Here is a 72,089-nt window from a genome sequence, read left to right as displayed (position 1 = left end):
AAAAGAAGTTATATCACTATCTCCATCATCATCATCATCATGTATCTCATCAGCTATCACAATTGGATTTTCAACAGAACCCAACTCATCATCTATTATTATTGGGTTATCGATAGAACCAGGTAGGGGTTGAAAAATAATTACATTCACTAGTATATATAGAGATGTTCCAAAATGAGAAAACGGTTGAAAAATATAACAGAAATCCATGATTGTCACTGATTGTGTGTATGTAAATTTATTAGATAACTATTATTGAAGACGATATGGAAATGATCACATATGCTAGGTTCGACGTGGTTAAAGGTAGGATAAATTTATCATTACATCTCAGTTTTTAAATATTTAAAGGGTCATTTTATATACATTTGAGTATAAGAGTATCTGAAACGTATTTTGGATGATGTACCTTATGTTATGGACTCGATTTTAGTTGCAAACGAAGAACCTTTAGAAAGTAAATAACAGAAAACAAGTTACAATCTGTGTACACAAACAGTGTCTTGTTAACCCGCCCATATTAAACCATTGCCAACCTACCCGGTTTTTTCTTTTTCTTTTATTTTTGATCGCTGCCAATGAAAATGCCCCACAATAGAAAAAAAAGCTACAAGACAGGAGAAGACACCACGCTATTCCTCCAATGAAACAAACCTGAATTCATTATAAACGTGGGATCCAATAAGAATTCGCAAAGATTCACCAATGAAATTATGATGGATGCACGTGGACATATTATATTTTGCAATAAATAGGACAACGAATGTGTTTCAATTTCATCTACGTCTTCCTGAAGACAACGATATAAACCTGCAACCATGAACAACGAACTTGCAACAGTATACGACGGTGAAAATATTCTCAAGGTGTCTGGGACCTTCGGGAAATCCAAGACAGTCACGATCAACAATTTTGGTGGAGTGACCTATTGTCATTTGAAGGCTCCAAAGAAGGACGCACCTGGATGGAATACCTACACAATGTCGTTAGCAGAGTATAGAGAATTGGTGCGGTTGGCTGGGCCTACTGTGGTGACTAGTATAGCTCAAAATTTTGATGTACAGGTATGTTCTTTTTTTGCTTTTGAAAACATTTTGACATTTATATTTTGAAATTTCATCGGTTCATTAATTAGCATCAGCGTGTTGTGAGTGAACATTTCTCGCTTTCATATCCGGTGGGGATTTTTTTATCACAATTTCACTTTAAAGTTTTATACATGGTATAAGGTGCGATTGACCGGTATTATCCCCAGCAACGGTAGTAATAGGGATGTAATATTGAATATAATTTTGAGACAAATCTCTTTGTTTAATGCAAATCTACAATAAAATTATAACAGAGAAGCAACACACCGACATTTAATGCTTAGCGTGATATTAGAAGTAATTTATAGTCAAATTTATATTTTGATTTTTGATATACATATAAAGAACGACAACTCTATTTGAAAATAGATAACAATTAGATAAAACCAGTTTTTTTTTTTGTTTTTTTTGTTTTTTTTGTTTGTTAACTCCATATAATATTTATTGTAGAATAGGGAGAACAGGGACCGGGAGAGAGCGGCCCTAGAAGCGGCATCAATGGAGGAACCAGCTGTGGATCCTCCAATTCAAAGGCGGAGGAAAGTGGTGGGAACCCCAAAAGAGGAGGAGGAGGAACAGCAGGGGGCAACTCGCGAGAAGCGTCAAAGGCGGATCGTGGTAATAGACGACGAGGAGGACAATTAAACAACATAAGAACATTAGTTCTAAAACAGCAAAGTATAATTAGTATTAAAAACTCTATAACCATGGTACCAGTAACTCTGTTAACGAGGGATGCGGTTGTTAAGTTACCGACTTCCCTTATAATGGAAGTATATAAACAATTCGATATGGATTTGGACAAAAACGACTGCGGGGCAATATTTTTATTACATGAGTTGATGACCCAGAGAACGTTCAGCGTGAACGATGCAACCTTATACCAGTCCGTGTGTGCTGCATTCATCCGTAAATGTGGTAATTTATCAACAGAGGAAATTTCATTTCATTCACGAAACATGACCAAAGAACGTTTGAATGACTTATCGAATTTGTTTGCACACGAACATTGGTGTTCCATCATATCAAAAATTTTAAGGAAGAGAGAGTGCTATTCAAACGTGGAAATTGATTATTAATTCGATGATTCTATTTTCCTTTCCACGTTGAGGTCAAGGAAAAAATAAAATTTATATATTTTATTCATATATTTATATATACAATATTGTATTATTATTAATAATAAGTAAAAATTGAAACAATGTTATTGTTTTTTAATTTTGATCTGTGTTCATCAGTTTGATACGGTAATGTCCAAAAGCCAACGTGTCCACACCATTGTCCATCACGTAGCGTTTGTCGTTGAAAGCACTCAGTGCAACCTTATTCACATTAACCATATGTAGTTTATGCTTCTTCGATTGAATCAAATTTTGTTGACACATGATGTTTTTTCTGATCGAGGATGCAATTAACGTAATTGAAATGTTTCAGTTCCCCTCTAACTACAGATTTCACTATTCCTTTCGCTCTCTTCTGCTCGATGTCACCGTAAACCAGAGAATACATTTTGCTTCTCAAACCAACAAATTGTTTAATGGGTACGCCGGCTGTCTCATCCTTAAAAAGACCCGGCTTTTTGGCATTTGACTTATCGAAAAGAAAGTGGTCTTTCTCATAGTTTGAAAAATCGAAGAGGTGTTTATCTTTTTCCATATCGGAATATATGTCTGTCGTCTTTATGTGAAGGAGAAGCGAATCTGTGTCAGTCATCAGTAATTTAGCGTTCAAACCATACTACAGGTATTATATATTGATAATAGTGATTATACATTATACATTTTGATAATTCCAACACGGACATTCCAATTGCAATGGATTTGTTTAATGTGAGCACGGTCTTCTTGCATTGAACTGCTACTAGGTCTTTTGTAAAGATTTCGCATCTCACAAAAGACGATTTAGCGGTTTGTTTCAACATCTTTCTCTTCGAGTTTATGAGCTGAACGTCAACTCTTTTTCTAACGTTTTCACATGTTTTTCCAAACACCGCATTGTTCATTAACTTATAAAATGACTTTTCGAAATCACCCTTAGCATTCTTCCTTTTTTCGGTATTCAACTCGATGTATCCCCGTAAAAAGGGGGATTGGGAAAATTCCAAAACACGATGAACCTTTTTTAAACGCATTCCCAATTGCAAGTACATTTGAAGATTTCTAATATGGCAAACGTATCTATGCTTGTTTTCCAACGTGCATAACAATTTTTTAGATTTCACTCTCGACCTGCCTCGTGCACATCCTCTCCGTTCGGATGAGTTAAGTTTAGTCCACAACTTTTGACTGTAGGGGGAAATCATGTCATCGGACACTATTTTACTTTCCGGAGCCAGTGGATAGTCCGAGTGGGAATCGTGAAGGTTCTGCGGATAGTCTAGATCGACCTCTAGTATGTAACCCATATCCCCCTCTACGTCAGTTTTTGCAACATCAAAGTTCTCCCTTTCGTCCTTTTTAAAAAATCTAAAACCACCTGTAGGGAGAGGCATACTGAGGGCGAGGCCATACAAGTTATTACAATCTTCATAAATCAGATATGAGCTCTCTTTTTTGGGGTCGTAGGTATTTTTAAGGTGTTCATTGTTTGCAGTCGCCATCCGATTTGAAATCTGATTGATTGATTGATTGTTGTTTGCTTTACGCCGCATTAGCACAGAAAGGCTATATCGCGGCGAGAGCTAATTCGAATATTATAACAATTTAAGGTATATTTTTAAAATCAGACAAAAGGTCTTTCAATAAACTAAAATTCTAGACTAAAGCAAATTGATTATTTACAAATAAAAATCAACACTAAGATAACGTGATAAAAATTAAAATCGTTTTAAATATAACAACATTTTTATATTTTATAATATATTCCAATTTCTTTTAAGAATGAAACAATATTTGTAAATGGAATATTATTAAATAATTCATACATATTATTGACATTGAAATGCTTCTTCCGAATATCAGCAAAGTCAATACAATTGATTAAAACATGTTTAATAGTATACTTGCATAAATTTTAAATAAATAAATAAATAAATAAGTATAAATGGTGAGGGTAATTGATCAGTGAGGTTTTTGAGTTTAGCTTTATCGATAATTGAATTGGGTGGAATACATATAGAACATAATGTAATTGTTTTATCTAATGATAAACGAATTGCAACTGCCTGCAGATCCGTGGTGAGTTGGACTGTGCTATGAATGACGTTGTCCTTCACAAAAATGGATGATCCGCCTGAATCACGTTCATCTACCTTAGAAAATGTGCTATACATGTTGTAACACAATATCACACACCTATACCCCCCTCCAAAAAAAAAAAATTTGACCCCCAAAAAATTACCCTCATTTCAAGTAAAGGAGCCCTAAATTTTCATAAAAAAAAAAGCAAAAAAAAACGCAAAAACACCAAAATTTTCTTACTCCCAAAAAAATTTTTTTTTTACTTTGGAAAAAAACGTTATTAAAAACACCCAAAAAACAACAAAAAAATTCCAAAAAAAAAAATAAATAAAAAAACCGGGAGAACAGGCGAAGAAAGAATTCTGTGGGATTTAAGAGAAAAAATAATTTCCCCAGTGCGCCCCAACCTTGATTTTTAATTAATTTTATCAATATAGTCTAGTAATAAAACGGATCAATACGACTACAACTTCAATTGCTTTTTACATTTGTGAAGTGTTATAAACTAAATCGATCATTGAAAATATTTACATGGTTGTCAAGAGTATGTTTACATGTTGCCTAGATAACGTTGTCATCACATGTAAACATATAGCAGACTGGTGCGGTCTTTCGTTTCAAATTAATAGTGGTGAGAAGACGTGAATTAATGTTTCAAGAAAGTAATTCTACAAAAGAAATACAAATGGAAATTCAAGAGTGTCAGGCGCAGCCTCAACCACAGAACTGGCCATGGAGTTTAGAAGAAAGTAACATTTTGATAGAAAATATTTATTACTATCAGAGAATGATTGAGACAATCGAAAGAGCTAAGAGTTTGGGACCGGTTAAACTTCCAAAAGCTCCGAAAAGAAAGGTGCAGGACTTATTTAAAGAAAAACTGGGAAAGAAAAAAAAGCAAACTATCCCGACGACCCCTGAAGAACTTCACACCTTTCTAAGAAGCAGAAAGGCGGATTTATCAAAGACAATTTCGAGGCAGAAGTTTATTTTTAATAGTGAAAAAGACCCTGTTAAACAGTTACAAGAAGCATACAAACACTTGGGAAGACATAACGCCCAAGGTATGCTGTTTAACATTACTTTCGGTGATTTCCTTAATGATTTGAGAGACTGGTTTCTTTCGGCAAAGGTCAATACAACGTGGGACACATGGTTATCATCTAAGATAGATATATCTATACCTCATGCTCGGAAATTAAGACAACTTGCTAATCTACTTAAAGGATTTAAAGGTTTTCTGAACATTAATGTTTCAATCAATGATATTCTTTCAAAACAAGAACTTATCAAACAAATGTTAGCAATTGATCAGTTTGCCACCTTTTGGAGACAGGTAGACTATATTCCAGCAGATGATGAACTTACTCCGTCACAAGAAGTTTGATATGTATGTGATATTGTATTCCATATAAGGAGTGATCATACATGATCAGTAGGTGGGACAACTCTTTACTATTGATTTTCTTATTCCATATAAGGAGTGATCATACATGATCAGTAGGTGGGACATAGTAACGGTTATTCATAACCGGGTAACTTTTAGTGGATGTGACAGTTCTAACTTTGAACAGTGATATTATGTTTATAGTGTTTGATTTGTATGTATTCATTGCACTTTTGTTTTCAAATTAAAATTTTGAAACTGATTATTGTTTTGGTAATAAATTAACCGTAAGTAAAGGAGGAGCGAAAAACCAAAGGGACGTTATATCTCATAAGTAAAAAGTAAATCGACAAAGCCATGGCTAAAAAAGAAACAGACAAACAGGCAAACAACAGAACACAAAATACAACACAGAAAAAAAACCTAAAGACTGAGAAACACGAACCCCACCAAAAACCGGGGGTGATCTCAGGTGCTCTGGAAGGGTAAGCGGACCCTGTTCCACATGTGGTACCTTTCATTTAGAAAGATTTAAAACTTAGTCATCATTAATTCTTGTTTATAGAAAGCACCTGTTATTTCGTCGCCTTTTAAATCAATTATTTTATAAGTAAAAGGAATTGTATTTAAAACTTTTTCAATTACAAATATTTCTTTAGTCCAACGAGTAGTATAACCCTTTTCAAATTTACCCTTCTTTTTTGTTATTCTTACTCTAGTACCTACTTCGAATTTAGGTTTTTTAATTTTCTCTTCTTTTTCTGGATATAAATTTTTATACACTGTTAATTCATTTTTTAATTTACTTGCTTCAACAGGTGTCATTTTAATTGAAGAATGTACTGTATTATTATAATTTTTAACTAATTTATCTAATATATCATAATATTTTAAAGTTTCATTAGCAGTAAAGTATTTATACATATGTTGTTTCATTGTTCCTATCCATCGTTCCACTACACTGGATTTTTCTTCATTCTCAGTTGAATATAACTTTATGTTGTTATCTTTTAACAATTCTTTTACTTGTCGATTATAAAATTCGGATCCTTTATCTGACCAAATATATATTGGTTTTCTTTCTTTAAATAATGTTTTAAATGCTTCACTCACTGCTACTCCTGTTTTATTTTTCAATGGAATCAACCAACCATATTTACTAAAAACATCTATAACTGCTAATAAATATTTATAGTGTTTATTTTGTTTTGAATATTGTTGTATATCTATCAAATCAACTGCCCATGTTTGATCTATTGAATTAACATAAACACGTCTTTTAGGAAAAGATTTTATAACTCTATGATGTAATTCATCTGCTAATTTATTTGTTAGATTTGTTTTAGACATTTTTAAGTAACTAAAATGTTTTCTTAAAAAATGGAGGCAAAAAAGGATAAAATTTTATCCAAGCGAGAAGATTCATATAAACTTGTTTTGACAAAAGAATATAAACATAAAGCAAGTATTTATGTATTTAATTATAAAATTAGTCTAAAGGATGAAAAACAAGAAACATTTACAAATGCTTTTGACCACATGGTAGACTATTCCATAAAAGATTACCCTAATGGAAGAATTAAAATAGTACCTATTCATGAAATCATAATTACTAAACATAAAAGCTGGCCTATAAGAACATATAATACAGTTAAAAAGTTATTCATGGATCAAATGGAAAGATTATTAAATAGTGCTGAAGAATTAAATTTAGAAGAAGTTATTTTTGAAGTTACTATTATACCCAATAAAAGAGGAAAAGGTAAAGCTTTAAAAATATTAGATGTCATAAATAAAAGAAGTATTATCAAAATAAAAAATGATGATACAATATGTTTATCAAGGGCAATTGTAACTTCTTTAGCTTCAAATAAGTTATTAAAAGATTTTACAGATTCACAATTAAAACACATTAAAGAGGGTAGACCATTACAAAAAAGAGTTGCTGAAGATTTTCATGAACAATCAGGAGTAGAAATAAAAGAAGAAGGAAATGATTTGGAAGATTTAAAAGCTTTTGAAAATTATCTTAATATTAGGATAATTGTTTTTACATCAAATAGTACAGAATATATTGTATATGATGGTAATGAAGAATATAATGAACAAATATATTTATATTATCATGATGAACACTTTGACACTATAACAAATATAACAGGATTTTTAGCTAAACGTAGGTTTTGTAAAGTATGTTTAATTGGTTATACTGAACAACATACATGCAAAGATAATACAGTAACAACTATCAGAAAACAACATATTTGTGATAAATGTAACAAAACATATACAGGTAAAAATCACAAATGTGGTGAAAAAATATGTTTAATATGTTATGAAAAATACACGGAAAGTAATGAAGAACACTTATGTTATATGAAACCATCAGTACCAAAACAAGTAAAAAATAATAAATATATATATTTTGATTTTGAAGCAAATCAAGAAACAGGAATACATATAATGAATTTTTGTATAGCTTACGATTTAGAAAATATTTATTGTTTTAAAAATAACTATGTAAAAGTATTTAAATGTGATTTCAATATTGATAATTTAAACTTGTTAGAATTAGACATAGATGATTGTTTTAGTGATGTAGAAAAAATTAAATATGAAACAAATTCTGTAATAGACAACTTTTGTAAATATTTCATAAGAGATAAATTTAAAGACTACACTTTTATTTCACATTATGGAAAAGGTTATGATATGCAACCGATTTTAGGATACATTGTTAAAAATAAAATTGAACATAACATAATTTCTTCTGGACTAAAATTAACAGCTATATTTATTAAAGGAATAAATTTAAGATTCATAGATTCTATAAATTTTACATTATGTGGATTAGCTGCTTTCCCAAAAACATTTGGATTTGTGGGTAACAAAGGTTATTTTCCACATTATTTTAATACAACAGAGAATCAAAAATATGAGGGAATTTATCCTGATAAAGAATATTTTGGTTATAATACTATGACAATTAAAAATAAAGAATTATTTGATGAATGGTATAATAAAGTTAAAGAAAAAGAATTTAAATTCTATAAAGAAATATTTTATTATTGTCTATTGGATGTTTTAATTCTTGCCAAAGGTTGTACCTTATATAGAAAATTATTTTTAAATATAACCAATAATTGTATCGATCCATTTCAATATATTACAATTGCTCAATGTTGTACAAAAATATTTAAAACATTAATGTTGACAAATGAAACAATTGGAATTCACAAAAAGATGACAATTAAAGAAGTACATTCACAAAAATCAATACAATGGTTAGAGTATATTTCTTTAGAATATAATATAATGATTCAACATGCTAAAAGGGGAGGTGAAAAGAAATTATTCATTAATAATAAATGTTATAAAGTCGATGGTTATTATTATGATAGAGAAAATAAAATGCGTAATGTTTATGAATTTTTTGGATGTTATTGGCATGGATGTACAAAATGTTATAGTCCTGAAGAAATATGTAAAAAAGATAGAAATAAAAAAACTATGAAAGAGTTATATGACCAAACTGAAGAAAGACTTAAAACTATTGAAGATTATCTAAAACCAAATGTAAAAATTCATACAATATGGGAATGTGAGTTTGATCAACAAAAATATCCTGAAGTTGATCCACATTTAAAACCTATTGATAAAAGAGATGCATTTTATGGAGGAAGAACAGAAACTATTCAATTATACAATAATCTTTCTGATTTAAAAGGTAGATATGTAGATTTTTGTTCTCTGTATCCATCAGTAAATAAATATTGTAAATATCCTATAGGGCATCCTATTACATCTACAGAAATATCTGTAGATGATTATATAAAAAATAATTATTTCGGAATAATGAAATGTAAAATATTACCACCTAAAGGATTGTATCACCCTGTTTTACCTTATAAACAATTAACTAGTGATAATACACATAAATTACTTTTTGGATTATGTAGAACATGTATGAATAAAATATCTTTTAAATGTAAACACATAGATGATCCTACTTTAAATAAACATGATAAAATACATGAAATAAAAAGATGTAAAGAATGTAAAAATATTAAAAATGAAAAATGTATACATTCTGATGAGGAAAGAGTTATAGTAGGTACATGGTCTACAATAGAAATAGATAAAGCAATAGAAAAAGGTTATGAATTACAAAAAATATATGAACTAGAACATTTTGAAAAAACATCTACAGATATATTTAAACTTTATGTAGATACGTTTATGAAATATAAACAAGAAGCTTCAGGATGTAAATGTGATCCTAAATATTGTAAAAATGATTGTAAAAACGATAAAGAATGTAAAACAAAAATACAATACATTATAGATAATACTGCTTATGATCTAGATATTGACAAAGTTAAGTACAATTCAGGATTAAGATTTATAGCTAAAATATGTTTAAATAATTTATGGGGACATTTTGGTATGAGAGATAATTTTACACAAAAAGAATATTGTTTTACTTTAGAACATATAACTAAAATAGTATTTAATGAAAAATATAAAGATATAAGTACTATGATATTAGATGAAGATATTGTTTTAACAGAATATAAAAATAAAAAAGAATACTCTAAACCTAATCCAAGTGTAAATGTTTATATAGCTTTGTTTACAACAGCACATGCTAGATTAAAATTATACGAACTATTGGATATTCTTCAAGAAAGAGTTTTATACATGGATACAGATTCTTGTATTTATAATGATGATGGTTCTGAAGCTTGTAAAAAAATAGAAAGTATGATGGGAAGTAAATTAGGTGATTTAACAGACGAAATTGTTTCAAAACACAATGCTAATCACATAAAACAATTTATATCTGCTGGACCAAAAGATTATTCAATGAAACTAGATACAGAAAAACTAGTTAGCTGTTGTAAAGGTTTTAGATTAAATGCTGAAGTTGAAGAAAAGATTACATTAGATAAAAAAATAAAAATAGTTACTGATGAAAATGAAAAATATGAAACTGTAAAATATGACAACATAAAAATAGGAAAAGATCATCAACTTAAAACAGTTAAACAAGTTAAAGCTTATGATTATATGTTTGATAAAAGAATGGTATGTTATGAAAATGAAAATCTAATTAGAAGTTTTCCTTATGGATATTAAAAAATATATAATTTAAATTTTTATTTTAAAAAATAAAAGACTAAAAAATGATTGAAGCTTATACTGAGAAAGATGATCCTGACGCTAAAGTTATATTAGGAAGAATAATGTTATCAGATTATCAGATATGTTGTTTAAGAGATGATGGAGAATGTCCTTTAACTCCAAAACAAATGGAAGTAATGGAAAAGTTTGAAGGTAAAAAGTTATCTAAGTTTCCTCCTGGTTGGGATGCTTTTATTAGACCAGATAAAGTTTATGAATATGTTTTTGAAAAACCATGTCCTGAAATTTAATTTTTTATTTTATTTTATTTTTCTATACCCCTAAAAACAGAAAAAGTACAGGAATAGTACATACTTTTTTCTGCAATTTTGCTGTTTTTACCAGGAAAAGTACATAAATTAGGGACTCTAATTTTTATCAATTTTTTCTTATTTTTCCAATTTTTCATACAAACGTAAATTGTATTTATTTTTTATTTTAATTTCCAAACAATAAAACCAGTTAATGTCATACCACCAACAACAAATGCAATCTCTCTATTTTTCTGGTCTTCTGATGGAGTATAAAAATCACTTAATGTAGGTTTAGGTGATAATGAAGTTAATTTTTTATTCGTGACACGATAGTATAGTTTCATTGCCTGGTCAACATCATCAAAAGTCTGAACCGCATGATGTTCCTTTTGTAATTGTTCATTTATAAAATCTAATCTTTGTATTCTTTTTTTATTCCATTCTGATTGTGCTTTTTCTAATTTTTCTATAGCTTTATCATGTCTTATTTTCTCTTCATTTGCATTACTACCCATATGTGAAAATAAATAATTACTCCCTGAAAATGCAAAAGCATTTGTTATTGCCCCACCAAGCATCATTGTTAAAGCACTTGCCATTTTATAAAAACAAAAATTACTTCATAATATCAGCAGGTATAATACCTTGCTTAATCAACATATCTTTTGTTGCTATCGCAAGTAATATATCAATGGATAACATTACAACATCATTCATATTAAAATCCACTTTTGGTGCTGGCCTCCTTAATACCTTTTTACCTATTTCTGCATATCCAACTGTTAACAATGTTTCCACTCCAGCATGATATAACATATTTGCTATTTGTTTTCCGTCTTTTTGAGTTGTCATTTTAATGTACTAAATTTAATTAAATTCAAAAGGATCAATTTCTTTCTTTTGTTTTTCTGGTTTTGTTATTTCTTTAATCATTCTTTCTGGTTTCTTACTTTGGTTGTAAAAAAACAATCCCAATCCAACAATACTTATAGGAAAAAGTACAAATTTGTAATCAACTAGGGAACTGGAGTGTTTCTTGACAGAAGGGATATGTTCGTTTGATTCATAATCTGTTTCTGTATCGGAATCTTTTGTTATTTGTTTGATTTTTGAATTTTCTTTTTTTAATTTTTCCACTTCTTTTTTTCTCAATTCTGCATTTCTTATTCTTACTTCTGCACCTTTCTTACCAGCAGCTACTCTTTTTGGGTCTTTTGGTTTGGGTTTTTTAAATACTTCTTTTTGTTCAGGATTTTCATTCATCATTTTTTATGTCATTATTTTCATCTTTTTTTCGGAAATCGAGCGAAGCGAGTGGTTCAATATGTCTTGCTGTTGTTAATATTGCAGTAAAAGGAGCAAGATACATTCCATATCTATAGTACAGTTCACAACATGTATTAGTTAAAGCATTATTGATAAAAGGATCTTCCTCTAAGTCTTGTATTAAAATTGGTGGATTAACAACTTTGAAAAACTTTGATACACCCATGACATATAAATTTATAAAAGAGTTTCCTAATGTCTTGGTCATACTAGCTCCCAATCTTGCTTCATATTTACAGTATAGTTTGTTTATTTGTTCTGTTGTCATTTTATCAATATCTGACAGTTGTAATTCTTTACCCAGATATTGTTTACTACTCCCACCAGCAACAACGGATGATAATCTTTCGCGTTTTTTTTCTTGAAGGGAACCGTTCACTTCGCTCGCTTCATCATCAATATTTATGTTTTCCACAATTTGCTCGCTTAATAATTCTTCAGCATTCATTTTATACGTTTCAAAAAACGGATATAATTTATTTTTAACTTTAAAAAAATTAAATACAACATATCCAACCAATGATAAGACTGCAGTGTTTGTTGCAATTGTTAGTATTTTCAACAGCATTGCTTTTTTTTATTGCTTATTTTGGTTAAATTACTTAAGAATTACTTATTTTGGTTAAATTACTTAAGAATTACTTAAGCATTACTTAAGCATTATTTTGCTTATTTTGGTTAAATTACTTAAGAATTACTTATTTTGGTTAAATTACTTAAGAATTACTTAAGCATTACTTAAGCATTACTTAAGCATTACTTGAGAATTGCTAAAAAAATCAATTAAGTAACCAATAATCAGTAGGTTGATCTGTCTTTAATATTAATTTACGATGTTTCTTTTTTTTAAGTTCTTCCTTTATTCTTTGTCTTTCTTCCAAAGTAGGAATAACATCATTTTCTCTTAGGCAATTATCAAAACTATCTCTATCTTTTGTGTAGAACATGCATAACCATTTTGTTTGTTCTCTTAAATCTTTTAAAACAGAGTTGTATCTCTGTGAAATGACCCACACTGATTGTTCCGCATGTCTTCCTGAAAATGCAAGCTCGGACAGCATATCTTTTTTCTTTGTTAGTTCTTTTGTTGCACTGCAGTCATCAATGATATATAATGTTGGATGACCAGCATATTTTTTAAAGAACATTCTTAGTAGTTCTTGTAGCTTCTCTTCTTCATAAAGGGAACCGTTCGCTTCTCTCACTTCAACAATAGGATTAACAATTATTAGATTTTTTGTTTTTGGTTTTCTAACATCACCAATCCATTCACGATTTTTGTATGCTTTGTTCCATTGGATGGTTGGACAAAGTATGACTATATATTTGAAAACTCCACTATATTCTCCTTCTAATAAATCAAGAACAAACTCTGTTTTTCCACATCCTGTTTGTCCACATATAATAGCACAATGGGGATATTTTGGTAATTCATAAAGGGAATCGGAGTGTATCTCGCTCCGCTCGTTTGTTTCCATTTTTTAAGGGGAACCGCTAGTAATTAACTTCTTTAAATCTTCCATCTTCAAAATTAATTTGTGCATCTTGTATAACAAACAGATAAACATTTATTAATTTATTTGCTCCTGCTGTTTTAGTTATTTGGATAGTAATACCTTCAGAAGCATTTTCAATTCTTCTACCTGAACCGTGTAATGAGTTGTCATCTGTTGAACGTAAATCTAACCATAATGCATAATTAGTTGTAAGATATTTTTCTAATGTTGTATAGGATAAATTTAAATCCTTTAAAACTTCTTCTGTTGTTTTATTTCTTTTTGAATTTAAAGCAAAGAATTTATTTATTTCATCCCATTGTTGATATGCTTTCATTCCTTGACTGTATAGTTGATTTGGAACACCTTCTATTGTCATTTCTACTTTTGTTATGTTAGGATTATAATAAGTTTCGGTACTTGTTCTTTCAGGATCTTCGAACAACATTAGAATTCCTTTCATACTTCTAGCTGGAACATTTAAATTTATATTCCACAATGTATCAGATTTGTTTTTGGTTATTTTTCTATGTCTTAGTATTCTATCGTACAAAATAACCATCTTACCATTAACTTGTTGTCTTATCTGTCTTGCTAATTCTGCATCAGTAACCATATCAAATTCTAAACAAATGTTTTTGATTGTATAACTTGCAGATGTATCTGTTGATTTAATAACATTGCTATAATTATTAAATGTAAGTTCATATTCAAGTCTATCACCAAGACCTGCTTGATAAAAAGGCATATGAGTTTCTAATAGTTCAAAATCAAGTGGGATACAAAATCTTGCACCATATGCAGTTGCAATTGCTTCATCACCTATGTCTGATGCTTTATTATCTGCACCAACTCTGTGTTTTAACATGTTTGTTTCACCAATTCCTTGGTATGCCATATTTAAACGTTCAGATGTAGATTTCCATAAATCAACATAACAATGATAAATATCACTATCATCAATTGACATAATTTCATTTCCACTTATACGAATTGTTGTTTTTTTAACTATTGTTCTTCCTATGTTTTGATATATAGTTGCATTGTCGTCTGTAGATGTGAGTTCTATTTCAAATGCCAATCTGGTTGTTCCAGGAACAATAACATCATTATTGCTTAGATTGGGGAATCTCACTAATAGCTGTTGATTTTGATCAATAGTTGAAGGATTATTTGTTATTGATACACTTTGACGAATACCTTTCACACCACGGGGTTCTCTTATTTTTCTGTAAGGATTTAATTTGTTTCCGTATGCCGACATTTTTAAAGATTAAATTTGTTATAAAAATAATTCAATTATCACTGATACTAGAGTATTGATACATGTATAATTATTAGTCATACTAATAAAACTTATTAAATCTCCAGCCTTAACTTCAAAAGGTGTATAAAAGTTATTAAAACCGTGTGTGACACCCTTATCCAAACTCATTTTGTAAATAGTTGACTTATCATTAACAATCATCTTAATGGCTATAATATCTGTGCTTGTTCTTAAACTTACTAAACTAATACCCAATATTTGTCCTGGAAAGTTCATTACATAATAACCACCACCAACACCAAAATTAAACTTTTTATTTCCATGTATTGGACCATCAATTCCAGCATATATACTTATTATTTTTCTGTCTGGTTTATTTTTAATATTACCAACTATATTTTCAACATTTAAAACTCTGATGCTTAGGGCAGCGACACTCCGATGTAAATTTTTATCCTTAGTATCCATTGTTTGAAGCTCACTCTTCATATTTAATATTTCTTTTTCTACGTTTTTTTTTTTGACACCAAGTATGCTCATTTTATTAAATAAATTATATAACTTCTAAAACACAATTAATTGGTAAATGATTAATTATCTTGTTATTATTTTCATCTCTTATTTCTAATTTCAATTCTGTTATAACATCATTTACTAAACACTTATATTCCGGATGCTCAAATCTCGCTGTTATAACTTCACCAAACTCTTTATTTTCAACTGGAATAACAGCTAATAATTTACTTGGCTTACCATCAAGATAATTATGAGAAGTGCTAACTTGTTCCAAATGGATATATAATGATTTATGGATAGCAAAATCCACAAATTTGTTTCCATAATGTAATTCATTAGGTTCGAATTTACGTTTATTATTAAACCCTAACATATTTCCCAAACCCTTACTTATCCTTAACTCAGTAGTAGTGTTTAATGAAGCGATACCATTTGCTTCATTTACGGATAATACAATATTTTCTTTTTGAAATTCATCCACTATTTGTTGAAAACTATAATAACCATTCATAATCCTTTGCTGTTCCTCTCCGGTTTTTGTTATAAACCCATGATAAACATTATACCAACCTATGCTGTATCTTATAAATTTCAAACCAATACGTTTATTTCCATTTCTGTTATTTATGTATTGTTCTAAGTTTATTGTATTATCAATATTTGAAATAGTATGAAACATTTTTAATATAAAAAAATGATAACAAAAGAATTTAAATATAATCCTAATGTTTCATATAATCCAGGTATTAAATATTCTGAAAAAGATCATCAATTAAAAACAAATCTTGTAAATCAAACGATATTTGTAAATCAAAAAGAGAACTTTAAAACAGCTTTTCCTGATTTATTTCAAAACTATCAAAACCCATCAATACACACTAACGAACCATGGAATGCCTGGATTCATTCTTCATTTGATTGGTGGCAATGTCAGTTAAATTTTGCAGTTTGGTGTGCAAGTACAGGATGTGGTGTTTCTTATAATGATCATATACAAAATACTTCAAATCTTACAAAGTCTTTTTATATGTTTCATTTATATTATTGTATTGCCAGAATTTTAAAAGAACTTAAATCACCTTTACCAACAGATTCTTCTTTCTGTTATTACAAGAACCCATATGACAAAGCTGCATATCAGAAATTATGTGATGAATTTAATATTTCTCCAAATACAAATTGGAGACAAAAACTAGAATCATCATGTCAAGGATTAGGAAGTTTTGAGCAATATTATAAACCAAGTGGAGAATATAGACAAAGAAATAAAATTAAAGGACCGTTCTTTAGTACTCATGATACTATTAAGCATGAAAAAGATATAAGTATGGCTTGGACAACATTTATTTTAGATAACTCTAATGGGTTTACACAAGCAGGTATTGAACGTATTAATGAAAGTATTAAAATTTATGTATGGGCTTTGTTAGGTGCACAATCTCAAACAAAAACAAAAATTTTAAAAGTAGGAACAGGATTTGATGCACAAAAACAATTCTTAGCAAATGTACAAGATGTAATAAATAGTCCTATCGATTTACCCACCCAGATATCGAATTATGAAAATGTTTTAAAATATGCAAGAAGTAAAGTTGATTATGCTTATGGACTTGGTTTATATATGTCTCCCAGTGATATGGTTTTACAAATTGGAAGTATTGTTGGTTATAATAATAAAATTATAATTGCAACAGAAAATCAAACACTTGGGTTAAATGACGATTTAAATAATAAAAATTTTGATCATGTTGATTTTAAACCAAAAGAACCTGTAAAACCACAAGAACCTATAAAACCTGAAAAGCCTAAAGAACCAAAAATAGATCCAATAAAAAAAATTGAACATGAAGATCATGAAGATAATAAACAAGCAATAATATTTGTAAGTATTGTAATAGGATTTACAGCACTTTATTTTTTCAAATAATCTCTAGCAGCAGTAAACAATAAACTAACAACTAAAATAAGCAATGCCCATAAGTTGTTTGCAAACCAATTTACTACGTCTTTTGTTGCAGACAATAACCAAGAAACAATAGAACCTATAATACCTGGTAATGCAGCTGCTAATTTTCCTGCAAGAAAAGATAATAATTTTCCAAGATTTTTTAATTGTTTTTTTATCCAGTCTTGTACACCACCACCTTTTGATGGAGGAGAAGGAGAAGGAGAAGGAGAAGTAGTTCCATTAGTAAATACTTCAACAATAACACCAATAATCATTCCAAAAGCAGTTAAAACACTAACTATTGTTATTCCTTGTTCTCTGAATAATGTTCTTATTCTTTCACCTAATGTTTTGTCTTCGTTTAACATTTTATGTATTGTTTGTTTAAATCTGTTTACTTGACTACGTAGTTTTTCTTTATTAATATTAATTACTTCTAGTCTTGCACTTCTCTCAGATTCCAACTCTCTTATTCGACTACTTATTCTATTTATTTGAAATTCATCATTGTCTTCTTTAGCTTGTTCTAATTTGGCGTTTTCTTTTGCTAAGTCTTTATTTGTTTCATTCAGTTTTGCTAATTCATTTGCAATCTCTTCTTTTACTGATGTCATTGCACTGATTATACCATCCATCTCTCTTTTTGTCATATCTGTTTGTGTTTCTTCATTTATGAAAGATGTTCCTTGTTCAATAAATGAAGTTTCTATTTCTTTCACATGTGTTTCTTCATTACTTGCTATTTCTAATAATTCTTGTCCTTCTTGTTGTGTAGATATTTCTTGTAATGGAATTTCTATATTATCGAGTTCATTTAACATTCTCTGAAACCCTGCTCTACCTTCTATTATTCTATCAGATATTTTATAATCATCTACACCTAAAACATCCCTGACAAAATTAACACCGTATTCTCTTTGAAGAGTGCTAAATTTATAAAACTTTAATACTCCTTTTTGGTAATATGTTAATGCAATATCATTACCTTTTTCATCTTTTACATATAAGATTTGTCTTCCCTTATGATCTTCCCCAACAAAAAAAACCTCTTCATTACGTATAGTTTCACCATTTTTTTTATAAAATTGTTTAATCATTTTTTTTGTAGTTTCTTTTTTACGAATTTTAACATCATTTTCTGATAAATCTCTTGATTTTTCAAATTCCTTATTTATATTATTTTGAAACTCTTCATCATCTTGAAAAGACGTTTCTTCTTCTTCATAATCATCATCATAATCATTATTTTTAAACTCAGGATTATCAAACTCATAACCTCCTTCAGCCATTTTATTCATCTAAAATATTAGATAATAAACAATAAAAAGAACCTGTTAAAAACAACTTAAGATAAAAATAATTAAATTTTTTATTTAACATTATTTTTACATTTTTTACTAATTTTTCTTTTGTTTCTTCATCCATTTATTTAATTAAAAATTGATTCATAGTTTGGTGGATTTCCGTTATCAACTAAAATTATTTTATTAAAGAAAATCAAAGATTTTCCATTTTTTTTTTTAATTCGTTTTTTACTCTATTTTCTGTTTCCTCAATTAGTTTTTTTCTTTCATTATCATTCATTACTGTTTGTGTTTGTTTTGTTCGTATATTTTCTTTCATTTTGTTGTATTTTTCTAATTCATCTAAAATAAGTTTAAATTCATCTGCACTTATCTGTCCGTCAGTTAAAGATTTTGATATTAAATCTTTTATGCTGTTTAACTTGCATTCTGCCATTGTTTTAATTTCATAATGTTTTTTTGATTTTGTTGTCAACTTTCTTCTAATTAATTTAACTAGACCTCCTAAACTTCCACATACAACAGCTGCAATTTGTATGGGAAGTAAGATAGGAAAAGCTATTCCTATACCAGCTAAAACAACAGATGTCGAAATTAAACTTGTATCAACACCATCAGTAACATTAACTCCGCGTTTATATTTTTTGTATAGTGATTTACGTTTATCTCTCTCATTTATTAATGTTTTTTCTATTTCTGTTATTTTTTGTAGTCTATAATTTTGTCCATCTTCTATAGGTAATTCTGGATATAAATCAGGAGCTGTAGGTTGTTTCATTTTTTAAAGTAAAAATTGATTGTTTTTTTTTCTCTTAAATCCCACAGAATTCTTTCTTCGCCTGTTCTCCCGGTTTTTTTATTTATTTTTTTTTTGGAATTTTTTTGTTGTTTTTTGGGTGTTTTTAATAACGTTTTTTTCCAAAGTAAAAAAAAATTTTTTTGGGAGTAAGAAAATTTTGGTGTTTTTGCGTTTTTTTTTGCTTTTTTTTTTATGAAAATTTAGGGCTCTTTTACTTGAAATGAGGGTAATTTTTTGGGGGTCAAATTTTTTTTTTTTTGGAGGGGGGTATAGGTGTGTGATATTGTGTGTTGTATCCTTTTAAAGATACATTGTCACTTTCTTTTAAATGAGTTTCTTGAAGACAAAATGCAGTAGGTAAAAAAAGACTGAACTAGAAGCGTTAACTCGTGATTTATTTTAAGACCTCGGCAATTCCATTGGATGATATTAGTCATGTTTTGTTAATAGACGGGCGAATGCTATCGAGTTTGCCAGCATTCTTATTTCGCTCACCCTGAGATTGTAATCTTTCGGGTGGCGGAACACTTTCGATTTCCATTTCTGATTCGTCGTTAAGTGTTGAAAATCTGTTGTGTGAGGAGAGTCGTCGATCTCCAGGACCATGCGCAGCTGGTTTTACTCCGCCTCGACCCCTACCCCGCGACCTCGAATCAGAAGACTTCTGAGAGGATGTATTTGCGGGCTTCTTTGGGACATCCTTCTGTTCTGGAGAACGAAGAGGAGACGGGGCTTTAGAAAACTTTGTACTAGATGCAGAAGATAAACTAGTTTTATTAGATGCAGATGAAGGAGGAATATTGGAGATGGAAGAATCATCAATGTCACTGGGAAGATCCCAGACAGATTCACCGCCCCAACTGTCTGATTTAACTGTATCTTTTTTATTTGATTTCTTTTTTTCATTTTTTTTAGATGATGACATTGAGCTCTGTAAGGAAGATTGAGTTGACTGAGTACTGGTTTTAGAAGGTGTTGGTTTTCTTGGAATTAATATTTTATCGTTAGGTTCTGTTTCAACAGGCAGCATTGTAAATGTCTCAGCATCAATTGGCCAGGTCATGCGAGTTTGTGTATGCTCGTGACTGAATGAGCGGACAACTTTGCTGGCGTACGATGGAAACAAGATCATTCGAAACAGAAGCTATCTGTTTAGCTTCTGGGTAACTGATGTTTCTTTCTGTTTTAATTTTGATAATATTTTTTTCTTTAAGGTAAACAGGGCAGTCCCTAGATGATGAAAAATGGGATTCACCACAGTTTACGCATTTAGAAGATTCAGAGCTACAGGTTGTTCCCTCGTGTCCTTCGTCAGAACACTTGAAGCATCTCTGCGTACCACGACATTGTTTGCTTCCATGACCAAACTTTTGACAAGTGAAGCATCGAATTGGGTTAGGGATAAACCTGTCAACTCTGATTCCGAAGCAACCTAAAGTAATAGATGGAGGAGGAGTTGGAGTTCTAAATGTCAAAAGATATGTATTTAATTTGATTATATTTCCATTCTTTTTTATTTGAAATCTAACAACATCAGTTACACCTTGGCTTGAAAGTTCCTCACAGATTTCTTCCACGGTAAGGTCACCAAGGTATTGACTTCTGTCTCGAATGATCCCCTTACAGCTGTTCAAACTGTTGTGAGGAGAGGCAGAAACAGGAAAGTTTGTAATTGTTGTCAGTGTAAGCAAATTTGTTGATTGACTTTTGTTGGAACATTCAACCAACAAATTGCCTGATCTCATTTTTGAAACTTTTTTTACAGTACCAGCAACGCTTTGAATTTGTTTGTGAATCACAAAGGGAGATATTTTGGAAATTGGTTTTTCATCTGTTCCTTTTATTACAATAAATCTGGGCCAACTGTCATCTTCCTGACAGGGCACTGAATCATCACATTTTCTTTTTTTATGTATTAAAGCTGATTTAGAGGGTTGGTTTTGTTGTGCCATAGGAAATGAGAAAGATTCACCATCCTTGTCATCCACCCACCTCGGAGTGCCTACAAGGGCGATGCTGTGTTTCCGTGGCGAGCCGGGGTCAAGTGCTAATGCTGAAAACGAGCTCCAAGTATAATATGTATAACGTAGCTGGTCCCCAAAATTAGCACCCAAGATCCACTGCGGAAAGCACCAGATGTTCCAAGAATGGTATACTCAAGCAGAGCGTATCCATCAAGCGAAATAGAAAGCGTACCACTTGATTGACCCATGAGCCATCGCCTTCTTCAGTTATCCGAAATATAAATAGCTTTATTTAAAACACATGTGTATATCATGAAAATTGTTACAAGAAAGCTTATTGTTGAGGATTAACTGAAGGGCTCGACATGACCAGCCGATTGATCGAACCGGGTCCATCCGACCTCCCGTTTAGATGATATTGGAGCCAAAGCAGCTTATTGAACTATAGTCTTGTCCGTCCGGGTATTTTCTGACCGTAAGGAGTCTGGCTACAGCCCTCATCCGCAAGGATCTCGTCAACCACCGACACGGGTAGCAACCCACGGCCAACGGGTTGGAGAGCCTATTTTATTCAAAACATCGGGCAACTCGTACGATGTTCGGATCACTTTAGTCTGGTCTCTACCCTTCGACCTGTCCAGCATGGGTAACCCTACCAGGAGACGAAGCTCCAACTGGCATAGCTCTTGGGGTCACTGAGACACGCAAGCCCCCCGACCACGGCAAGGATAGCGATCCACCGGGGGGGATTTGAAATCTGAGAGATCCCACCACGCAATCCAGACTCGATGAAAAGATAGGCTTCTGCATTGTCCTCGGTGATTAATTCCAATTTACAACCCGATACTTTTAACGCCGCACTCCATGCCAGCCCCGGTGCTGTGTAATAATGAGCTGGGTCTAGACCATATGTCTCCATACACTGATCGCGAAATCTCTCAAAAACACAATTCAATAACAACACATCTGATTTCAAATATAGATCGTGATAATCTCCCATATTACAACATTTGAAAGCGTTCCACACTCTTTTCGCATGATCAAAGTCCTCTTCAGATATGTGACTTTTCGTTAAATCATTGTAAAAGTCCTCTTTTGATGGTAAACAGGTCATGAAAAATTTTTCTTCCTTGTCCATGTACGTATAAGGATAAACACCTTTTCGCAACAGGAGATTCCTCTCATCGTTGGAAGGGAATTCTTTGATGAGTGCCTTGAAGTATTGAGGGTCTTCGTTCACCAAATCGTTAACGAGATTAGACAAACTGCTCTGTAAACATTGAAAATTGTCCACGAATCTGAGTGACCCCAGAGAAAATGAAACATATCTTTCCATATTGTTTGGTATGCAGTTTATTTTTTTTCCCTTAGAGTCCAACGCCCTGCATCAGAAGGTGACTGTCGAACCCTCGTAGATTGTGAAAATAAACTGGAATGAAATCGGGGTGTTGATAGTTTAGGTTGCACGAATTATGAGCCGCCCCGCGGAATTTACCAGTAAGATGCGAGTGGTCTCGCACTTTCTCCGACGTCCTTGCGAATGGTTTCTTGCATATGTGACAGCATGTGCTTTCATTAAATTTTAGTTCGTCTGTCGGTGTCATGTGTAATGGTTCTATTTTATCGAGAATGTCCTTTATATATTCCTCTTCTATAAACAACTGTTCGAGGAGATGTTGACAGACCCCCGGTCCTCTATAGATGACTGGTGGTTTAGAATATCGATCGTCCTCGCACACTGTCTGATATCCATAACCACAAGCCTCATAATTGACTGTCGTGGTCGTGCTAGAATTGTTTGGGTTTGGAAGGCAGGTATCAAGTGGACGTGCAAAGGCTTCAAAGTCACAATAAATGACAAACGGGGCTCTCATCTGCTTTTGGAAATCGGTGAATTCGAGTTTATCCTCTCCACTTCCTTTCTCCGGAAACTCAACGTGCTGTGTCTCCTGCTTTGAACAATACCTAAGGTGTTTTTCAAGTACTTTTTGCGATGTGAGTCCCCTCAAACAATAACGACAAAACTTGTACGCCCTACCACTATTTTTTGTCCTCGACAATAACCTATTCAAATGTTTGACATAACAATAATGAGCATCATCATTCTTTGTGAGATATAACAAATCTACTTCGTGTCTCTTGTTCTTGTGTTTACTGATGTGAAGGGGAAAGAATTCACCTTCTTCGAAACCGAAGACGTTGACAGCTATGTCGTTTTGATTTTCAAATTTCGGTATTTGCTTCACTTGTACCGGATACGAAATGCCCTTCATGTTCAGTTCTTTTTCATGTCTGATGTAATGACTCAATCGGTTTGGATTATTCGACTTCGGGTGTAAATGCGCCAAAATAGACCACAGAAAACATTTGTTGTCGTTGTTTTTTATGTTGACAACTGCATGGCTCTTCTCTAAAGTTTCAGGTATTTTGAAATATGAAGATCCGCCTATTGGACGAAATTGGACGGTGTGTACCCCTATGTTAATTACATGTTTTAAAGTCCAACCTGACCCCCTTGCCATGTATTCATCGAAAGATTGGAATTGTTTTTGAAATGCTTCGTTGATTTCACCATCTTCGATGTCACTTTTGGACAATAGCATGTATGTCCTGCTTTTAAAATAGGGTTGACTATTGTCCAACTCTCCATCGTTCGTCTCCCTTGTCAGTTCCACGTGGACATTAAGGTACCACTTCACATGTCTCACTTTGTCACATCTCTCTGAGAGGGTGTCCTTTATTTTTTGACGAATGTTGGAGAAAAATGTGAGAATATCATACCTATCCTCATCCGATGGATAAATAGTTAAAACGTGAGCGGAATCATCTAACGCGTTCTGAGAAGTTGTTAGATTGTTTGATATGTTTGCATTACCCCCGGTCTGGATTGGATGCATGGTTTTGGAATGATCGAATAAAGTTGTGTAATCTTTAAATCCCAACCCACAATGTCGACAATTATACGTGTCATTTGGACGTACATACCCTACTAGATGACCGCGTTCGTGTCTCTTTAAAGAGTCTATTCTGGTGAATTTCCTGTTACACATAAAGCACTTATGCGTAGTTTCGTGAGATTTCAAATGACGGTTGAAATTATTTCGATGTTGAATAACCTTACTACATATACCACATGTAAATCCCTCATTGACGTTCAAATTTCGTTTCAAAGTCTTAAGTTCATGTTCAAGTGCATTTGAACCATCTGGATATTTTTGTGTAGAATCTGTTAAAACTGCATCAATATCGATGACTAAACTGATAGCTTCAAAACCTGATAAAAAGACAGTCTTAAATAATAAACTTAAACAACCAATCACAACTCGTCAAATAATCGACCAATGATACAACCTCCTTTCAAGTGCATAATATTGATTGACATTAACAAAATTTAATCATGTAACATTTTTATTATTACAAAGTCTAATTATTTACATTATTATAACAAATCATAATTTAAAATTCAACCATTTAGATTTTACACGTTTTTTCTTAAGTCTGGATTTCTCATGTAGTTTATCAAAAGATTCAAATGTCATTTCAGTGAAAGGATTCACACCTCCGTATCCATGTTGATTACTGTTAACGCTCTGTTGGTTTTCTTGTTCAATGTCCTTTTCTTCATCAATGGCCTTTTCACTCTGTTTATCTAAACTTTGTGTGGAAGCTCTTTTTACAAGATCGTCAAATCTTCTCTTTGACACTAACACCAGTTTCCGACTCATACTTGGAAAAAGCTTGAAGAATGATCGGTAGGTCTCCACTAATTTTCAATAGTCTTTTCTTCCTGAGACGTTTAGAAATTGACTCTTCAACAACTTTTCTAACATTGTTTTTATTTACTGATAACACGTCTTTATATTTATTTGAAATGTGAATTCCACCTTTGATCAAATTATATATGATCTCCACCAGAATTTGCAGTTGTTGATCTGTTAATGTCTGAATCAAGGCATCTCGTTGATTTTTTTCAGCCACCATTAGAAATTTTAAGCTCAGTTTGGTGTTCATCGTTAATTTTTTCCTCATTTTTAGGACGGAACACGATCATGTCTTCCCCTGGAAAAATTCTGGTGCGAAGTGAATATAATTTATCCGATTTTGGACTTAAATCAACAAGCAAGTATCGCGTGAGTGACGTCGCCTTGGTCAGAGAATCAATGAAGTACTTTCCCTTGTGAGGAAACACCTGTCTTCCAAATCTATGCAGTTGTTCTGGATCACGTCTATTTTCAAAAATGACATAGTAATGAATGTTTAAGCTCATGGTTCGCATGACTTTACCCTTTTCGTAGATGTTGTGTCCTAACACACAAATTGTCATATTTAGATGGTGTGAGGATACGCATACCAGCTCTTGTGCCCATTTGTCGTTTGCCAAATCCTGTAACAGATCGTCTAAAACGCAGATCATATGTTGTCTGTCGCTTCCTCTGATTTCCATTAGGTCCTCTTTACTCGGAACACCTTCATGGAATATTAAACGTTGTATTGAGCGTTGCATTTCGGTGAAGATGGGTTGCCAAACACTGCCATAACAGTAAAGAATGTGGGTGGGAGCCTCTTTAAACATCACTGATGCATGCTCCAACAGCCGTTTTACATATGTGGTCTTGCCTGCGTTCGTAGGCCCACAGACCATGATGGTCGTAGGCGTTTCAAACTGTAACACAGGTGCGTCTTCCTCCGAGGCCATATTACAAATGGTGTCATGCATCACTTTCCATCGAATCCATTCACACAGTATGGGAAAGTATTTCTCACAAAATCAAAAACAAACGTGTCATTGTTACTCAAATTATTTGAAAATGTATGAAGTATTTCCACCATCGGAACTCCTCTACATCTGTTAATCAGATAATAAACACAGTAGTATCCACATGCATTTGAGTCCTTACTTTGAAGTCTCTTATCGTTGTATTGAAGAGTAAGATTGTTTACCACAAAAAAGTCATTAAATCCACCTGAATAAAAAGATGGTGTTTGCCCATAACTATCTAAAATTCCCCTCTTTGACTCGTAACATAAAATGCCAACCAGTGTCTTCCGGGGTCACGCTTTCGGTCCGTATTAATGATGAAAGCAGCCGGGTAGGATGATATGCGTTTGGGTATTTCATCTGCCGAAATTACTCCAATCACTTTTTGTGACAAAACAGGATCACAGTTTACTATACACCTCAGAGTATTAGTATCCATTATTTCAATGCAACATCTCTAGATTGACTGATTTCGAAATAGCCAGGTCTTTCGGCGAGCACAATACAGTTAACTGTATGGGGTAGTGCAGTGTTGAAAACTGCATCTATCCTCAAACTCCCTTGCTTCTGCAATGATAAGTATTCGTTTCCATCGAAATCAGGTTGTGTATCGAATGCGTACAAGGCGTAACCTCCGGGTATGTCGTCTCTGGAAATGTCGATGCCTTCCTTATTCAACCATTTGCGACTTGTAGTCAACAAATTTGACAATACTTGTACTATAGTATATCCAGTTGCATCATTATAGCTTAATTGTAGAGGACCTCCATTGACCGGTATACCATCCACACTCAAATTAATCTGACTCAAGTTGTAGTTTTGAAAATTCCAAGGATTCTTGGTGAGACTACCCACACCCGCTGCTTCACTGTTGATGAAACCAATGATGACCTTGCTAGGGCAGGAGTCCTGAAATACGTGATTCCACGTGAAATTTAAAGTTCCTTTTGCTAGAGTCATTGATGCAATTTCCGTTTTCGTGTATGGGTACTTCGCATGAGTAGAGTTCAGAAGGGTGTTATGTGCAGTAATGACTGCAGGGTTGACTTGAACTTTACACACTTTCAGCGTCATTTCCCGTATGTCAATTTTATACTTTTTTGCCTCGTTGCTGAGTAAGGAGAAAGTTGGGTTGGAGCGATGAAATCGTATACTGACACCAACCTGATTGAAAATGTACCTTCTGACTTGAAATAAGTCATGCATTATGGGACCCTGTAAATCGATAAGCTTCGACTCTTGAATATATGCCATCCTCACTATTCCATTTGTAAAATCTACATCATCAAAATGTCCAGTTGTATCTTTCATCCATAACTGTGTGGAAAGTTGAGATTGTTTGGCGTCAGATCCGTATCGCAGCATAGTTTGTATATATGCTTTATATGGATAATATCCAGAGGTGGTGGACAGGGCTTTTCCTTGAATGCTTACATCTATCTGTGAAAAAAGAGACTGCAAAAATAAATTCACCGGAGCTACGTCTTCTCCGGCAGCTAAGACCGAATTGTCATCATGTAAAACACGCAATGTCACATGCATTTGACTGTTAAATAAATCCAAATATTCTAATCCATTCAACCCCGAAATGTCAAACAATATCGGTGAGGAATCTGAAATGGTTGACGTCGGTCTAACGTTTTCCATTCTAATGTTTTCCACCCCCACTTGTGTTGGAGGTAGATCGAAAAGTGACAGTTCAGAAGGTTGTCCTTCCACGAAAAAATCTTTGTTTAACATAGCCATTCTGATTTAGTTGAAAATATCACCGGTTGATTTCTTTTTCTTCTTGATTGATCTCGATTTTTTTTTCTTTTGTAGTTTACGGTTCCCCTTCTTCTTCTTCGGAGCTTTAACCTTCAGTCTTCGACGTTTCTTTCCTGATCTGAGCTGCTTCGTCTTGCGTCGTCTTTTAACACCCCTCTGGACATGCGCCTTATGTTTGAACTCCGTGGATGCTTGTTCTACAGCAGCCTGAGCTGGCGAAATGATTTTAACGGGAACTTCATCAACTTCAATTTTCGGTGGCATTTTCGACTTTCCATATTCTATTGGAGAAATAACCGTTTTCGCTCCACTGACTAAAGATCCTCCTCTCTGGTTTCGATTTTTTCCATTGAATGTGTGTCTTTTTAAGCTATCCTTATAATACTGTATCCATTTGGAAGCATTTGGAACGTACATGTTAGACACATCCATATTAAGACAAATATCAATATGATTACGTGAAAAAGGGGTATTGTCTGAAATGAAGTGTAAACGACACTGGTTTCTTCAGAAATGAAGGATTTTTGAGATCTTTGTCCAATATATAGAATTCTAAATTAACTATTGTCGTTTTGTTAATGGATAAATAATTCGGTGATTCATACTTATGCGTCCAGTTCCCCTTTTTAACGAATGGTAATCTACGTAGTATAGGTTGTCTCTGCCCTCCGTTGACAATGGAATAATCCACAACATCACACAGAACATATAAGTCGTTTATATATGCAATTCTATTGTCATCTCTGATGCGCATCTCAGTCAATGCCACTTTCCAAATATTATCGAGTTGAAGGGGTTCGGTTAGATGGATTTTAAAATTAGTCGGACTATTGTCTGGAAAGTAGGTTTTATTTTCATCTGAGTCGCTGTCCACAAACAAAAAGAAACTGCTATTAGTGATGGACATACTTCAACGATTTTGCACATCTGCTTCATCAACCCATGAATTAAAACGGTCTGAATACCCCAACCATTTCACGAAATACTGAATGTGTTTATTCTTCTTCCTTTTCTTTATGATCTTTTCTATTTCCCACAATGCATCTTCTGATTTATTTACGGGTTGTACTTCTGATTGGTACATATTACCTAGTATGCGATCCCCCATTAAATCTACGAGCTTGTACAAGGGAATGCCCTGCATTTGGAAGCGTCTGTCAATTTTGAATACTTCATATGACCACTGTTCATTATACACACGTTGGAAAGGTCTGCGTAAATGCGAAATACGAACTAATTGTCCTATTTTATATTTGTACAAACGCCGTCTAATCGATCTCTTCCGTTTTTTTTATAGATTTAGTGACTCCCCGTCTTTTCTTCCTCGGTTTTAAGTACATATATGCCCACAGATTAGCTGCGTTATCAGCGTTCACGTCTTTTGGTGCAATGTTCTTTAACGATCTGTGTGGTGTGGAATTGTATGACTTAACCAAATCTTGCAAGGAGTCTATATATCTCCCTGACCTGTGTTTTGCTAAATATCGAAAAATAATTGAACGTAATGTTTTATTAAAACGTTCTACATAGTTGGCTTTCGTTTCATTTAAAGTAATGTGATGATATATGTTTTTGTCTTTTAACAATTTCACTATCCATTTGTTCTTGAATTCACCTCCTGCGTCACTGCGTATTTTCTTGAACTTGGTGTCGTTAAGAATAACCGATAACGCCTTCTCAACATTTTTCCCAGTCTTATCTTTCAAAGGCACAATCCAAGCAAAGCGGGTAAATACATCGATTGCTACAAGTAGGAATCTCACGTTGTTAATCGTTTTAGCTAATGATTGCATGTCCATAAGATCAATATCGAGTTGTTCATCGGAACCAGCTACCACGACTTGAGCTCTTTTAAACCTTCTTCGAACGGGTTTTTGGAGGCTGTAATCATCTTGATTTTGTAGCCATTTCCGTATTTTGTGGATGCCAATATTATTAATACCTTCATCTTTCAAAGTTAGTCGTATTTTGTCTGCACCTTGGTAGGCAGCTGGTTTAGATGCATTATAATATATATTAGATATGTCATTTTCTTCCTGATTCATGTTACTGGAATTGAATTAGAATATTCAAAGCTTCTTTGATCCTATTTGTGATATGCTGTTTCTCTTCGTTGTTTTCAAACCACCAATCCCAATTGAATGATTCTTCAAGTTCCTTTACCATGTCCTTGGGAATGTTTAAATATTCGGCGTTCTTTTCATACAAATCTAAAATTTTGTTATGTTGAACGTTCTGTAAAGCTTCCTCAAAATGAAACGTCGCTACTTCATCATCGGTCATAGTTAAACAATCATGATGAAGTTGTCTTGAATCATTATATTGACATCCTATACACCTTCTATCGTTAATTGTTCTGCATAAGCTCAAAATTTCTCGTGCGTATGATTGATTGATTGTTGGTTGCTTAACGTCCAGTGGCAAATATTTCATGCATATTCAGGACGAGAACAAATTAACAATAAATACAATAGGTAGGTTCTGTAATAGGGGTTTCCGGGATTAAGGTCGGAGAAATTTAGACTGCCACGGGAAATGAGGGTATATTGGATAGGGACAGAAATTTAGCCTTGCAACAGGTCACCTACGGACCCCTCAAAGAGTTGTTGCAAGGGTTCTTAACGTGCAAAGAGCGTGGCACTCTCTTTACACGAGGCATCGGATTTAACGTCCCCATTCTGACCGGACGTGGCTGCAAATTTGTACATCCCGCACAGCCAAACGGACGCCTCACTTTAGCAAGGGTTTTACTGCCGGTCGGAGGAAGACCAATGGTGACCATACTTCTATTCCCCAGTCACCCTTGGGGGGACTCTCGTGCGTATGTAAAAATCAATTGATTAGTAAGTCGACGTTTAAATTCTACATCTGCCATCATCAAAATCAATATACGCAGTGAAAACGCAATGAATGAACAAAACTGTTTCATTATTTTCAAACGAGGTTGTCGCTCTTTGTATAATGTATAAATTTTGCTTACGCTGCAAATCTGTGTGGATCACATACCACACATATTTTGTACACAATGGGTAGACAATAGAAAATCAGCGGGGGCGTGTGGTTCAATCATCCATTTTACACTACTTTGGATATCTTTGCAGACCAACAGGAAGACGTCATCAGTTTTAAGAAGGGCTATCCAATTGCAAATCTAGTTGCCAATTGTGACAACGATACTACTATTCCTTACGTGGACGACCAGCCTTTTTCTCAGTCGTCGCCTATACATCAACAGTCCAATCCTTTCGTTCCATCGAGTATCACACCCGTACGACCATCTATTATACACAGGCCATTGATTCCTTCCACTCTTTCAAAGATACCGGCATCTGTGGCAGGGAATTTGCGGTTGCAGACACCACAGCATTTTGCTGCGTTATATCCTAGGTTGCCAACAACTGCAACCGCCACGATATCTATCACCACTGCTGCTGCAAGTATCTCAACTGCAACAACTACATCAGTTACGACAACCGCAACGACAGGAGCAGGAGCAGGAACAACAACCACAACATTACCATCAACTACGACAAATTCTTCAGGTAGGACAGTGCAACCTTCTATGAACATTTTTAACATGTCTTCAATTTTGAAAATTGAAAAATTTAAAGGTGACAATACTCTAAATCCTGAAACTTGGTTAAATAATTGTAATCAATATTGTAGTTTTTATGATTTGTCCAAGAAAAAGAGTGCAGAGTCATTTCCCTTTCATTTGGAAGGTCATGCCAAAATTTGGTATGACACGGTGTCTGATGCAAAGAAACAGCATTTTGATTTTTTGATCGCTGCTTTCAAAGATCGTTTTAAAGATAAACAACATCTTTTGGACATTACAATCCTACAAACACACCAGGGAAAAAATGAGTCTGTACTTGATTTCTTATCTAGGTTATTAAAATTAGCTACTAACAGAAATATATCGGATGATGTATTGCTAGCCGTAGCAATGAATGGTTTAAAGGCTGATTTGAAAACAATAGTCATGACAAAAGAACCTAAAAATTTTGAAGAATTTAGGCATGCCGCAAATATGTCAGAAAAAGCTATTGATTCTAACGTAAATTCTGTAAATTCCATGAATCAAACTGTTTTAGACGAAATTCATTCATTAAGGGAACATATCTAATCTATTAATGTGAATAGCACAATTCCAGTTACTACCCAAGATCAGTCTTATCAACCTTCTCAACAACCTGTTTATGTACAACAGCCAGTTTATTATACCCCAAAATCACCAAATCATACTATGTATCCATCAAATAGGTACAGGGCACCACAAAATCAACCGCCACGTCAAAGTTTTAAAAGGATGCCTCCTCGCCACCCGACCAATCAAAATTTTCGACAACCGATTCGATATCAAAATCAGTTGCAAAGGTTATCTCGTAGATGTTTGTACTGCAATGTGTTTTCTCATAATAGGGCCCAATGCCCCGCCAGCTGTGTCATTTGCTATCTTTGTAACAAATTGGGACATTGTTCTAAAGCTTGTCTATCTCCAGAAAAATATATAGATCAATTAATAAATAGATTTAAAATTATTCACGATCTTGCTCAAACAAATTTGGAAGATGCTCAACTTAAAAGCAAAACATATTATGATAAATCTACTAAAATACCAAATTTTAAGGTAGATGATCATGTTTTACTTAAACAAGAAAAAGTACAAATAGGAATGAAAAAGAAATTAGAACCTAAGTGGACTGGACCACTTTCTATACTTGAAAATCGACATGATTTAATTTATAAGCTTCTTAATTTAAAAACACTTAGGCCAATTAAATCATTCATTCATGCAAACAGACTTAAAGCTTTTAAAGATCCAAGTGAGATTAGACCACCTCCGAATCTTTTAATAGATAATGAAGCTTTAAATAACGAGCCTGGTAATATAAATCAACCAAATCCTGATAATTTAAATGAAGATTTAAATCAACCAGAAAATCAAGAAGACAACTCTCAAAGTGATGTAGACGAATCAACAGCAAAACAAAAATGACCAATGGTACGAGGCTATTAAATTATTAAAACTAAAATGGATATCCGGAAAGAAATATTATTTAGTTCAATGGAAAGATAATTCAAACCCAACATGGGAACCGCAAGAAAATGTTAGTCAAGCCTTAAAGATAGCATTTCATTCAGAAAAAGCGCACACAAGATTAAAAAGAAGACGTTAATAAGTACTTAACTATTTCACAAGAGTGGCAAGTAATTGACAATCACATTATTCCACTTGATTACCTATATCTAAATTGTCCATTATTTTGACCACTGGAAAAATTTATCCCCAATCTTTTGACCACCAGAAATCAGATTAATTTTTTTTTTATATTGTAGGCATGTCAAGATTTGGATTTGTGACTTTGCCATTTTTGCTTTTTGCCTTACTTTTGGCAACGTCAAATGCAGATGAACAAAGAATAAATTGTGGAGTTATATTCCAAAATCAGCCTAATATTGACTTCGCTACAGATTATTGGACACATATTTATGAAATCCCAATGTATTTAAACCTAAAACATAAATTGGTCACTAAATGTCCACAAGGAGAAGGTCGTCAATGTCAATCGTATGACAAAGTTGTTGCACAAGTAAATTACATGAAAGAATATATGAATTAACAAATTCAAGACAAAAAATCATTAATAGACAAATTGGTACGGAGACTAAATAGGACCTTAATTGGCAAATCTAAGAGAGCTCTAATTCCATTCGTAGGATCGATTGTAGGGGGGTTATTTGAGTAGTGTTGTAATGGGAGTTAGATTGATTGATTGATTGTTGGTTGCTAAATGTCCAGTGGCAAATATTTCATGCATATTCAGGACGAGAACAAGTTCACAATAAATACAATAGGTAGGTTCTGTAATAGATTAAGGGATTAAGGTCGGAGAAATTTAGACTGCCACTGGAAATGAGGGTATATTGGATAGGGACAGAAATTTAGCCTTGCAACAGGTCACCTACGGACCCCTCAAAGAGTTGTTGCAAGGGTTCTTAACGTGCAAAAAGCGTAGCACTCCCTTTACACGAGGCATCAGATTTAACGTCCCCATTCTGACCGGACGTGGCTGCAAATTTGTACATCCCGCACAGCCAAACGGACGCCCCACTTTAGCACGGGTTTTACTGCCGGTCGGAGGAAGACCAATGGTGACCATACTTCTATTCCCCAGTCACCCTTGGGGGCAATGGGAGTTAGAGCATGGATGTTGCAATATAGTGCAATGAAATGTTAGGAATGTGTGACGTCACTTAAAGAATGTGGTATTTTAGGAATGTGTGTCACCAATAAATGTGGTATAAAGGTCATTTAATATTTAATTATATTGTGTATCATGACTCATGAGAAAAAAATTAGGAAGAAACTCATTTATCATGACACAGTCACATATAGATCTGTGTAAGGAAGTATACCGGTGTGATTTTACCCATTTGAATACTAATTTATTAAAGATGGAGGCTGATCTCATTATCAACGACAGCTGTAGGGTTGTGGTAAAAAAAAGAGGAAAACATACAAATATATTCCTGATTGTTGGTGGAAAGAAACTGAAAATCTGCAGTCACCTTTGGAATACGCTTTGCAATTTAAAAGAAAGCGTTTTATTTTCATATTCGTTCATTGACGAACACTAGAGGAAGATGTCACAGATACAACCTTTGGAAGGAAAACTATTATCAACCACACTGATTTTTTCAATTGCGGAGGTAGTTGAATTGTTTGTAGTATTTTATTATTGTTTTCAATTTATTTTGACATTCAAACTTTGTACGTTGAAATTATATTGTAATTATTTCTTTATTAAATGAATAGCTAGTTTCTTGATATTCTAGTTTGGTTTTCTTTCCCGTTGCTGTTTCCGGCCTCCTACCGTGAGCCTTTCCCTAGATTGTGCCACAGTGCTTTACAATTGTCGGGTTATAAAAACATCTAAAATACCAACACAATATAATGGTAGAGGACCATGTTTAGCAACGAAAAGAAAACAGCTAAACCAGGAAAGACACCTGACAACTACACACCAAACTAGACTCTGCGTTTGAAGGTTTGGATATCTTTGCAGACCAACAGGAAGACGTCATCAGTTTTAAGAAGGGCTATCCAATTGCAAATCTAGTTGCCAATTGTGACAACGATACTACTATTCCTTACGTGGACGACCAGCCTTTTTCTCAGTCGTCGCCTATACATCAACAATCCAATCTTTTCGTTTCATCGTGGACAGGGCAGCCAACTCTTCCATCGAGTATCACACCCGTACGACCATCTATTATACACAGGCCATTGATTCCTTCCACTCTTTCAAAAATACCGGCATCTGTGGCAGGGAATTTGCGGTTGCAGACACCACAGCATTTTGCTGCGTTATATCCTAGGTTGCCAACAACTGCAACCGCCACGATACACAATATCACACACCTATACCCCCCTCCAAAAAAAAAAAATTTGACCCCCAAAAAATTACCCTCATTTCAAGTAAAAGAGCCCTAAATTTTCATAAAAAAAAAAGCAAAAAAAAACGCAAAAACACCAAAATTTTCTTACTCCCAAAAAAATTTTTTTTTTACTTTGGAAAAAAACGTTATTAAAAACACCCAAAAAACAACAAAAAAATTCCAAAAAAAAAATAAATAAAAAAACCGGGAGAACAGGCGAAGAAAGAATTCTGTGGGATTTAAGAGAAAAAATAATTTCCCCAGTGCGCCCCAACCTTGATTTTTAATTAATTTTATCAATATAGTCTAGTAATAAAACGGATCAATACGACTACAACTTCAATTGCTTTTTACATTTGTGAAGTGTTATAGACTAAATCGATCATTGGAAATATTTACATGGTTGTCAAGAGTGTGTTTACATGTTGCCTGGGTGATGTAAACATATAGCAGACGTTTATTGACAGTGGAGAGATTAGAGTATTTCACAAGAAAATCATCTGTAGGTGTTTATTCATTCTATTATTTTGTGTTGTGAATAGATTCCGTTGTAACATTTTATTGGAATTTCGTCAATTTGATCATATACTCAAAAAATGATTGCTACACAAAATTACACATGGACGGATGAACAAAAAGCAACTATTTTAGAACATCAGGCTTTTCATATGAATATGACTCATTTTTTAAATAATGTTGTGATAGAAGGACCAACCAAGACGTTTCCGAGGAAACCAAAGAGTAATTTAAAGCAAGTAATCATGACAAAGAAAACAAAAGGAGTACAAAAACGAAGTCATGAACAACTTCATGCATATTTAGTTGAACACTTTATAGAAACAAAGAAGACGATAGACAGAGATGTGTTTCTGTTTAAACTTGAGGACATTACCACTGAAGAACAAGCGCTTGAAAAATTAAAAGACGGGTTTAAGCATCTTAAACGTCAAAATGCTCAGACTCTCTTCTTTTTTATTCAATATGGAATGTTGCTCAATGATGTTTACAAGAAAATTTTCGAACTACGTATTCAAGGGATTATCACTATTACATGGGGTAAGTGGCTTCTTGAAAACATTGGGATTCATCCTTCCTATGCTCGAAGGTTGCGGGAATGTGCAAAATCGTTGGGAGGATACTATAAACTTTATAAAGTTGGACTTTCTTTCACCGAGATCTTCAAGCTTAAGAAAGAACTTGTAGCTTTGTTTAACAGCAGCCCAGAAATGAACACATTTTGGCAAGAAAATCCTGATATATATTCCACACGAGAAATGGAATCATCTCAAGAAGTCATGACTGCCGACGCTGTAAGAGGATACGCCATTTAAATTATGTATAGTACAATATTTGTTCTTGTTTGTCATGTACAATCCCACTTTACTACCGTAATTCATAACATGGTAACGGTGACACTACAGTAGCGCCGTTGCTAAGGATTTTGTGTTGACTATTAACTGATAATGGATTCTGTATTACTTTACTACCGTAATTCATAACATGGTAACGGTGACACTACAGTAGCGCCGTTGCTAAGGATTTTGTGTTGACTATTAACTGATAATGGATTCTGTATTTCTACATACCTGAGTGACTGTTATATGTACATGGATGATAATGTGTAATTTTGCAAATACTTTTACAAATGAATGTTATAATAAAGATTTAAAACTTAGTCATTTGTAATTCTTGTTCATAGAAAGCACCTGTTATTTCTTCGCCTTTTAAATCAATTATTTTATAAGTAAAAGGAATTGTATTTAAAACTTTTTCAATTACAAATATTTCTTTAGTCCAACGAGTAGTATAACCCTTTTCAAATTTACCCTTTTTTTTTGTTATTCTTACTCTAGTACCTACTTCGAATTTAGGTTTTTTAATTTTCTCTTCCTTTTCTGGATATAAATTTTTATACACTGTTAATTCATTTTTTAATTTACTTGCTTGAACAGGTGTCATTTTAATTGAAGAATGTACTGTATTATTATAATTTTTAACTAATTTATCTAATATATCATAATATTTTAAAGTTTCATTAGCAGTAAAGTATTTATACATATGTTGTTTCATTGTTCCTATCCATCGTTCCACTACACTGGATTTTTCTTCATTCTCAGTTGAATATAACTTTATGTTATTATCTTTTAACAATTCTTTTACTTGTCGATTATAAAATTCGGATCCTTTATCTGACCAAATATATATTGGTTTTCTTTCTTTAAATAATGTTTTAAATGCTTCACTCACTGCTACTCCTGTTTTATTTTTCAATGGAATCAACCAACCATATTTACTAAAAACATCTATAACTGCTAATAAATATTTATAGTGTTTATTTTGTTTTGAATATTGTTGTATATCTATCAAATCAACTGCCCATGTTTGATCTATTGAATTAACATAAACACGTCTTTTAGGAAAAGATTTTATAACTCTATGATGTAATTCATCTGCTAATTTATTTGTTAGATTTGTTTTAGACATTTTTAAGTAACTAAAATGTTTTCTTAAAAAATGGAGGCAAAAAAGGATAAAATTTTATCCAAGCGAGGAGATTCATATAAACTTGTTTTGACAAAAGAATATAAACATAAAGCAAGTATTTATGTATTTAATTATAAAATTAGTCTAAAGGATGAAAAACAAGAAACATTTACAAATGCTTTTGACCACATGGTAGACTATTCCATAAAAGATTACCCTAATGGAAGAATTAAAATAGTACCTATTCATGAAATCATAATTACTAAACATAAAAGCTGGCCTATAAGAACATATAATACAGTTAAAAAGTTATTCATGGATCAAATGGAAAGATTATTAAATAGTGCTGAAGAATTAAATTTAGAAGAAGTTATTTTTGAAGTTACTATTATACCCAATAAAAGAGGAAAAGGTAAAGCTTTAAAAATATTAGATGTCATAAATAAAAGAAGTATTATCAAAATAAAAAATGATGATACAATATGTTTATCAAGGGCAATTGTAACTTCTTTAGCTTCAAATAAGTTATTAAAAGATTTTACAGATTCTCAATTAAAACATATCAATGAAAGTAGACCATTACAAAAAAGATTAGCTGAAGATTTGCATGAACAATCAGGAGTAGAAATAAAAGAAGAAGGAAATGATTTGGAAGATTTAAAAGCTTTTGAAAATTATCTTAATATTAGGATAATTGTTTTTACATCAAATAGTACAGAATATATTCTATATGATGGTAATGAAGAATATAATGAACAAATATATTTATATTATCATGATGAACACTTTGACACTATAACAAATATAACAGGATTTTTAGCTAAACGTAGGTTTTGTAAAGTATGTTTAATTGGTTATACTGAACAACATACATGCAAAGATAATACAGTAACAACTATCAGAAAACAACATATTTGTGATAAATGTAACAAAACATATACAGGTAAAAATCACAAATGTGGTGAAAAAATATGTTTAATATGTTATGAAAAATACACGGAAAGTAATGAAGAACACTTATGTTATATGAAACCATCAGTACCAAAACAAGTAAAAAATAATAAATATATATATTTTGATTTTGAAGCAAATCAAGAAACAGGAATACATATAATGAATTTTTGTATAGCTTACGATTTAGAAAATATTTATTGTTTTAAAAATAACTATGTAAAAGTATTTAAATGTGATTTCAATATTGATAATTTAAACTAGTTAGAATTAGACATAGATGATTGTTTTAGTGATGTAGAAAAAATTAAATATGAAACAAATTCTGTAATAGACAACTTTTGTAAATATTTCATAAGAGATAAATTTAAAGACTACACTTTTATTTCACATTATGGAAAAGGTTATGATATGCAACCGATTTTAGGATACATTGTAAAAAATAAAATGATCATATCAAAGCTTACAGTTATGGTAACATCGGAGTCCTGGTCGTTGAAAACGTATGTTCCCTCTCCTTGAAAAGAACATGCATATCCCGTGAATTTGAAGTTAATATCAAATTTCTTCTCACACACCCTCGATATATCATAACGAACTGCACAAACACTTTGTAAATAAAGGATAAATAAGCACAGAAAATATGAGACAGCCATTTTTTCAGAAATTGTCATGTGGTTTATTTGCGCGGGAAATATTGACCTCTCTAGGGGCTTTGATGAATCTATTAAAATCTAGGTTCTGAATGGTATTTTTTTGACGAATATCACGAGTTGTCTCTCTCCAAACACAAAATATGGTGAGATTTATAAAACCGCTGAATAAATGTCTTTCAATGGCTAAGGTAGTTTCTTGTTATATGTTTTGTTATCCAACGTGGTTTTCCACTGCCGACTGGTATGGGGGTATAGTAAATAAACTAAGTTCACTAGGTTGTGCCTCTCTGAAATCATCCATGCTTAGAGCTACCATGATTAAGATAAAATGTCGTTAAATTTCACCCTTTTCTTCGTTTTAAGGCTCCGCTTCTTTACTGATCTGGGTTTGTTTTGGTTTAGATTTAGTCGTTTTCAATCGTTTAACTGTTGTCTTCTTTACACTTTTGCTTTTTTGTTTATATTTTCTAACCGTCTTAACTTTTCGACGTTTTTTTAGAATTACGGATTAATTTCGATGCAGTTTTTCTTTTTATACCTTTCCTCACAGTCGCCAGCTCCGATTTAGCTTGCTCCACGACTTGTTGTGATGGGGAAACTAGTTGAAGTGTAACTGGACTTGGTTCCTTTGTTGCGTTTGATCTTTTCTCAATGGGATCCACAACCGACCTTTCTCCTCCCGTCAATGATCCACCAAATTGTCTCGTCTGAACTCCCCTGCGGTCTGGGTATGAGTTATGTATTTCATTGGTGGGGTTTTTGTAGAAGTTTATCCATTTTTGAATATCTGGGACATACATTTTATTACCATCCATCGCAGAAAAATGGGAAGGATTTAAAATGTAGTGTTAGCGTCGACGTTTCATCCAAGAATGAAGCTTGCTTGTTCAACCGATCTGTTATATAAATATCAATATCATATAATTCCTTAGTATTGACTTGAATGTAATAAGGTGAATCGATTACCGAATTCCAGTTCCCGGGTTGAAAAGGTGTTATTCTCCTCAAAAGTGGGTTTTTTTCACCCTCAACTATAGAATCTTGACAAATACTTGAATGTATGTAAATTGGGTCTTGTATAGAAATAGTGCTCCCTATATCGGCTTCTACTAATGCAACCTTCCATATTCCTTCTAAAATGAGAGGAGCATTAAAGCGAGATTTAAATCTAAAGGGTGTATTGTCTGGGAAATAATTGAGTGACTTGTCACTGCTCAAAACCACGTATATGCTCATATTTCCTTATGTATGCCTTAAACGTCACTGATATCTCGCTCAGGGATCCACTGGTTATATTTATCAGGCCACCCATCAAATTTAACCAGCCATTCAATTTGTCCGTTTTTTCTGCGTTTTCTAATTTTTTTTTCCACGAACCAGAGAGCGTCTTCATCTTTATTAACTTTCTGCATTTCATTTTCATATAGGTGGCCACGGACGCCTTCATTCATAAAGTCTACAACCTTATATACTGGAATTCCTTGCATGCGCTGACTCACTTTGAAAATTTCCCTCGTATGATCGATCAAATACCATATTTTTATGATTGATTGATTGATTGTTGGTTGCTTAACGTCCAGTGGCAAATATTTCATGCATATTCAGGACGAGAACAAGTTAACAATAAATACAATAGATAGGTTCTGTAATAGGGGCTTCCGGGATTAAAGTCGGAGAAATTTAGACTGCCACGGGAAATGAGGGTATATTGGATAGGGACAGAAATTTAGCCTTGTAACAGGTCACCTACGGACCCCTCAAAGAGTTGTTGCAAGGGTTCTTAACGTGCAAAGAACGTGGCACTTTCTTTACACGAGGCATCGGATTTAACGTCCCCATTCTGACCGGACGTGGCTGCAAATTTGTACATCCCGCACAGCCAAACGGACGCCCCACTTTAGCACGGGTTTTACTGCCGGTCGGAGGAAGACCAATGGTGACCATACTTCTATTCCCCAGTCACCCTTGGGGGGATGTGAAATCCTCGTTGATTGATTGATTGATTGTTGGTTGCTTAACGTCCAGTGGCAAATATTTCATGCATATTCAGGACGAGAACAAGTTCACAATAAATACAAAAGGTAGGTCCTGTAATAGATTAAGGGATTATGGTCGGAGAAATTTAGACTGCCACGGAAAATGAGGGTATATTGGATAGGGACAGAAATTTAGCCTTGCAACAGGTCACCTACGGACCCCGGTCGGAGGAAGACCAATGGTGACCATACTTCTATTCCCCAGTCACCCTTGGGGGGATGTGAAATCCTCGTGAAGTCACCAATTTTATAATGATAAGGTGTAATGTTTAGGTTTTTTTCCGTGGTTTTAAATACATAAATGCCCATATATCTGCCTCGTTATCTACAGTTACATCTTGTGGTGCAACATTATTCAGACTTCTATGGGGGGTTGCATTGTAACTCTTGACAAGATCTTGAAGGACGTCAATGTAGCGGTGATTTCTGTTTTTTGTAAAATAGCGTGGCACTCTCTTTACACGAGGCAACGGATTTAACGTCCCCATTCTGACCGCACAGGCAAACGGACGCCCCACTTTTGCGAGGGTTTTACTGCCGGTCGGAGGAAGACCAATGGTGACCATACTTCTATTCCCCAGTCATCGAAAAAACTTTAATCTGAGGTAAAGAAAAGTATATTAGTAAACAAATCTGAATGATGTTACAAGCCCCAATTAAACAACAATTGATTGATTGATTGATTGTTGGTTGCTTAACGTCCAGTGGCAAATATTTCATGCATATTCAGGACGAGAACAAGTTCACAATAAATACAATAGGTAGGTTCTGTAATAGATTAAGGTCGGAGAAATTTAGACTGCCACGGGAAATGAGGGTATATTGGATAGGGACAGAAATTTAGCCTTGCAACAGGTCACCTACGGACCCCTCAAAGAGTTGTTGCAAGGGTTCTTAACGTACAAAGAGCGTGGCACTCTCTTTACACGAGGCATCGGATTTAACGTCCCCATTCTGACCGGACGTGGCTGCAAATTTGTACATCCCGCACAGCCAAACGGACGCCCCACTTTAGCACGGGTTTTACTGCCGGTCGGAGGAAGACCAATGGTGACCATACTTCTATTCCCCAGTCACCCTTGGGGTTAAACAACAATTGTCGAGAAGGTTAAACACATTCATTACTGCTATTATCGTAGTCGAGGACTGAACTTTGTACTTTAAGTCACACAGGTAATTTAAAAATAATTTTCACGTTCATATTATTTGGTTAATTCTCTTCGTTAAATCATTTAAATTGATAGTCAACTCCTTTTCCCTTTAATTAATGAACTTAATTATTGAAAGTATAACAACTGCATGTGTGGTGAAAAACCTTGGTTTCCACGATTGGTGTATCATTAAATACAGGATTTCCCCTTTGAAGGCGAAACAGGAAATAAATAACTTTGACATTTCGTGTATTTGGTTGTGAAAATTAAGAGAACAAGCTTAAACATTAATGAAATTGATCCAATTTATCTTATGACTAGAACTTTCAAACTAATATATCATGAACAGCTTTACCTTTAAATAAGGATTAAAAGTATCCATGATATTAAGAACGAAAGTCACTTATCCTATCAGCAATGTGACAACGCCTCTTTTTCAATGTGTCGCGCAGGTAAATGAAAAATAATATTGTCGTTGTATGTATATATGGTTGTGCCAATATCAATTCCCCCATAATATTTATTCCAAAGAACTGGTACCATATATCAAATTTTCTTCTATTGGGAACTTTCCTCCAGTAATATTTTATCTAATGCTACAAGATAATATCATTCTAAAAGAAATTTTGTAATGTGTTCAAAAGTTCTTTAGAATTAATATTAATATCAACGTTTAAATCAGTGAATAAGAAATCAATCTATGGTTAAATAAAGTATCTAGGAAATAAATTCTAAATGATGTCACCAGCCCCAAATTATCCCACGATTGTCGTGAAGGAACACACATTCATTATTGTTTTTGAAGATGTCAAGACTGAACTTAGTACTTGAGGTCACACAGGTAATTTAGAAATAATTTTTACGTTAATAGTATTAGGTTGATTCTCTTCGTTAAATCATTTAAATTGATAGTCAACTCCTTTTCCTTTTAATTAATGAACTTAATTATTGAAAGTATGTGTGGTGAAAAACCTTGGTTTCCACGATTGGTGTATCATTTAATACAGGATTTCCCCTTTGAAGGCGAAACAGGAAATAAATAACTTTGACATTTCGTGTATTTGGTTGTGAAAATTAAAAAAACAAGCTTAAACATTAATGAAATTGATCCAATTTATCTTATGACTAGAACTTTCAAACTAATATATCATGAACAGCTTTACCTTTAAATAAGGATTAAAAGTATCCATGATATTAAGAACGAAAGTCACATATCCTATCAGCAATGTGACAACGCCTCTTTTTCAATGTGTCGCGCAGGTAAATGAAAAATAATATTGTCGTTGTATGTATATATGGTTGTGCCAATATCAATTCCCCCATAATATTTATTCCAAAGAACTGGTACCATATATCAAATTTTCTTCTATTGGGAACTTTCCTCCAGTAATATTTTATCTAATGCTACAAGATAATATCATTCTAAAAGAAATTTTGTAATGTGTTCAAAAGTTCTTTAGAATTAATATTAATATCAACGTTTAAATCAGTGAATAAGAAAGCAATCTATGGTTAAATAAAGTATCTAGGAAATAAATTCTAAATGATGTCACCAGCCCCAAATTATCCCACGATTGTCGTGAAGGAACACACATTCATTATTGTTTTTGAAGATGTCAAGACTGAACTTAGTACTTGAGGTCACACAGGTAATTTAGAAATAATTTTTACGTTAATAGTATTAGGTTGATTCTCTTCGTTAAATCATTTAAATTGATAGTCAACTCCTTTTCCTTTTAATTAATGAACTTAATTATTGAAAGTATGTGTGGTGAAAAACCTTGGTTTCCACGATTGGTGTATCATTTAATACAGGATTTCCCCTTTGAAGGCGAAACAGGAAATAAATAACTTTGACATTTCGTGTATTTGGTTGTGAAAATTAAAAAAACAAGCTTAAACATTAATGAAATTGATCCAATTTATCTTATGACTAGAACTTTCAAACTAATATATCATGAACAGCTTTACCTTTAAATAAGGATTAAAAGTATCCATGATATTAAGAACGAAAGTCGCTTATCCTATCAGCAATGTGACAACGCCTCTTTTTCAATGTGTCGCGCAGGTAAATGAAAAATAATATTGTCGTTGTATGTATATATGGTTGTGCCAATATCAATTCCCCCATATTTATTCCAAAGAACTGGTACCATATATCAAATTTTCTTCTATTGGGAACTTTCCTCCAGTAATATTTTATCTAATGCTACAAGATAATATCATTCTAAAAGAAATTTTGTAATGTGTTCAAAAGTTCTTTAGAATTAATATTAATATCAACGTTTAATTCAGTGAATAAGAAATCAATCTATGGATAAATAAAGTATCTAGGAAATAAATTCTAAATGATGTCACCAGCCCCAAATTATCCCACGATTGTCGTGAAGGAACACACATTCATTATTGTTTTTCAAGTTGTCAAGACTGAACTTAGTACTTGAGGTCACACAGGTAATTTAGAAATAATTTTTACGTTAATAGTATTAGGTTGATTCTTTTCGGTTTAATCATTTAAAATGATCGTCAACTCCTTTATCTAAGTGATTAATTAACATAATTATGCAAAAGTTACATTAGTTGGTGAGAAGAAAGACCTTGGTTTCCACGATAGGACTTCATTTAGTACAGGATTTTCCCCTTGAAGGCGAATCAGGTAAAACAATTATTTTGACGTTTACGGTATTTAGTTTAATTAAAAATTTATAACAAACTTATAGATATTTCAGATGATCTAACTTAACTTATACCTAGGACTTTCATACTTATATATAATGAAGAGCAAACCTTACAATGAGGCACGAAAATATTCATAATATTTAGAACGAAAGTAACCTATTGTTGTGATCCCGAGTAAATATATAAACTTACCCAAGACGTTTCTTGGCGTCGATTACTTGGATGTCTTTCTGGTAAAATTAGTTACTGTCGTCTTGACTTTTTGGTGTACCGGAAAGAGAGAGAAGGCATCATGGGATCGGGCAACTTCCGGCAGGGTCTGGCTTAGTACCAACGAATACCACACTCCCCCCAGCTTTATATTTTTGTTGTACGTTTTAGAATTTAATGATTCTTTGCCAAATTGTCCAAAATAATAACTGAATTTTCCAGGTGGGCCCCCTCCGATGAGAGGGGCCCAGATTAGACAAAGGTACTAGTTATATCTGTATTTGGGGCTGCTAAATTAAGTTAACCCTGTTGGTATGTACAGCCAGCCCCTTACCCCTTCCAGCAACGATCCCCGTCCCCTCAACCCCTTGGTGATGCCCCCTTGATTAGGATGGGGCTAGTAAGTTATTAAAATAAACTTAAAAATAAACTTAAAAATAACCGTCCTCTCTGGACAAGTTCTAACAGATATTTACACATATATACACAACTGCTTACAATGACTAAAAATATATACACAACTGCTTCCCCTACCTACACCCTATAAAGAGCCCGTGCATTGCTGGTGGTGGCCTCCAGCAATGCCCAAAGGGTGTCCCCTGACCTAAAGACCAATAGTCCCATTGCCACCTCGGCAATATACTGGGAGTGCCCATAGCTGTGGTTGGGCACCCATGACGGCCTGAAATAGGGGGCATCACTCTCTAATAGTATCCTTTCCAGGGGGAGGGACGACACCACTTGCCCTTGTTCTTGGTCGAACCGGATTACCTCCCCCGTAAACCCGAAAAAGACATTGGGGAAGGCATCCCTCCACCGCCTTGCTTCCTGCATGCCCCCGTCAAAACAATGGAGGTGAATCCTCTGCTGAGGGGCCACCCTCTCCCGGACTGTGGTGAGGACTTTTAGGTGCGCCTCCGCACTATGGCGATCCTCGGGAGCCCCTCTAATGTGGAGAATGAGGGGAACCTCTGGCCTCCCCTTGCACAGGTTCAGGACCCACCTTAGGGTGCTAACTTGCCTTTGAAGAGGTGGGTCCCGCTGGCTTTGGTCCAACCCAACTTCTCCAATGGCCCTCACCCCAGGCAACCCCACCAGCTGTTCCATCTTGCCAAATGAACTATCGTCCAGCTGATGGGCCTTTTTGGGGTGAACTCCTATAGCCGTGACCCAGGGTGATCCTCTAGGGGGTTCCTGCAATGCCCATGCAGATGGCCATGTCCCTGGGTCACAATAGACCATAACCCCTCCCACTAGGTCCACTGGGTTTCTGGGGGGGGTGGGAAGGCGCATCTCGATGAACCGTTGCCGGTCCATCCTTCCGTTCATCCTCCATTGCCTCCACCCCCGGTCCAAATGGAAGTGGGAGTCGAATGCAGGTGGTGTGGGGCCTCTAACTGCACTCAGGTTTTCCACAAATAATTTTTTCCCTGGAGGGGAGTCGGAGGGGGACCTCAAAGGATCTATTCCCCCCTCTGCCTGTCCTAGCTGGCCTGCTGGGGACCCTGTGGCTGCCCTGGGTCCTTGCAACCTAAACATTCCCCTGAATGCCTCTGCCCTATCTCCCAACTCTCCCATTATGGCTGCCTGGACCCTCCAGTCAATGAGGGCTCCAGGAGAGTTAACCGGCGCTGTCGAAAAGTATGGGGGAACTGGTCGTCCCCCTTCCAGGCATACTTCTTCCATCTGGCCCTGGACTGCCTGCCCAATGATGTGGGGTCGGGTTATTGCCAGCCTATTAATGTGGGTAACCAAATCCTCTAGGTCCCCACCCACTAGCATCCAGGCCTGTGCTTGTAGCGCTGCTACCCTGATTGGTGCAAGGGAAGCCCTTTCGGATGGATCGGATGATTCTCTGAATACTTCAGCCACATGTTCCAGCATCACATGTGGCTGAATATCCAATGCCCTTATGGGGCAACCCTGGATGGGGCACTGCTGTAGGGTGGGGAGGTGGCTCTCCCTTGGCGGTGTAGGTCCTTGGGGTGTCCTCTGGCCTGACACCCCAGTCTCCCTCAGCTGGTAGTCTGGTTGGGGTGTCCTCTGACTTGACACCCCAGTCTCCCTGGCTTGGTGGTTTCCTTGGGGTGTCCTCTGGCCTGACACCCCAGTCTCCCTCCGCTGGTAGTCTGATTGGGGTGTCCTTTGACTTGACACCCCAGTCTCCCGTGCTTGATGTTTTTCTTGAGGTGTCTCATAGCCTGACACCCCAATCTTTCTCCCTGTGTAGTAGTTCAGGGGTGTCCTCTGTCCTGACACCCCTGTCACCTTGGACGTATAGCCACGTTGGGGTTTCCCTTGCCACGACACCCCTGTCCCCCTTCTTCCTCCTCCCCGGAATGAGCTCTGTGCGGACATCCCTGCTCCATCCCTGGCTCCGGACTGGGGTGCCCGCCTCTCTTGGGCCTCTCTGAGGGCTCTCTGCAGTCTGGCCATTTCTCCTGCCTGGCGTTCTTTCTGCTTATTCCTCCTCCTCTTCCTCTCCTGTGTAGTTTCCTTACTACCCTGAAAACCCCTACCCAGTGGAGGCGCGCTGTGAGCATTCCGGTCGGCTGGAATGCCCACAGGGGTGCCCCTAGCCATCGGGACAGCGGCCCCTGGAGTGCTCCTGGAAACGGAACAGCGGCTCCTTCCTCCACTGGGGTCCCTAACTGTACCCTCCCTACTGCCTGACCGAGCCCTTCCCCGGGAACTGCGGCTCCCATCCCTGGTGTTCCTGACTGCCCCAGAACCCCACTCTAGACTTGTGTCTCCAGCCTTTGGGGAGGAGTCCCGGTGGTCCCCAGAGATGGCTTTTCCTGGAACCTCAGCTTCCCCACCTTGGGCCTTGGGCTCTCCCTGGTTTGGGATACCCCTTTCAACTGAGGGGACCCTATTTTGGTGTCGTCCCCTGGGGCTTACCTCTCTCTCTTCTTTCTTTTCCTCGGCAGCCCAACTCCTCTTCGGGCTGCCCCCAGTGCTATCATCATCACTGGACATCTGTCTTTTCTGCAAATACAAAAAAATACAACATTGTGAGGCCCAACTTACTTACATCTGGCCTCTTCATTCAATATAGCAGCTATTTAACTAGGTACTCCGGTGTGTAAATAGTTGCCTTCATATGTACAATCTCTTAAAACTATTTACAATGACTAAAAAACTTCTTATGTACAACAGCATTATTACAGCAATCTATTCTGAACCCTTCCTACGGGCTGACCTTCGCGGTCCAGTAGGGTTCAGACTAGCTTGCGGTGGATCTGGTCTATTTATTTTTGTCTTACAACCAGAGCATACATAGTCCTGGTTTTCCCACTCTTCAGCTTCCCATGGAGAGATTCCCACGCACCTACCATGGTACCACTCATTGCACCTGTCACAGGAGATCATAAACTCTCCCGTATAAGGTCCTCGACAAATGCAGTACAGTGCCCCAGTACTTCCCGTGGAGGCATTTGTTTTCCTGCCTTCAGTTGATTGTAGGGTGGGGGGCACCAGGTCCACCCCGACAGCACCTTGAACGCTATCTTGTGAAGGGCTTGCTGGGTTATTAAGTTGCATTGCTTGGGCCACCCCTCCCTTTTGAAGCTCTACTATTGCCCGATTTACCCATGCTGGTAGCTCCCTATCCCTACACAGCTTTAAACGGTCGTGGTTTACCGTGGTGAGAGCTTTCTTCATTTTTACCTTATACAGGTAAGGGGATATCCTTTCAAGGATGACCCCTGGTCCCCTCCACATAGGGCTTAGCTTCTTGCACTTACCTGGCAGTGAAGCTGTGTCCAGCTTATAGATAACGTCCCCTACCTTGTACTGACGGGCAACTACCCTGAGATCGTAAGCTTGCTTAGCTCTAAGTTGGGAGGTCTTGAGGTTTGCCCTCGCAACCTCATGGGCAGACTGTATGGCCTCTTCCAAGTCACCCACATAACCTGCCAGGTCTGGAGGTGGCCCTGTTTTTGGTGGCCTGAACATTAACTCAGCAGGGAGGTTTACCTCTCTGCCCAACATGAGGCGATTGGGGGTAAACCCGGTGGATCGATTCACTGATGCCCTAATTGCCCCCGCTAATTGAGGAATGTGTAAGTCCCAAGTTTTCTGATTGGTCCCCACAAAACACCTGATGGAGGCCAGGAGGGTGCGATTAAATCTCTCCACCTGACCATTAGCAGAAGGGCGATATGGGGTGGTCCGAGCCTTGTGGATGTGGAGCAGCTCACAAACTGATTGGAAGAGTAAACTCTCAAAATTTCGTCCCTGGTCTGTAAATATTTCGTATGGATACCCAAACCTACAGAAAAAATCGTTAACAGCCGCCCTTGCCGTGACTTCAGCCGTCTGAGAGGGGAGGGGGATACACTCCACCCACTTGCTGAATTGATCTACAATCATGAGCAGGTGATTATTTGCTCTATCTGACTTTGGTAAGGGCCCTACAAAATCGAGGTGCACTCTCTCCATAGGAGCCCCAGCATGAAACATTGTCATTGGGCACCTTGCAGTCTTATTCGGTTTCTTGCTCTGGTTACATGCCGAACAACTTGCTACATAGCCCTCCAAGTCCTTTTTAAGCCCATGCCAGTAGTAAAACTGTTTTACTCTTTCTTGGGTTCTAGTCATGCCCTGGTGCCCAGCTGAGGGGATGTCATGGCATAATTCCATAATGTCCCTCCTCCATTCTCGGGGTACCAGCAACCTGTTTCCCTCTCCATCTTTTGCATGATACATTATCATTCCCCGTCCATCCCTACTGAACCGTTCCTTGATTGTCCAGTAAAATTTTGCTGGTTGGCTACTCCGGAACAGGTCCCCCTGAGCAGGTTGACAACTGTTATCGTCAAGCCACTCAGTGAGCCACTTAAATTCAGGGTCTTTGCTCTGTGCGTCACAAATTTGTTCAACAGAATATTTCCCTAACACCACCCCAAGCCCATCCTGGACAACCCGGATGGAACATTCTGGGTCGTCTGGGACTATCACCACATCTCTACCTACAGTGGCCACTGTCACCCGTGATATGCAAATACCCTCATCAGCTGTTTTTGGATCCACAACGGGTATTTCATCTAAAAACCCAACCTCGGCAGAATCTTGGCCAGTTACCAGTATTTCGTTTACAGATCGTCCCCCCACACCTGTTCCTTTGGATGCCAATGGGATCACATCATCCACATCGGTCATAAATTTAGACCACTGTGTTTGAGCCCTTGCACAGTACGGACAACCCCCACATGGCAGGGTTGCCAGGTTGACATCGATTTTAAAGTCCTGACATGGAGAGTCAATAGGCATTCTGGACAGGGCATCCGCGTTTATGTGCTTGGAGCCCGCCCTATGTCGCACCTCCATGTGATATTGGCTCAACTCCTCGAGCCACCTGGCCAGCTGCCCTTGAGGCTGCTTAAAGCGAAGCAGCCAGGTGAGACTACTGTGGTCTGTGCGGACTACAAAATTCCTTCCCAGCAAGTAGTGCCGGAACTGTCTGGTGAAGCGTACTACTGCCAGGAGCTCCTTCCGGGTAGTGCAGTACCGCCTTTGCTCTGGAGTTAGAGTAAAACTGGCATAGCAAACTACCCTTTCCTCGCCGTTTTGTATTTGGGACAAAACTGCCCCTAGTGCATAGTCTGAGGCATCTGTGTCTAGGATAAATGGATCAGAGGTATTTGGTAGGGCCAGTAGGGGTGCAGAGGTGAGAGCCTCCCGCAATTTATCAAATGCCTCCTGCTGTGTTTCCCCCCATGTGAAAGACCTTTTGCCTGTAACATCTTGAAGGGGGCCTGCGATTTTAGAATACCCCTCAATGAAAGCCCGGTGATAGTTGGCGAACCCCAGAAAACGTTCTACCGATTTAGTATTGTGAGGGGTTGGCCATTTCTTCACATCCTCTATATAGCCGGGGCCAATATTCATACCCTGCCTGCTCACTACTCTGCCAAGGAATTCTACCTGTTCTTGAAACAGTTCACATTTCTTTGGCTTGAGCTTGAGGCCGTATTCCCTAAAGCGCTGTAAGACTGCCCTCAGGTTGGCCAGATGAGAAGCTATATCTTTTCCCAGAACCAAAATGTCATCCAGAAAGGCCAACACTATATCCCAGGTTAACCCCCTTAGAACCAAGCTTATGACCCTGGCATAAGTAGCTGGGGCATTACAGAGCCCAAATGCCATCCTGGCAAACTCAAAAAGGCCGTATTTTGAAATAAATGCGGTTTTAGACCTATCCTCCTTCTTGATTTTCACTTGCCAATACGCTGAGTTAGCGTCCAGCTTAGAGTACCATCGATTCCCTGCAAGGGTATCCAGGCACTCTTCTACTAAAGCTAACGGGAACACATCTTTTACACAGGTCGAGTTCAGGGATCTATAGTCAATGCACCACCTGACCCCCCCATCCCTCTTTCTTACCAGTACCGGGGCAGAGCACCATTCAGAAACTGAGGGCTGAATGACCCCTGCCTCCAACATTTTCTTTAAGTGGGCCTCCTCTTCCTGAGCAAACCCGATAGGGGTTCTTCTCATTCGTTGCTTTATCGGAGGGTGTCCCGCGGTGTCAATTTGATGCTCAATTGCTGAAAAGTTCCCTAAATCAAACTCACTTGCTGCAAAGACATCCCCGTACTCCCTTAACAGAGATGCCAGAGCTTCTTGCTCTTGGCTTCCCAGTAGTGCCTTGGAGCGATCAAAGAGGTCCCTGAGATGCTCTGGGACTCCCTGGTCCGACTCTGTTGGGCCAGTACCCACCCCTGTACCTACTACTCGTACCTTTGTGGGGACCTCTATGGGCTCCACCTCTACTGCCTGGGCAATTAATTCCCCCTGATGCACATGTACATGCTTATCTGAAGTATTTATCAGACACACTACTGGTTGGCTCCCCCCTGCATGTAAAGTGCGGGGAACCAAAAGACCAGAGTGACTGCCTGCCTCGACAATGTAACTTGGCATTTCGCAGTTGACCTGACAGCTGAGCTTCATCACTGAATTGGGCGGCACCGTAATTTTATTACGTATTGTCACATTAGCTACCCTGGGTGCCTGCCCAACCTTACCCATAGTCATGGGTATGACCTCGTCCCCTACCCGCAGCTGTCCATCGGACATTTGTAAGTCGATACAATGTGCCCTTAATAAGTCAAAACCCAACAGCATGTCGTCCTCTATAGGGGCCACGTACAGATTTGTCTGTATAAGCTTGGAACCCAGTTCCAAATTCACGGGCCCGACAACATACCCGTTCATTTGCATCCCCTTTCCTGCTGTATTCATGATGACTTCCCTGAGGATGGGTGGGACAGATTTTAGGGACCTGTATACCTCTTCTGATATAAGGGTCACTTCTGCCGCAGTGTCCACTACGGCAAACAAACTCTGCCCCTGAACTTTAATGGGTACCCTAAATACCGTTCCGGAACGGAGCTGACAGACAGTGACTATCTCACAATCGTTCTCCTCATCCACTAATGTGGTGTCTGCTTCCCCCTCTGAAGAGGAGGCCCCACTGTTATGGGCTTCCTCATTATTTTCTAGGTCATTATCAATGGTTCTTACCGCCCTGAGAGGACTATGGCCTTCAGTGGAGTCCCAGTTACCCTGGGGTTCTCCATAACTGGCCATAGTTACTGCTACCGGGCTTGTATCTTCGCATTCAAACCATAAGCTCCCTGGTATTTCTCCCCTCTCCTCACCCCCAGGGTCCCCCTGATCTTTGGTAAGCACTGACTGAACAATAGGGCGTCCAAATTTGATTTGTTCTCCAGAGTCTAGATGAACAACCCCCATAAAGAACTTGCCGGGCAGGACTCCTGCCTGGTTACCCGGGCATAATATAGCCCTACTAGGTGCCCAAAAGAACTCGTAACCCTCGGCCTGAGCCCTTGGTACATCTATCATTATCTGTACTTCCCAATGAGGCTTGAAGGTGGGGGGTACCTCACTCAATAGATGAATGTGCTGCCTTTTCTTTCGTCTCAATCCTTCCTCTTCTATATCCCCCCAGGCAAGCATGGTTGTGTAGTGGTAGGCATGGGCAACAGTGTTTTCCTCTACTGAGGGCATACCGAAAGATCCCACTTCAATGGAATGCCCCTGGTTTGCCTTTATTTTCCACCAACCATGATCTTGGTCCCTCTCTAAAGTGAAACGTTTGTCCACGTCTACCCCAACCAAACGGGTGAGCTCCTTAATGGTGTACCCCGACAACCCTGGGTGCCTAGACAGGAGCTCATCAACATACACAAATCCCCCAGGGAGAACCTTGAGTCCCCATTTACTGGCACCATGCCGCAACACATATATCAGTGTTTTTGACAAGTGACGGTCAACTCCATGGTCTTGAATGACTTCCTCCTCTGAATCGGAGGAAGCATTCTCCTTATCCTCTAATGGGCACTCAGACGCTAGGTTATTTACAGACTCTGGGTCCTGGGTGCCCTCCACTTCCGACTCTGTGTCCAGGGTGCCCTCCCCTCCAGACTCGAATGATAACACTCCCTCTGCCTCTTGTATTTTTATGGGCATTACCTCTTTCCCCTGACAAACTGATTCTGGACCATGATATCCCAAGGTCACTTCCCCCACATTTTGATCCCTAAACTGCACATCTGTTGACAGGCCAAACTCTATTTTTGGGGGCTTGCTCTGACCTGTGGAGCTGCCCCGTTGGAGTTTAACGAATTTGGTGTTGTACGAGTTTGGTCAGCGAAAGTGACAGTTCTCTCTTTAGACCGCAGATCTGGGCACTCATTTCGAATATGCCCAGGCTTATAGCAGTGATAACATATACTTTCCCGCCCAGACCCTCGATATGGGGATGGGCTTCTTGATTGTGACCTTCCCCTAAATTTTGGGCAGTCCCGTTTGAAATGTCCTCTCTCCCCACAGTGGAAACATTCTCCTGTTGCTGGCCGTCCGCCCGGTGAGGGGCTTCTTGCCAGAGGGCGAGTGAGGAGTTTCCTAAATTGGTCCATCATGTCATCCAATTTTTCATGCACTTGACCCAACTTATTTTCAAATTTTTTATTGGTCTTTTCCAATTCACTTTTCCAAGTACTCGCTGGGGCCCTCTCAGGGGCCATAGTAGCCCTTACCTGCGGTACCTGGTACTCGTGGAACACCTCTGGGTGGTCGTCATACCGGCCACCCATTACCTGCCTAACCTCACGCCTAGTTGGCTTCCCATATATTGCCTGGGTATTGTGCTGGAATAGCCGTATTTTATCTACGGCCTCCTCTATGCTTTGGGGCTGGAGATTTGAGACTTGCACCCCCAACTCTTTGTTTTCAATACCCTGGCACAGCCGCATTACGGCCTGCTCATACATATAGTCATCAGGGAGGTTTCTAAAGGCCCTGGTGGCCAAGGACAACACCCGATCAGCCCAGTCCTCGAGAGACTCCTCAGGGGCTTGCCGGGCATTGTTGAACTGGACCCGGGCGGTCTCAGGGAGTGCCTTGAAACCAAAGCGCTTGTGGAGCTTCTCCACAAGCTCCTTATAACTCACCTCCCTGTCTCTTTCCGTTATGAGGGCATAATACTCGCTGGCCTTCCCCTCAAGGCACCAGCAAAGTTGGTCTTTACATTCCTGCGGACCCCATTCACAAACCTCTGCGTACCTTGCAAATTTTGTGAAAAAGGCCTGCCAGTTGCCCTTCCCATCATACTTAATATTTTTTGGGGCATTGCTAACTTTAGAGACTGCACCTAAAGTTGCTCGTGCCCCACCTCTGCTGTCAGGTCCCCTTATGTTTTCCCTGGGCCTATCCTCATTGTGTGGCATTGGGTAAGCATGTTGCCCGTAGCTCCCCCCGGTGGTGACCCCTTGTGGGGGCACCGGTGTATACCCTTGGTTGTACGGATTATGGGATTGCCTATCCCCATAGGCACAGGCAGGGGTCCGCCTTTGGTCCTCACCCCTGTTGTCTTGCCACTTGCCATACCTACTGCGGGGTGTTTCATACTGTCCCCCACCAGTGTGAGCTGGTTGGGTACAGGGTGCTGACCCCTGACCTGCATAGTTGCTCGTGTGACCCATGGGGTATGAAGGTGCGCCCCTTTTGGTTGGAACGGTTTTGTCCCATGCACTGGCTTCCCCTGGCCAGTGCTGTTTGGTCTTAATACTACTCCCTTGATGTTGGGGATTACCTTGGTTTGGGTCACCCATAATGGGTTGACTCCACTCATTTTTTGTAATTTGTTCCCTGTATCCCCCATCCCAATTTTCGGGGGTCTTAGGTCTAGCTCCAGCATCCCCAGGATATGGGCTACACTCAAGAAAGGCAGAGTCCATCTGACTGGGCCCATCCCAGGGCCCAGGACTTTGCCCCTGATGCCATGCCTCTTGCTTAAATGCTGATGGGACATGTACCCGTGATGGGGTGCTTTGTGAGGCAACGTGTCCCCCATCTATTAGTGTGTTAACCCTGTTCAACATTTCATTATGCCTGCCTTGGGCCTCAGGTGGTGGCCCACTATTTTGGCCACCCCCAATTTGATTGAAGTCAAGTCTGGACAAGAGGGCCATTGTCACTCGTAGATGGGAAATTGTGGCTAGGTCTGACTCAGTCACAAAGCCCTTGCCCTCCCTTATGTCCATAATTTGCTCCCCAGTTTTAATTCCTATACCTGGGAGCTGAAGTAACTCTTGAAAGCTACAAGTGTTTATGTTTATAATGGACATTGTAACTGTAAACAATTAACACTGATTTTCAACAAAGTTTATTTATTTATCAATAAACAACAACAACCAACACTTTTAATAAAACAGATGTTTTTATTTTATTTTATTTTATTGAATAACAAATACTTCCGCTATGGGTAACCCGTCCTTCTGGTCTGCGGTTAGTAGCGGTAGCGAACAGAACAATAATACGACTGGTAACCCGTCCTTCTGGTCTGCAGTTATCAGAGGTAAACAGAACAATAACAACACGACTGGTTCCCCGTTCCTCCCAGGTCACGTGATCCAAGTCGTCTTGAAAATACAAAAAAACAACAAATACTCAATACTACGCAAAAAACAGGGGTTCTACCGCGCTGCAAAACCCCTGTGATGCTATGTAATATGCTCTCCCAGAGTATTACACAACAAAAAACGATCGGCAAAGGTTTCCCCCGAATCCTTTACCGCGGGAAATTCTGTTGAAGCGAACCTCGCCTCAACTCACAAAATGAGCCCTAAATTGCAAATCACCACGCAAATTAGTGCTCGCAGCGCCAATGTTGTGATCCCGAGTAAATATATAAACTTACCCAAGACGTTTCTTGGCGTCGATTACTTGGATGTCTTTCTGGTAAAATTAGTTACTGTCGTCTTGACTTTTTGGTGTACCGGAAAGAGAGAGAAGGCATCATGGGATCGGGCAACTTCCGGCAGGGTCTGGCTTAGTACCAACGAATACCACACTATCCTTTGTATCGTATTTTATCAGTCATGTGACAACACCTGTCTCAGTGTGTGTCGCACATGTAAATGAGATATAATACTGTCGTTGTATGTATGGTTTGTGCCAATTAAACATTTATCATACAACAGAAGTTCACTTGGGAACTCTCTTTATATAATATTTTATTTAAAATATTTTATTCAAACCTATATGAATTTCCTTCAGAAAGGATTTTTGTTATATGTGTGAAGAAAAATATTATCGTTATGCAACTTTAAGTGTAACATGTAACAGCCACTATGTTCCGTCAGTTACTTTGTTCCGATGGAACTTTCCAACTAGTTGTTTTATTCCGAGTGCAGTCGAAAAGTTCCGGAAAAAAGTAGCTAGTTGAAAAGTCCCGGAACAATGTAGCTAGTTGAATAGTTCTGGCGGAACAGAACAACTAGTTACATCGTTTTGAATATACCATATTTCGTCCTTTTTGTAGAAAGAGGGGGAAGAATGAGTATCAGTATATATAAGAGCAAATCATTAATTTACAAGAATACCCAACGCACTGAAAGGGGTTTCTTTGGGGACAAATATGCAAAATTTAAGTTGTATTTCATAGCTCACATAAAACGGAATAAGTTGCATTATCATGCAAATTAAGTATTCATAGTATCCTCAAGAGAGGGAAGAATACCCTCCTCCTCATGTGGTTCTTTGCATCAATTCTCCAAATGGAACTTTGTGACTGGTTGATAAGTTCCGTTGGAACTTTTGGGCTAGTTTGTTAGTTCCGGTTTTGACTTATTTGCCAAAGAGGAACTTTGTGGCTAGTTGATAAGTTCCTTTTGACTTTTGTAATCAGTATCTTGGTTCCCCTTTGAAAGGTTCAAATATAATATGTTGCGCTTTTACTTTGCATCAATTCTCCAAATGGAACTTTCTGCCTGGTTGATAAGTGCCGTTGGAACTTTTGGGCTAGTTTGTTAGTTCCGGTTTTGACTAATTTGGCAAACAGGAACTTTCTAACTAGTTGATATGTTCCGTTGGAACTTTTCAACTTGTCACTTTGTTCCGGTGGAACTTTTAAACCAGAGGAAGAACAAAGTAACTAGTTAATAAGTTCCTCCGGAACTTTTGGGCTAGTTAGTTCTTTCCGCCCGGAACTTTCCAACGTCGGAACAAAAGAGCATTTACATATCACACGTATACGTGTGTTTGTGCTGTGTTGTTGGGTGTATAAGTTTCACTCGTACACGGACGACAAATGCCAAGTATACTCTTTAACAGGGTTACCCTAAAAATCTACTGGTAGCGTGATTAAAGGAATGCTGCTCACATAAATATATAAATGGATCCTGGTGTAGTCTGAACGAAGTCTTGCAAGTGAACTTAAACACAAAGTCGATTAAAAGTTCAATACTGTATTATTCAAAATCCAAAGCACATGTAACAGTAATATAAGTTTACAACATCTAAACTGCAGGCTCAACAACACTGTGGCATAATCTTAAATCTCCTACGTACACTTCTCTCATACACAAAATCTTATCTACTCGTCTCCTCTCGCTTTAGCTATTTCTCTCTTTTATACTACTCTAGTAACCTGATTACAATATGGTTGAATGACTCTGAACAAAGAAATATTCTACAGGAGCTATATTACAGGAGCACGGAGCTTAGGTCAACCGAAGCTGAGGCCAACCGAGGCACCTGTATAAACATAGCAACGGGGCACCAGCTGATTAACATAATTGATTTGACATTTAACAAGTACACTCTTATTGAAGGCGATAAAAATAGATTGTAATGAATAACTTTATAACGGTTAATGAGAATAAGTAATCTGATTATACGATGATAATAAAACCCACTGATGCATGCAATAAATGAAAAACGTTACACATGCTTTAAGTTCATTGGAATAAATGTTATTAATGACAACGTGTTGTGGTAGCAAGGGTAAGGTTTTAAAATGAATGCATTTAGCTGACCTATATATATGAAACCGTGGAGCCAAGATTCAAACAAGTACTTAAGGAGGTAAATGCTAATAGTGCACGTGTTGTCGAGTGATGATATTCATTGCACCTGGGCTGCCATGCTGGGGGTCCAGAAGTCTTACCAGAATACCACAGGCTGTTTCCGTAGTAATTTATTAATGATGCGGTACAGAAAAGGGGAGTATGAACTGGAATGTGTAACTGGCTACAATATTCCACCCTTTCCGAAAAACTATCCATGATGTTGAAGTCTTGAGTATAGAGGTAGTAGTGATGGTGTTTATTGAGTTAATCTTGAATTGGCATCATAAATAACAGTGATCCTTATTTTAAACAAATGTAGATTGTTGAACTATATTTTGAATAAATATAGGTTGTTATGTTCTTCCCGTTGTCTAAACTGTTACCAGAAGGGTGTTGTACTAGTCCTAAGCAAATGTAGATTGTTGAGCTATAGGTCAAATGAAAGTAGGTTGTTGTGTTATTCATGAATAATTCATAAATCCTCAAACATAGTTAAGTTATTTGTAATTGATACTCTTCCTCGACATGTATAAATAATATCCTTGTGGTAATATTAGTGATAATTCCAAATAACAAATAAACTAAGCAACAGTAAGACAATTTAATTTGAAAATACCTTTCACAAATCTCTCACAAATGATTTCGTAATGATCTACAAAAAAATACAATCTAAAGTTCACACATTAGAATGCAATACAAATCATAAACCTTATGATAAATACAACATATCCATGACCCTCCTGATAACGATTGATTGATTGTTGGTTGCTTCACGTTTAGTGTCCTGATATTGAAGGAATAACCACAGTAAAAAAAAATAATATTTATACAATCAGCAAGACAACTATGCCTTGAACTATCATGTAAGTCATCCACTCATTTCAACTTCTTTCCGTATGTTCAGTCCTGACTATCAGCTCCTAGCAAAAGCAGATACATGTTCTTTGTCGATAATAACAAAAAACAATTCAAAGGCTTGAGGCAATAAACAGTCTCTCATTAATGTAATATTAATGCAATAATACTTGTCAAATAGTTACAGAACTTTCTGATGTGTAGATATCATATTCCTCACTATGGCCGTCAAAACAAGATACAATGAATAAAATTAAACCCAATCATCTTAATTCATAAATCACATTCCTGGTCCAAGTTCCATAACTCTTATCCATCAAATATGTACAATTACTAAGTGTATTAAAAAACACTCTGAAGTCCAAATCATAGCCAATGTTAAAACCACAAATCCTAACACTTCACTGGCCGTCAAATCATGAAGCGTCCACAAGATACAATGCATGGAATTAAACACAATCATCTTAATCCATAAATCACATTCCTGGTCCAAGTTCCATAACTCTAATCCATCACATATGTACAAATATTAAGTGTATTACAAACCTTAACACTTAAAAAATACACTACCTACTAGGTATGCAGCCTTAATGGATACATATTAATGATTTCCTAAAGTACAACCATGAGACTAATTATAACATGTCAAAATGCATTAACAACTGGACAAATGGACAAAACCATTTACAATATAGAAAAAAAACACTTAAATAATTTGCGCAGAAACAGCAAATCAAACAACTGATGTGCAAAGATTATTGACAAATTCAATATAAAATAAAAATTGAACAAATTAGATAAAATATTAATATAAATATATATATACACATGAAGAAACTACCACAACTTCGACTTTCAAAGGACACTAAAACCTTCAGAAGAGACAAACCTTAATTCAATATATCACATGAGGCGTGAAGGCTCAATGCAACAAAAACTAAACACCGAACACTGAACCCTCACAGGGGATATACCTTAATTCAATTTAACACACGAGGCGTAAAGCCTCAATGTAATTAAGATCCAGATATTAACTCGTTCTATCAGATCCAACCAGGAAAAACAAAACATATTTTCAAATAAACTAACTTAAACAGCTGCAATCTGTATACATAATTGTGAAATTCAATGTCAAATCATGGAATTCAAAATATCAAAAGTTCTGTTATTTATAATCTATAAAATCCCTTGGCATTTTAGTTAGTACTGTCTATCAAAAAAAGGTAATGGAGTGTTTCTGAGTTTTGCAATATACTCGACAATCTCGCACAAATTCCGTGGGCGAGTTATTCTTCTACCAGGGAATGGAGCCAGGAAAACAGCATCAGATTCCAGTACCAGTTTACGTGCTGGGAAACCAGCAACAATGGTGTCGACCCTCTTGTCGTTCTGCAGTACAACCTTCCCAGTAACGACAACGACGACTCTTGGCAGCTGCTTCCACTTATCTAATTCCTCTAAATCATTCATAAAACAGTGTCGATGAAATTTCAAATGGCTATATCCATGTTGGTGAATGATGTTAGTGCTCTGGCAGCTGCAGTTCCATCATCATGATCTCCACAGTGGATTACTACGGTCCAGCTTAGCTGCCAGTTGAAGCTGCAATAAGACACATTCTTCCTGGTTGGCTCTAATTCTTTCTTTGTAGTCTTTTTCTGATGGAAAACGGAAGCCTTCTCTGACACACTCACAATTGTTGGTATAATACAACCCTGTCTCACCAATAGCCACACATTGATCTGAAAAGATATATTTGGTAAGTTCTTGTTTTTGTCTGTGGGAAATTCCTCTTGCTGCGATGTGTGGATGAACACCAAAAGTTACTTTGATTTTTTTCATTGTAGTTTACTTGCTTCTCCCACTGTCTCCAATGATGGGGAAATACAAAATTTGCAATGCCAAATAATAAATCATTTCTAGTAATAGTTGATACAACTAGTTCTTGGGGATCATCAAACGTATTATAATGTCCAGTTGGAGTTTGAATTTTCTGTAAAATTTCCAGATAGAAATGGCTATCTGTAAATTAAAATAATGTTGTAAGTGTGGCAGGAACATCCACGTGAACATTCTTTCCTGATGATGTTTAAAGACGAGAAGAATTAACAAATATATCCATTCTTCTTTCCGTTCTACAGCGTAGTAAGTTCCGTATATACAATACATATTATATGATTGACTGGATCTTTCCTAAAATTATTAACATGGTGGTTACTATGGTGCTGCATGTAAAATTTCATACAAAGTATATCATCTTCTGAGAAAATACCCTTTGTTTCAATCTTTCGGCTCTGAACATAATTAAATAAATCCTTGAGTCGTCAGTTCTAACCACTGAACAAGCTGAATATAAAGCTCCATGAATTAAGTAGCACCATTGGTGTAGATTGGACTCATCTAAAGAGGTATCCATGTTTTGATGGGAGTGTCCACTGTGTGATTGTATATTAAGGTAGACTTCTGAGACAACTGTTCCTAACAATGCCAACAGGCAGTGGATGGCTACCATGGCAATGGAACATGAGTAAGAAGTATATGACGTCTTATATGGGATTTCTTTGGAATCAGGCATATAGGGCATCTACTGCTAATTGTTGAACCTTTGTTAAAGTTAACCCAGTACATTCAGAGTAATTTTCTTCTGTTAAATAACCAATTTCAGTTCTTTTTTATAATTTTTCTAGCTTTTGATACATCTAACCCTTCTAGTGTTTTTAATTGTGCTTCTGTAGCAACCTGTACATTGACGGGTGGCCTTAACGCCATTTTTATATTTTATTATCGGTTTTAATAAATTATAGTACATTCCAGATGTATGATAACGTTTCAGTTTATGCTAAAGCCAAATTAATAAAATGATCAGGCGTGTAGCCTAAAATGAGAATTGATTATACGAATTCCTTATTAAAATTATATTATGTATGTAAACAGATTTATATACGGCTTTTGTTATGATTAGTAGGTGTAAAACCTAAATAGGAAAATGTACATCAGATGTGGACCTAAAAATGCAATAAAATGCTCGGCTGGGCGCAGCTTGATACGACCTCAGTGGTCGAACCCTGAACAGTTGGGGCAAGTATGGACACAACATTGAAGCATAAAACAGCTATGAATTTGGATTGTGCTTGAATATTTGACACAGCATAGGTTTGTGACACAAAATGAGTGTGGTCAAAGAACTGAAAATTGGACTTTATCTATTATGGTCTAATATCCAAAATCTAAGTACATGGTTAGAATCAGCATATCAAAGCACCCAAAGAACTCAATTTTAGATGAAATCAAACAAAAGTATAATTTTGGACCCTGATTTGGATCAACTTGAAAACTGGGCCCAAAGATTTAAAACTTAAAAACAGGTTTAGATCCAGCATTTGAAAGAACCCCATATACATCCAATTAATGTTGAAATCAAACACAGTTTAATTTTGGACCCAAAATCAGAAATCTAAATTCATGTTTATTAACAGACAATATAATATAATATATAATATCCGTGTTTTCTGATGGAAATTTTACCCACATTATGCCTGATGCATACGGAATTTCAGTTATTTTAATTTTGTTAACTATACAAGCTGCTCCATTGATTAATCCATCTTCACAATCAAGGTTCAATTTCATTCCATAAGTTAGGCCTTCTGCTACTTCTAGAACTGTTGATAGTTGGGAAACATCTTTAGAATTGTTCTGAAAAGACTCAAAAATTTTAGCACTTACTTCTGCTTTGTAGTTACCATCTAGTCTATCCTTGGCTTTGACAGTTGTTTTCACAGATTTAGTTTTTAGAAATATTGTAGTATTATGTTCATTCACTTTTTTATTTGAGAAAAATACATGTGAAGTATCATGTGAATAGTTTTCATTGCCTTCTTCAATACATTGAGTTTTGAGTAGTACTATATCGTCAGATGTATGATTTCTTTCCTTGAGTCTATTAAATAATTCTGCAAACTCTTTATTTTCTCTTGGCGCATTATGATGTTAAGTTCTGTCATACAGAAGTGGTCTTCCCATAAGTTTACAGCTAAAGGCATGTACCGAGATTTTGGAGGTTGGAAAATGTAAGAATCCATCACAGGTTTCAACTGAAACAGGTCACCGACAGCGATAATGGAAATTCCACAAAAATGTTCTTTAGATAGTTTGATCTCCATCAGTCTTTGATGTATGAAATTTAACATTTTATATCCAACCATGGATATTTCATCAATAAATATAAGTTGCACATTTCCTAACTTGGTCTGTAATGTGTTTACAGAACTAGATTCTAATGTTCTGAACTGTAGACTTTGATTGCATGGAATACGTAGTGTAGAATGAATGGTGTTTCCATGGATATGGCAAGCAGCTTTTCCAGTTGTTGCCATCAACAGAACTTTTGAAGTAGTAAAATTCATCTCCTGGTCTTCTATCATAAAATTTTTTAATCATCTGATGGAGCGCCTTGGTGACAAAAGACTTTCTAACTCCAGCTCCCCTACTGAGAAAATGGTATACTGGTTTTTCTCTTGTCTTGATTTGATGGACAACATTATAAATAAACTATATTTGCTGCTGATTAAGAAATCTCATATGAGCACGAGAGAGTTTTGAGTAGTACTATATCGTCAGATGTATGATTTCCTTCCCTGAGTCTATTTAATAATTCTGCAAACTCTTTATTTTCTCTTTGGCGCATTATGATGTTGCGCTCTGTCATACAGAAGTGGTCTTTCCATATGTTTACAGCTAAAGGCATGTACCCAGATTTTGGAGGCTGGCAAATGTAAGAATCCATCACAGGTTTCAAATGAAACAGGTCACCAACAGCGATAATGGAAATTCCACCAAAGTGTTCTTTACACTGTTTGATCTCCACCAGTCTTTGATATATGAAATTTAACATTTATATCCAACCATGGAAATTTCATCAATAAATATAAGTTGCACATTTCCTAACTTGGTCTGTAATGTGTTTACAGAACTAGATTCTAATGTTCTGAACTGTAGACTTTGATTGCATGGAATACGTAGTGTAGAATGAATGGTGTTTCCATGGATATGGCAAACAGCTTTTCCAGTTGTTGCCATCAACAGAACTTTTGGAGTAGTAAAATTCATCTCCTGGTCTTCTATTATAAAAACCCCCAAGGGTGACTGGGGAATAGAAGTATGGTCACCATTGGTCTTCCTCCGACCGGCAGTAAAACCCTTGCTAAAGTGGGGCGTCCGTTTGGCTGTGCGGGATGTACAAATTTGCAGCCACGTCCGGTCAGAATGGGGACGTTAAATCCGATGCCTCATGTATAGAGAGTGCCATGCTCTTTGCACGTTAAGAACCCTTGCAACAACTCTTTGAGGGGTCCGTAGGTGACCTGTTGCAAGGCTAAATTTCTGTCCCTATCCAATATGCCCTAATTTCCCGTGGCAGTCTAAATTTCTCCGACCTTGATCCCGGGCGCCTCTATTACAGAACCTACCTATTGTATTTATTGTTAACTTGTTCTCGTCCTGAATATGCATGAAATATTTGCCACTGGACGTTAAGCAACCAACAATCAATCAATCAATCTATTATAAAAATTTAAAATCATCTGATGGAGCGCCTTGGTTACAAAAGACTTTCCAACTCCAGCTTCCCTACTGAGAAAATGGTATACTGGTTTGTCTCTTGTCTTGATTTGATGGACAACATTATAAATAAACTATATTTGCTGCTGATTAAGAAAACTCATGTGAGCACAAAGAGTTTTGAGTAGTACTATATCGTCAGATGTATGATTTCCTTCCCTGAGTCTATTTAATAATTCTGCAAACTCTTTATTTTCTCTTTGGCGCATTATGATGTTGAGCTCTGTCATACAGAAGTGGTTTTCCATACGTTTACAGCTAAAGGCATGTACCCAGATTTTGGAGACTGGAAAATGTAAGAATCCATCACAGGTTTCAAATGGAACAGGTCTGTAATAGTTTCTTTTTGTGCCGCATCTTGTTGTTCCCTGTGCTGTGTATTTGATGCAATACCATCCCACCCTTCTAATTCTGGCTGGTTTGATGATAAATCTTCTGCACTCCTAACTGCTATACGGAAGGGTTCAAATTGTTGCCTTTTTATCTCAATTTTTTATTCTAATTCTTGAAATCTTGCAGTGAATGATGACAATTTTCCTAAAATGTCAGATTCCTCATTTCTCCATGGGGAATAAAGCAATAGTTCTCTGTGGTAGTTTTCAATGTCCTTGTCTAGGTCTTATTATTTTTGGTTTACGCCGTTCCCTGTAGGTAGAAGTTGATGGGGTGGTTTCATCATCTTCTTGCTGTTGTGTTTCAGGTAGATAACCATCTTTGGTATTTCTACACAATGATTTTGCACGTGAAATGTAAGTAGATGCAACTCTTTCATATGAGGATGCAAATTCAGCCAATGAAAGGTTTTTCATTGATTTTGGTCGTTCAGAATATCTTGATAGCAATCCGTTACATTCGATTTCATCATCATCATCATTCATAGACTCCAATTGATTCTGAGGTTTAAGTAGATTAACTCGTTGATCAGGAGGTGATGTATTGATAAAGATAATTTGTCTTGAGGATTTTTTCAATGGAAGTTGGAGAGAAAGGTAGCTAGCTTCTTGGGCACTTATTTCAATAGCATTAAGAAATTTGTTGCTAATTAAACGTACTTGTTCTCTTATAGTTTTATTTCCAGAGTTTGCTTCTTTGCATGCTGCAGTCAATAGTTCACTCATTCCTCTTTGAGTCTTTGTTATATATGAAGTTATTTAGATGGAAAAAAAAATATTAAAATTTTCTAAAATTTCTTAAAAGGAAATGTTCTCTCCGTCATTCATTGCAACAAGTGTGTCGTGTATTTTGTTCCAATTTAGTTTATGCTTTCCCTTTAATGTGACATGGTCTTCCAATGGATGAAGAATAATTGTTTGTTGCATTGGTGGTTTTGGGAAGCCAAGTCTACACTTTTTTTTCCTTTTTTTACAGGTTGGACTGTGCTTATGTTGTTGTAATTTCACTAAAGTAGTGAGACTAGCATCTGAATTTTGGATAGAACAAGTAATAAATTTGTCAATGTATTTGCAAATTTCTTCATTGCTGTTGTCATTTAAATTTTGCGCATTATCACACCAGATCATCATATGAACATGTGGTGATCCTCTCTGCTGGAATTCTATTCTGGAAAACCAATCAGTAACATTTCCGACAGGATGGAGATCCGATATAATAAAATTTGTCATAAAAGACTGAAGGGAATGATCAAAGTGTCTTGCACTTGTAACATGATCAGATTGTATAAGACGCATTTTTTCTGACAATGTTAAATTTTGAAGTTCTTCATCAGAACAGTCATTTTCATCAACTAACTTTGCAAGAATTCGTAGAAGATGGATCCATTGAATTTCAGCAGCAGAGATTGTTAGGAAGAATGTAGCTGGTCCTAGTGTACGTAACATGGCGAACAATTCTTTGGAAATAGCCTGGAAGTATGGGGATCCTCTCAATTTTTTCAGAACTTTGTAACCCTGGTCTAAATGGATGAGGTTGTGAACATTTTGCTGTTTGACATCTTTGAACACATAGAAATTATCCCCAAAAGGGCATTTGAGAGTCTCATCTTGTCTGTACATCTCGTATTTCATTGATGCCACAACTTTGGATCTAATCAAGACTTTCCTGAATCCCCGAGCAATTTCATAAGTTTTAATATATCATTCTTTCAAAAGTATTGATACTGATTTCATTTTTTATTGGTCACTCTCCATGACTCCCTCTCCATATTATAATATTCGCACAACCAAATACTCTTAAAGTTGGTGAAGGTTAAGGGGACGGAACATTCTTAAGTCTGTTTCCCACTGTCGTCCTTTTGCTGTCAAATTTAGTTCATTAAAACTAATTTTCTTTAATGATTCTACCCGAAGAAATGGGTCTAAAGCAGTGGTACCGTCGGTGTTTTTATTTACACTGTCGCCCCCTGATTCCAGAGCTGACAGTAGCATCTTTTCTTTCGTCAATGAAGGGATTTAAAGAGGTACTAAAACGCACATAACAAGTAATTCTTATCTAAAAGTTCGAAATAATTGATAAAAAATGCAAAAAAACCGATGCAATTTGGTCCACTAATTACAGAGATAATAGCGTGTAAAGTTCAACTATTTTTACCTTAGGAAAATCCGATCAACGCTACTTCCGAAAACAGCACTAAAACCAAATCTACCGGAAGTGCTAAAGTGGGGCGTCCGTTTGGCTGTGCGGGATGTACAAATTTGCAGCCACGTCCGGTCAGAATGGAGACGTTAAGTCCGATGCCTCGTGTAAAGAGAGTGCCACGCTCTTTGCACGTTAAGAACCCTTGCAACAACTCTTTGAGGGGTCCGTAGGTGACCTGTTGCAAGGCTAAATTTCTGTCCCTATCCAATATGCCCTAATTTCCCGTGGCAGTCTAAATTTCTCCGACCTTAATCCCGGTCGCCCCTACTTCAGAACCTACCTATTGTATTTATTGTTAATTTGTTCTCGTTCTGAATATGCATGAAATATTTACCACTGGACGTTATGCAACCAACAAACAACAATCAATCTCTTATAGTTTTATTTCCAGAGTTTGCTTCTTTGCATGCTGCAGTCAATAGTTCACTCATTCCTCCTTGAGTTTTTATTATATATGCAGCTATGTAGATGGCACAAGCATATACGTCTATGACAAACTGTAGGTCCATGTTTGCTCTCAATGCCTTCAGACATGCAGCACTGTAACTATTAACTCTAATTTCCAGTTAAGATTTCTTTAGGAAAACATTTGGTGCTCCAATGGATGATCGAACAGCTAAAATGTAGTCTTGTTCTTTCAGGGCTACCTTTCCTTAAACATCTTGAAAGGAAATGTTCTCTCCATCGTTCATTGCAACAAGCGTGTCATGTATTTTGTTCCAATTATGTTTATGCTGTTCCTTTAATGTGTCTTCCATTGGACGAGGAATAATTGTTTGTTGCATTGGTGGTTTTGGGAAGCCAAATCTACACTTTTTTCCCTTATTTTACAGGTTCGACTGTGTTTATGTTGTTGTAATTTCACTAAAGTAGTGAGACTAGCATCTGCATTTTGGATAGAACAAGTAATACTTTTGTCATTGTATCTGCAGATTTCTTCATTGCTGTTGTCATTTAATTTTGGCGCATCATCACACCAGATCATCATATGAACCTGTGGTGATCCTCTCTGCTGGAATTCTATTCTTGAAAACCAATCAGTAACATTTCCGATAGGATGTAGATCTGATAGAATCAAATCTGTCATAAAAGACTCTAGGGAATGATCAAAGTGTCGTGCACATGTGTTCTTCATCTGTGTTCTTCATCAGAACAGTCCTTTCCATCAACTAACTTTGCAAGAATTCGTAGAAGGAGGATCCACTGAGTTTCAGCAGCAGATAGTGTTAGGAAGAATGTAGCTGGTCCTAGTGTACGTATCATGGCAAATAGTTCTTTGGAAATAGCCTGCAAGTAGGGGGGGGGGGGGGGGGCGTCCTCTCAGTGTTTTAAAACCTTGTAACCCTGGTCTAAATAGATGAGGTTGTGAACATTTTTCTGTTTGACATCTTTGGCTGTCAGGTGTTGCCCATCTTTCTTAAACATTCGCAAAGCAATGCTTGTTTGTTCAATGAGGTACTTCATTAGAAGTTCTTTAGTTTAAAAAAAATGTTGAATTTAAAACAAAATGTTTTCATCATTTCTAGAACACCTCCTATCCATGTTTCTTAATTCTGATTTTACTATTTCCCCATAAGAAACAGGTACAGTTCTTTAGTCATTGGGAATTCGTGCTTGGCCACAGAAGATGCCAGGGTATGCCTGTTCTTCAGCTGTCTTCTCTGTAAATATACCAATTGGTTGGTTATTTTCTGCTGGAGCAAAACTGTAAACTAAATCTCTTTTATTAGTTTCGAAGAAATCAGGTGTATTTAAAAGCGTATCAGTAGATCCTGCAACATTTTCATCATGTTTTTCTTCTTCCCATTCATCCTCGCTGTCAACATTTAACATTTTCTGTATTAACAGTTGTATCTTCTGTAGTGTCCTCAGGAGCATCGTTATTATGGGTTTTGTAATCATCACTGTTTTGGTTTTCTTCAGTACGTTCCTCAAATGACTCTGTCCAATTAAGGTTTTATTTAATATTTAAAGACTTATAATGTACCTGTTTGTGAAAGAAACTTTGCATTTGAACTGTACACAGAATGTTTGTGCCTCAATCTTCTTTTAAGCTGGGCTTTTATAGTGGAAGTGTTATTAGAATGTCGTGGAAGAGATTATACTGTGTTAACGGTATCTGATGGGACAACAACAATATTGCCTTGAATTTTAAACTGTTTACCTACAGGAGCCTTATGGATCTTCATGAATGGTAGCAATGGCGACAGAAAAGTAAATTTTAATGGATTTAGGTTTCGCAGATGTCCTCGAGAAGGGAATTCTATTCCATTGGCAGCACCAGATGGTGGCATTTTTGATTTCCTTAAATGACTATGACAAGTTTTGCAAATCCATTCTTTTTCATCAACACTTTTAATACCAGTAACACATTTATCAATTATTCCTGCAAGTCCAGCAGAATTATCTCCTTTTTTAATTTTTGCTTTACTTGTTTCTTGGACTGCTTTTTTTTGTATAAAAGTTGCTTACAACACGTACAGATATATAGTGATCCCTCAGTTACTATTTTGTGAAAGTTCCTTATTAATTCTTCTATATTGTTAGCCTTTAAGCTTTGACGGTGGGTTTTCTTGTGCTGTTTTTCTTTCTGCAGGACTTCTGGATTTAGGCGGACGTCTCTTTTGTGCTGTTTTTCTTTCTACAGGACTACAGGATTTAGGCGGACGTCTCTTTTGTGCTGTTTTGCTTTCTGTAGGACTTCTGGATTTAAGCGGACGTCTCTTTTGTGCTGTTTTTCTTTCTGCAGGACTTCCGGATTTAGGCGGACGTCTCTTATTTAATGTATTTCTTTCCGAAGGACTTCTGGATTTAGGCGAATTTGTTTTTGTATTGTCTTTCTTCCTGTAAAACTTCTGGATTTTTTCGCTTCAACTGTTTCTTTGTGCATCTTTATTTTGTTGCAGTGATTTAAATATAGGGTCTTGCCTTTTTTTTTGTAACCATAATTTTTATTTCTCTGACCTTATTCTAGTAACACTATTTGAGATATCCTTACTTGTAGGTGCATGAGAATCATCCAAAGTACTTTGTAGATTGTTCTTAGAAATTTTCTTAGGTTATGTTGTTGAATGGTAGCTGTAAACAACTTCCATAAATGGTTTTCTCGGTCTTAATGATAATATCATGGGAATTTGTAATATATCAAGAACCGATTCTGTTAACATTTTGGATATAGTTTCTAAAACTGTTCGTAAAAACCGTTCTCATGGTCGTAGAAAAAATCGCAATCAAAGAAAATTTCGGACCAATCATACCAATATTTCGGACCTAATTTCTATTTCAAAAAACAACGGCAGACATTATCTGTTAACAAAGCTCTGTTCATTACCGGTTAATAAGTTAAATAAAATTTTAGAGGATTGCAACACAATTTCATATAGCAGTCCTAAGTATGAAATCGTTCAAATTATAATGGCATATTGTTATTCTAAACTGTTTCCCAAAATTGATCGCCCTGAAGATCATAAAAAACAGTTTATTAAAATAAAGTATGTCAATAAAGGTTTTGATTTTGTAAATATTGCCGGTATTTTTAACGACCATTCTGTTAAAGAACAAATTCCGGGATATTTTGATAATACTGAGCTCCCTCTTATTTGTTATATTTACAAGAAATCTACCCGGAAATTTGTGTTTAATTATAGGCAATTGTGTAAAGATGTTAATATCAGTGAAAATACACCTACTTCATGTAATTGCAGTAATTCCGAATACATTTATGGACCCATTTCCCATGTTATAACAGGAGATCTTAACATCGTTCAAGACCGAGAGTTAAAATCAT

The 72,089-nt window shown here is 36.2% G+C and overlaps 1 protein-coding gene across 1 annotated transcript; it reads right to left on the bottom strand.

Moving 5' to 3' along the window:
- Positions 1–40,662: 40,662 nt before the first annotated feature.
- LOC127721073 (uncharacterized) lies at positions 40,663–57,233 on the bottom strand. The gene is made up of 3 exons (XM_052227757.1): positions 57,082–57,233; positions 47,250–48,839; positions 40,663–40,671 (listed from the first exon to the last, which is right to left on the bottom strand). The coding sequence occupies exons 2-3, from the start codon at positions 48,828–48,830 to the stop codon at positions 40,663–40,665; spliced, it is 1,590 nt and encodes a 529-aa protein (XP_052083717.1). The 5' UTR covers positions 48,831–48,839; positions 57,082–57,233.
- Between the last annotated feature and the right edge of the window lie 14,856 nt (positions 57,234–72,089).

The sequence above is a fragment of the Mytilus californianus genome, unplaced genomic scaffold (assembly GCF_021869535.1).
Source record: "Mytilus californianus isolate M0D057914Y unplaced genomic scaffold, xbMytCali1.0.p SCAF_12, whole genome shotgun sequence".
Lineage (NCBI taxonomy): Eukaryota > Metazoa > Mollusca > Bivalvia > Mytilida > Mytilidae > Mytilus > Mytilus californianus.
Note: the sequence above shows the minus strand (reverse complement) of the source record. Positions and strands in the feature narration are given on the sequence as shown.

Excerpts from the sequence above, each read along its gene's own strand:
- LOC127721073 (XM_052227757.1), bottom strand. The coding sequence starts at position 48,830 with ATGTCCAGTGATGATGATAGCACTGGGGGCAGCCCGAAGAGGAGTTGG.